Source organism: Gavia stellata, unplaced genomic scaffold (assembly GCF_030936135.1).
Source record: "Gavia stellata isolate bGavSte3 unplaced genomic scaffold, bGavSte3.hap2 HAP2_SCAFFOLD_102, whole genome shotgun sequence".
NCBI lineage: Eukaryota > Metazoa > Chordata > Aves > Gaviiformes > Gaviidae > Gavia > Gavia stellata.
In genome coordinates this window covers 145,604-214,010 of record NW_026776399.1, presented here as the reverse complement: position 1 = coordinate 214,010, position 68,407 = coordinate 145,604, and the positions used below count along the sequence as shown (strand labels likewise).

The 68,407-nt window shown below is 53.5% G+C and overlaps 3 protein-coding genes and 1 long non-coding RNA gene across 4 annotated transcripts in view; 2 read left to right on the top strand and 2 right to left on the bottom strand.

Moving 5' to 3' along the window:
* The window catches only part of LOC132320937 (maestro heat-like repeat-containing protein family member 2B), a 17,981-nt gene extending 12,415 nt beyond the window's left edge, over positions 1-5,566 (bottom strand). Inside the window, exons 1-9 of the mRNA XM_059834580.1 lie at positions 5,379-5,566; positions 4,730-4,869; positions 3,909-4,031; positions 3,215-3,380; positions 2,714-2,812; positions 2,072-2,223; positions 1,539-1,682; positions 677-746; positions 452-565 (exon numbers count right to left, since the gene is read on the bottom strand). Of these exons, the coding sequence (XP_059690563.1) occupies positions 452-565; positions 677-746; positions 1,539-1,682; positions 2,072-2,223; positions 2,714-2,812; positions 3,215-3,380; positions 3,909-4,031; positions 4,730-4,869; positions 5,379-5,394 (1,024 nt within the window). The 5' untranslated portion in view covers positions 5,395-5,566. The remainder of the gene's footprint in view (positions 1-451; positions 566-676; positions 747-1,538; positions 1,683-2,071; positions 2,224-2,713; positions 2,813-3,214; positions 3,381-3,908; positions 4,032-4,729; positions 4,870-5,378) is intronic.
* A 4,127-nt stretch (positions 5,567-9,693) lies between these two features.
* On the bottom strand, positions 9,694-20,503 carry LOC132320941 (uncharacterized). Its single transcript, XR_009484619.1, has 3 exons — positions 20,455-20,503; positions 17,389-17,559; positions 9,694-9,922 (listed from the first exon to the last, which is right to left on the bottom strand). It is a non-coding gene; the product is annotated as an uncharacterized LOC132320941 (long non-coding RNA).
* Positions 20,504-28,341: 7,838 nt separating this feature from the next.
* LOC132320940 (maestro heat-like repeat-containing protein family member 2B) lies at positions 28,342-41,033 on the top strand (the record flags this gene model as incomplete). The annotated part of the gene is made up of 24 exons (XM_059834583.1): positions 28,342-28,433; positions 28,944-29,083; positions 29,782-29,904; positions 30,433-30,598; positions 31,001-31,099; positions 31,590-31,741; positions 32,131-32,274; positions 33,090-33,159; positions 33,271-33,384; positions 33,865-33,938; positions 34,280-34,399; positions 35,425-35,532; positions 35,728-35,887; positions 36,273-36,313; positions 36,580-36,721; positions 37,445-37,497; positions 37,937-38,044; positions 38,251-38,370; positions 38,556-38,678; positions 39,506-39,667; positions 39,894-40,016; positions 40,333-40,400; positions 40,763-40,898; positions 41,004-41,033. Coding segments are annotated over exons 1-24 (2,592 nt in total), but the record flags the coding sequence as incomplete, so codon positions are not given.
* Positions 41,034-41,077: 44 nt separating this feature from the next.
* Positions 41,078-46,591, top strand: LOC132320938 (maestro heat-like repeat-containing protein family member 2B). The gene is made up of 11 exons (XM_059834581.1): positions 41,078-41,099; positions 41,568-41,672; positions 41,898-42,021; positions 42,974-43,074; positions 43,505-43,657; positions 44,213-44,358; positions 44,606-44,768; positions 45,065-45,261; positions 45,877-46,014; positions 46,206-46,317; positions 46,473-46,591. The coding sequence occupies exons 1-11, from the start codon at positions 41,091-41,093 to the stop codon at positions 46,509-46,511; spliced, it is 1,287 nt and encodes a 428-aa protein (XP_059690564.1). The 5' UTR covers positions 41,078-41,090; the 3' UTR covers positions 46,512-46,591.
* Positions 46,592-68,407: the final 21,816 nt, after the last annotated feature.

Here is a 68,407-nt window from a genome sequence, read left to right as displayed (position 1 = left end):
GAGGCAGAGCCCCAATGGCAGAAGCTTCCAAGTTTTTCGCACACCAATGGGACAGAAAAGCGGGGCCTGACTCTGACTTCACAGGAGGCAGCGGCATAGCCAGAGCGACTCCATTTCTAGAGGCACAGCTGTTTTATAGGGACTGAAAGCTATGGTAATATGGTAACACAGAGCACGTGAGAAATGACTCGGGTACAAGCAGCTCCTGTGCACCAGCCCACCCGCCCACCCACCAGCCTGCCCGTGTTACTGAGCTTGGAGCATCATCCCTGGTGTGCACCATTTCTAACTGCTGGAGGAGAGCTCGAGCCCTGTCGCAGGGCGTCAGCTCGGCTGGGGGACCCGCTCTTTGCAGCTCCTTTTGGGTGCAGGTGCACTGCTTTCAGCCCGTTCCTGCTCTCAGCCCAGCAGCCCCAACCCCTGCCTTCTGTCCCTGGCCCATGGCACTGACCGTCAGAGTGGGCCAGCGCTCCCAGCAGGCCCAGGGCTGCCACGCGACCGGCCTTGCTCCCACCGCTCTCCGGGGAGTGCAGAAACATGCCCGTCTCCTCAGGGCATATTCGTGCTGCAGGGAAGAAATCGCATTCTGCACTAGCAGGCAGCTGCCTCTGACTGCCGAGGACAGGGAGAGAGCCGCCACAGCACGACGGGGGATCGCCCAGTCTCCTCTCCTTACCCTGCAGCGCGATGCAGCGGGGAAGTTCTGCCTTAGGGGCCAGGCCAGGCTCTTTGGTCACGTCAGGGAGCTGTGGGAACAAGGTCTGTTTTAAAGAAATCTGCATCAGCATTGAGGGGGACTGAAAAGAAAGGGTGCTCTCTGCCCTCCTCTCCCAGAGTCCTGCTGCGACTTGGCTGAGAGGGAAATCACTGTGGGAACAGGGCTGCCCCTCAGGCCCATTCCGAACAGCCAGGATCAGGCCTCCTGCAGCCTTAAGGAACCTACGTGGCACCTGTCTCACAAATCCTGCCATGTTCCTGGCCTGCAGGAAGGTCTGTGAGACAACGGGGGAGGAAGAGGAGGCTAAAGCTACCTAAAGGCACATCTGGGAGAAGGGGAGTCCCTAACAGCAGCTCCCAGGGAAAACCACAAACCCTCCTGGATGGGGCTTCTTGTTTGCCCTCCCCTCAGAGCAGCATCGGCAGGGTCTCTTTCCTCTGAACAGAGCCCGCTGTTGACAACTCCGTTTCCCGGCACTTCCCACTCATCAGACCTCAGCCCTCACTGGACGGGACTGGACACGGCCCTGGGCATTAGGGCAAAGCTCTTCCCATGCACAGAGCCCTACAGAGATGGCAATGCCTCCCTTCCTGAGAAGACAAGCCCGGGGGACTCTTGCCTCCCTTCTGGCCCCTCCCCGCATTTCTCTTTTCTTGCCCAAAGAGTGAGGGGAAGTCTCAGGCCTCCTCTGCTCTCCCCCTCCCTGTTCCTTCTCTAAGGCCTTCCCAGCTCCTCCTGGCACCCCACAGCTCCCCAGTGCCTCGTGGCACTCGCGCAGACCCACCCCAGCAGCCACGCCGGGCCCTGCGCAACACCTCACCTTGTTGACCCGGGAGGTGTCTCGGACCTCCTGAGATTGGTGCAGCAGCCAGAGGAGCTGCTCCCAGGCATGCTCGCGGTGCTGCTCCTCACGCAGCAGGACCTCCATCATGGCAGCCACCGCCCTGAGCACAGCCTGCTTGTCCTGAAGAGGGAAGGGAGAGGCTCTGCTTGGAGGGCTGAAGGTCTGCCTAGCACTCAGCATCGCCTGCACACCAGTCTGCCCTTCCCACTGGGAGGGGTTTCCCTTTCCCTTCTGCCCTGCAGCAGAAGGGCTCACTCCAGAGGAGAGAGAGCAGTTCCCCACGCTCGCACCCCAGCCCTCCCTGCAGAAAGGCCCCAGGACTCAGCTGCTTCCTGCCAGAGAGCCTCCAGCCCCAGGCACAGTGACAGCAGGCTCCCGGCCTGGGATGCTTTCTCATTCAGACCGCTCCCTCCCCTCACCCCTCTGCTCGCACCCCACCAGCCACAGACAGACCCACCAACGTGGACATCCCTGCTGTGGCCCCAGGCGTGGAAAGCAGCACTTCTTACCTCTTCTTCCTCGCAGCCCAGCCAATTTACCAGCGCGTAACGGAAGACTGGGTAAATGTCTTCACAGAGCTGCGCTTCCACATTGCGAGGGAAGGGGCATTGCTCCTGGCTGCCGAAGTATGTATTGACCCCTTTTGACCATTGCTCCAGAACTGCACCAGGAGAAAGGGAAGGGCAGCACGTGAGAGTCTGCAGCAGGGACAGTACCTTGCACCCTCACCCAAGCCTGCTCTAAGGATGGTCCCAGGCTCGGCAGGGCTCAGCCCAGGACCAGATCTGCATCTGAGGCCAAGCTGTGCCCTTGAGGTGTCTGGTTTCAAACAGCCCACTGTTTCTCTCCTCCTCCCCATCCTTTTCCTCCTCAATGGCCTGTTCCCCTCCAGTATTTCCCAGGGGAAACAGGGGAACAGAAGCCATGGGAAGGGACCCAGGAGTTCCCCTGTGCAGCACCGTCACGTCCTACCCACAGAAACCTCCGGGGCTTCTCCCGCTCCTTCTGCACACTCACAGAGGTTTGGGATCGCCAAGGCCTGACCTCACTGTGGGCTGACACCTGCCATGTTCCCTCTGAGATCACATGGAGGCATCAACGGCCACCCCAGCCCCTGACCCTGGGACCCCAGCTAAGGAGGGGACACTCACCACTGCAGACGGCGCGCAGGATCCGGCCACTCCCCACCCGGCTCAGCATGGCACGCAGGGCAAGCAGCGTCATTCCCACGAAGGGGATGCACCGCAGGGCTGCAGAGAAGGCAGGGACAGAGGGACCGAGAGGGTCAGTGAGAGACACGGGAGACTGGGGTCGATCCCTGGCAAGGCTGGGGCTGCTGGGCCATGTGGGACATGCCAGAGGGTGTGGGGAGGGCTGCCTTCCCCAAGGGGGACACAGGAAAGCCCTTTAGGGAAATGGGGAGGACAGTGCGGGGCAGAGACCCTGCGGGTTTGTCTCCAGTGGGTTCCCACCCTCCAGGAACCAGGACTGGGCTAGTAAGGCAGAGCTGCCGGCCAGCCCTGGCACAGAGCAAGGAGGCATGGCGACTTCATAGCCCCCCAGTTCTACACAGAGCCTTCAGGAAGGGGGAGGGTGCTTTCTCCCCGTTATCACAGACCCCTACCCAAACCAAGAGGCCCAGGGTGCCGTACCGTAGCTGCGGGCCATTTTGCCCAAGGTGAGGAGCACGATCTCATCAGGGACCTTCCCCATGGCCTTCAGGTGGCTCTGGAGCTCAGACATGACAAAGTGGAAGCGGGAGCGGGCCAGAGCCACCAGGACGTCGCTAGCAGCCATCTTCACATCATCTGTCACACCCTGAAAAAGTGCCACAAGTTAAACACTCCCGAGAAAAAGGCTGAGGCACTCGGACAGGCTGAACGCCCCTGCCTCACCTGCAAGACCCCACGGGGCAGTTTGCTCAGGCCGGGCGCCTGCTGCCTCTTGTACCCTGGGGTAGGCGAGCAGCTCCCCGGTGAGACGAGGGAGGCTTTTCCCTAGCACAGCCCTGTGCTGCTGCCTTCTCTCCCTCTCTGCAGAGATGCCAGGAACAAACTGTCACAGACTCAAGGACCCCCTGGGGCCTCTCCACGGGGCTGCTGGGCTCCCAGGGCTGTTCCTCAAGTGAGCTTGAACCCAGCTCTCACTCAGTTAGAAACAGCCCCGCGTCCACCTCTCTGCACTACTCTCTGCATCTCCTCTTCAAATTCCCTATTAGGAGGAGTCCCCTTCGGACCTCCACTGGGTCTGAATAGTTGAGGAACATCTCTGTGCTGCTCTGGATTTCCCCAAAAACCAGGGCCAGAGGCAGGCTGCTTTGGCGGCCTTGAAAGAGAACAAGCTCACCTGGGCTGCTCGCATGTCACTGGACACCTCTGCTATCAGGCGGTTCACGACACCGCTCTGCAAACTGCCATCGTCTCCTTGCAAGAAGCTCTCCAGCTCCCGGTATGTCTCCACTCGGTCACCCTGGGGACAGACCACACATAGGAGTGATGGGACTTGCTTTGCCCTCGTTGCCAGGGACCCACGAGAGAGACCTACTGCCCCCCAAATCATCTCTCTGCCATGGGCACGAGGTACGAGCTGCAGGCATCGGTCAGGACAGCCATGGGGAACGGCAAGATCTTCCACAGCACCTCTGACACTACCAGAGAGCCAGACAGGGAGGTTGATTCCACCAGGGTAAAGGGCCATGCGGGAGCCTAGGAAGTCGTTCCTGAGGATGGGGGATGGTGGAGGTCAGATGGACAGTGCCAGGCGAGGAAGGGGAAGATGTGGGAATGAGACCAGTCCCTGAGGAGGGGGAGCCATGAACTCCCTGCACCTTGGGGCACAGTGTCGCTCCCCTCGCACAGGCAGGAGCCCAGGCGCTGGGACAGTTCTGGAACCAAAGCTAAGGTGGGGCCTTGAACACTTGGGCAAAGGTGCTGGAGAGATGCTGGGATTTATGCCAGAGGCTTTGCCTTGTCCAGGAGAGCACTGCAAGCTCCCAGGGAAAGGAGGGAGGGAGCAGTGGCATTAGTCCAGCTGGAGCGGCAGGATCGGCGCTTGGGGACGAAGCGCCTGCAGGAGGGCAGAGGTGCCATCACGCGAGATCCCCCTCTGCCACGGCACCTGGGGAAGTCAAGGGCTTGGAGGGGAGCCCTCGAGCCCCCTTGTCTCACCTCATGGTCTTGCAGCCGCTTTAGCAGAGAAGCCCCACTAGCCACAAAGGTAGTGACGGCTTCAGGGACAGCCTTCTTTGCCCTGCCTCCATCCTCAGGATGTGCAGGTCTGGACTGAGAACCAAAGCACGGGCAGAGAGCTGGAAGAAAAGAAAGAAATCATTTTGCTGGCTGCAGGGCTTTGCACCAGGGAGGGGGGAGGATCTTCCCAGCCCCTCCCAGCACTAACAGCCCGTGCTGGGCTGTACTGGCAAGAGGGCAGTCACTGGGACAAGGGAAGGGAGTCTTCCCCTCACTGCAGCACTGGGAAGACCGCACTGGGAATACCGCACTGGGGGACTGGATCCATTCTGGGCTCCCAGTGACAGAATGGCAGCAATGTGCTAGAGCGAGTCCAGCACGGGGGCCCCGAGCTGGGCGGGACATGGACATGGGACCCTGCAAGGAGGCGCTGGGAGGGCTGGGGCTGGGCAGCCCCGACAAGAGTTGGCCGGGCCAGGTCGTCTTTGAGCAGTCCCCAGCTGCCCCACGGAGGGCAGGGAGAGGATGGAGCCAGAGCCCTCTCGGAGGTGCCTGGCAGCAGGATGAGAGGTGACGGGGACGCAGCCCCCAGCAGGCAGCAGCCCCCAGCCCCCCACCACCGCCTCACCTCTGAGTGCTCTCATCCTCCTCAGGGCAGCAGGATCCCCCAGATGGACGCACTGCTCTCTCTGGGTCCTCCTCCTGCGAACGCCATGAGAAACTGGGGCAGCACCAGCCCCTTGGGAAGATATAGAGCCTGGCCATTGTGACACCCGTGCGGGGCGCGGCGCCTCACAGAGGGCTGCTGTGACACAGGGACACGTGCTGGGGACACGCTGCGGGGCAGGGACCAGACACGCAGCACCCTGCGGATCCCCACAGGCCCCGAAATGCAGGATTTCCCCATTCTCCATCACTTGAACTCACTCATGGTCCTCGAACAGTTCTAGCAAGGACCTTCTCCCGAGAGCCCTTCCCAGCCCCGTCCCCGATCCACGTCCCCCTCCAGGGACCCGAGGCCACCGGAGCAGTTTGTGCCACCGCTCACAGCCGCACGGCGTTACTCAGCCATCTGGAAAGCCTCGCTGGCACCCAGGGCCTGAGAGCATCAGGCCACAAGCCTCCAGTAAACACGCACGGCAAAGTTTTTCCCCATTTTCCCATTTTCAGCCCAGAACATCAGCACTGATGGGGGGCCCCAGCCCAGCCTGTCTGGGCCCTCGGGGCACAGCTGCTCCTGGCCCATCCCGCCCTGCGGGCCGTGCTGGGCCTTCTCAGGGGAAGGCGCGGGCCCTCGCCCTGAGGCCTCGCAGCACGAACAGGCGGAAGGTGCCCAGCCCAGCCCCGGTCGGGCGCCCTCCTGCTCCCTCCCTCAGTGCCAGTGTCACCGAAATCGGGAATGAAACCCCTTCACACTGGTCTATTAAAGAGCAGGCATTACTTCATTCGGCACCGGGTGCGTGGGGGATCTCTCCAGCCAGCATGCACCCCGGGCTGAAATCATGACAGGGATTTAAAACAGGTGACAAAGTTAGTTACGCCTACTGCTCCTACCCCTTAACTAACTATTGGTTAGTACCTTTCTTACTTCATCTTACAGATACAGTTCCAATTCCCTACGCATGCCCAGAGGGGAGGGGGCTTATTTGGGTTGGGGGCGTTTTCTAGCTAGGAGGTGTGGGTTTCACACGACAATGAGGCAGGTCAGCCTTAAAACAGTTTTCGCACTCCATTCTATTTTCCTAGACTTCGTCCTTGTGGTAATCCTTACTGTTAGTTAGTGGAGACAGTTTTTAACTGTAATTTTATGTCTAAATACCAGGTGCACGCATTACAAAGTATCTTCTTCACATTATTTCCATTCCTTTTACACTACTTTGACCCTGCGTTTCAGGATGTTCTGTAACACCAGCACCAGGCCGAGCCACTGACTGCGGGGGCCTGGGGTTGCGGCCGTCAGCTCCTGCTGAGGCGTAGGAGCCCCCAGGTGCGGGGGGGCCTGGCTCTCAGCCTGCGGAGAAGTGGCCTCACCCTCAGCCTGCGGAGAAGTGGCCTGTGGAGAGGGTCCAGGTCGGGCCGGTGCCCTCCCCTGCCCCAGCCTTACTTTCAGGGGCGCAGCGTGATGCTGTGTGGTTACGCACGGGTGGGCCGGGAGCGGCGAGGGGCTTCTGCAAGTAGGTTCCCAAGAGCTCAGTTACTGTGTTGCTCCTCTTCCATACTGCCCCTTCTGCCTTCCGTGCAGCGGATCAGCCTGGGGCTGAGTCAGGTGGGGCGAGACCTTGGCTGTCCCAAACAGGTATTCCCCCCTCGGGGCAAGGCGTCTTGGTGCCAGGCCTCTGCAAAGGGAGGACAGACTCTGGGTTGGAAAGGGCAGAGCCAGCCATCAGAGGGGTCCCTCTCTCTCCAGCCAGGTCCCCCGCAAGCCCCTCTCCGGCATCAGGGAGCTCCAGTCCAACGCCAGGCTCCAAAACCTGCTTCTGTCTCACGAGGAGTGTCAGAGAAGTCCCCTCTTCCCCGCCCCGGGCTGGCCAGGCAGCCGGGGGAAGCACCTTCCCTGTTTGGAGGTACTTACCAGGGCAGCTGCCGCTGCAGCTCTTGCTGCTGCCTGTTGGTCTCAGTGACGTGCTTGAATATGTCCCAGCCTGCTTGATGCAGCTCCAGCCTTTCCAGGACCCGGACCGCTCCTGGAGAAAGGTGGCTGCAACAGCAGGAAAAAGTCATCCCTCAGCTTCTGCTGGAGACCCCTTCTGCCTCCACGCCCGTCCGGCCTCTGCACCCACCCACTCCTCCGTCCACCCGCACTTTCGCCCCGTGGTGAGTTTTAGGCCTTGGCTGTGGGGGGAACCCTGGTCATGCCCATGTTAGGAGGAATTAGGTACACTTGCTTACTCTTTTATTACAGGAGCAACAAATCACACACACACACAGAATCACAGAATCACCAAGGCTGGAAAAGACCTGTAAGATCATCAAGTCCAACCATCAACAAAAAGAAAAACAAACAAACAAAAAAACCCAACACACATCACACACCGCCATGCCCATTAAGCCATGTCCCGCAATGCCACCTCCACACGTTCCTTGAACACCTCCAGTGAGGGTGACTCCACCACTTCCCCGGGCAGTTTATTCCAGTGTGTCACCATTCTCACAGTAAAGACATTTTTCCTAATGTAGATGAACAGCAGAAAAGCTTTGGAGAAAAGCACTTCTTCAAATCTGTTATAAAGCTGTTATCTTCAAAAGCTACATACTTATTGGGAAGAGTTGAAGAGATGATTTAAAGGGAATATGTGAGGGAGAAAAAATAGTCTGTCAAGACTTATACCTCCTGTGCTTTCTGCTGATTGTTGTATAGTGTGCAGCACTACATCAGTGATGACACCATGACACTGTGGTGCACTGTGCTGCAACTGGGGAAGAGCAGTCCCTGGGCACTGCAGACGGTTTTCCTATGCAGGATTATTACTGTGTTTGGATATGGTGTGGTTATGTGAGTAGGGAAAGAAATACCGGTTCAGTGTGGTACAGCCAGGGATGGAGGGAAAAGGAACGAGGATCAGGGCAGGTCGCTCATGTGGGGATGAGGCAGTGGTTTGTTTGGGGGCTTAAAGATCTCTTCTGAGATGGAGATGGGGCTGTGTGTGCTTGAGACTGAGCTGAGGGATTCCTGTGAGGTGGGGGGGGGGCAACTGATCGCAGTGTGAATCTTGGCTGCATTGGAATTGAGTCTGGTGGTTTCCTGCATCAACAACCTTTTCTGCTGTCTTCTGGAGGTAAGAGCCAATTGAGGTGGAATCTCACTGTGACTGTTGGTGCTGAAGTTCTCATCATAGCCTAGTCGGAGAGCTCTGGAGGAGACAGGAGAGGTGTCTTCTTCCAAAAGTTTGGCAGCTTACTGATTTGCTTCCTCACAGTTTATATGGTACACAGGGCAGGCAGGAGACCATCTGATGCCTCAAGGCTTTTATGCACGACCAGGTGAAAGCCTTGTCCAGTGTCCGGAGACAACTTCACACAGCCACAGCTCCGGCCGCGTGACGTGTGCCCAGATATCTCGGGACAGTTGCTGGAATGGGGAGGGAAAATGGTGGTGGAAGTTTCCTGCTCTCTAGTAAATCCTTGTTATCGTCACATTGCTTGTTTTGCTTTTTCCCCTACTGTACATTTCCTGGTACCACCACCATCATACACTTTTTCTGGGACTTACAAAGTACTTTCCTTCTGTTTGTCCATGCCTGTGAGACTTCAGCTGCTCTGCCCTGTTGCACGGCTTATTTTGCTTCTCTCTGATCGTGCCTCTTAACTTATCTCTGAGGGCTTGATGCGCTTCCGTATTTTTTCCTCTTTGTCTTTCTCTGCATCTGTGGGGTTTTTTTATTTTTATTATTTTACACTCCTGTGCAGTGGACACCTTTCTTCCCTTCCCTCTGAATGAGCTGGGGCACTTCCTTGTCCCTGTCTGTGCCATTCCCCGCTCTCCTTGGGTAAACGGAGTCTCTGTGGCCTCCCAAGTCCTCACGTTCCTTTGGTGGCTCTTGGGGCCTTAAGTTTCACCGAAAGCCTTTCTCTTGCTGGCAGCGTGTGGTTTCAGATGCATCTTTCCCTTTCTTGTCACTCCTCTGCCCCATCAGAAAGAAGGGTCACATAGATGTTTGGACAAGGTTCTGGAGCAAGTGTTTTCTCATGGTTATTCCTCAGAGCGCCCTCAGTCACGAGGCATTCCCATCACCCTCTTCTTCAGAGCTGGCCTGGTCTCAGACATTGATTGCAACTTTCTTTGCTCCTTAGTTTGGTGCAAAACACCGCTGGGTACAAAAGAGAGGATGCTGCTCCTGGCAAGAGCTGTTGGTATCAAAACTCCCTTGCATGATGATAGATGCTGTGAAGGGTCTGTGTACGCCCTGTGTCCTGCCTCAACCCGTGTACATGGTGGTAGAAGTCCTGCCTTTTGCTGCTCTTGAGCTTTTGACTGTTAGTGGCCTCTCAGTGGAGTCTTTCTTCTGAGTCCCACTCTTTGTTTTACAACGGGTCTGCACTTGCACACTCCTGTCCTGGCTTGTGGGGTAGCTGCTGATCCTCTCTCATTGCAGCTGTGAGCAGGTGCTGGAGCCTTTTACTGGAAGAGCAGAAATGGATGGAGTGGAGCGATTCAAGACCGTCTTGGGTGGCCTGGAGAGTGGAAAAAAAATTGATTTGGCAATAAAAACTGGCAATCTAACTTGGTTTTTTAGCTGCATGCAGTTTGACTGTCTGCAGGGGTAAATTCACCCCCACGCACATTTAAGCAGTCATGCTTACAAGAAAAGCCAAGAAAGAAATCACCTTTATCAGGGGGAAGCATTCCTGCCTTTTTGTGAAATTTTATCCTTCAGACAGGTAAAAAAAAGGCCCCTTCCTTATACATTGTAAGGTCTTTATTGCACTTGATTTTAACCACACACATTTATTTCAACTCAGACTAACGTCTTCATTTGCCAAATTATAAAGACTGGGGATTTCGGTGCCACAAAAATCTTACTTAGCATCTGTATGGAAGCTCAGGCTGAACTAGCAAGTTACTCTCAAAACTCAGGGAAGGTTGTTTGCTTTTAGTTTGCATAGTAGATACCTGTATAAAAAGTCTTCTATGGGTAGGTATTTCCCGCAGCAAAAAATAGAAATTAAAAAGGAAAAAGAAAAACAACAACAACAAAAAATCTAAAAAATACCCAGAACATTTGATGAACTTTATTCTTTGACTAATAGCTGTTGCTATAACTAAGATCGGGAGACGTTGTTTCCAAAACTTTCAGACATTTTTCAGTACAGTTAGCTAAGTTTCATTAATCTGAGATTTGTTTATTTGTTTTGCAGCAGGTTTTATACTAATGTGTGTCTTTAAGAAAATTTCCAGGTTTTCTGTTTGGAAGGAATTGGGATTTGTACAGTCGCATAGGAAGGAACTGCAATGAAATTACTTCAGAAAGAATTGGTAAGTGGTTGTCATCCTCAGGCCTGGAGGTACTGAAAAACCAGCACATCCTCTGCAATGTTAATCAGCTATCAATAATAAGCATAAAACTCATTTGTACAGAGGTGATTAAACCTGGCTGCGTACAGAAGCGGGCTGCGTTCCCAACAGCGGCCCCGCCACTGACTTCAGTCCTCCACCAAACTCCTTTTTTCTTCTCCACCGCAATAAAACTAGCCTTTCCTGTACTGCTGTAACCTTAGTTCCCCCTTACGGCACATCCATTTCTCCCACCCAGAGAATAACCCGTTTCCCTCCATACGCCGTGGTCTCCCTACTGCAATAGGTGCTGGGGCCCAGAAGGTACCATAAAGGGGCAGTTCCCAATTCCCCAAACAATAAATGCAAATAACTGCTGGACAGCAATACACGACGGAAGGTGGTATGAAAGTTATTTTACTGCAGCCGCTACAGTACGTCACCGTACGATGCTGAGCTAGAACACTGCAAGGGAATGGGAAATGGCTTGGAGAAAAACTCTTGTGATTGCCCCTAGAGCTTCAGCAAGAAATGCAAAGATGAAAGCTGAGTTTTAAAAAGCACCTGCCATTTTTGACATAATTATCAGTCTGATGCAAAACACAATTTTTCACTGCTAACTGGAAACTCTTCAAGTGATTCTGGATTCCAAGTAAGATGTACCTTCCGTCAAGATATATTGAGGATTTGATGAGTTTACTGTATAGCCACAATTCTTCAGATTATGATGGTTTATATTGCTTTGTGTATGTGAAAGTCAATGAACTTTTTTGTCCCTTGCATGAAGTAGTCAAAACCTTTCTCCTTGTAAAAAAAATAAAATAAAATAAAAAAGGTTGTTGAAGTGATCAGAAAAGACTCTACTCAGTTTTAAATATAGAATATACAATGGCCTAAACTCTGCAATAAAAAAATACTGTAACTCTTGATTTCCGTGACAGTCGAGCCAAACCGTTCACTTCACCTTACCATCAAAAGTCAGCAGTTTCCACAGTTTCAAAACTATGTGTTGCAGGACGCACGCAGTGCTCTTCAGGGAGGACTCGCTCCCTGACTGATCGAGCAAGGCTTTTAACCAGCAGGATTACAATTCCACCTCTTAAAAGTTCAGTTTTCTTCCCCTGAATCCAAACTCATCTAACTAAAGAGGTCCTTCTTGCTAACAACAGCTTGAGGGCTTCTGAGGGTGCTTCCTGCTCCTCAATGTCTTTTTTTACCCCCCTCGACCACACTGTTCTGAGCAGAAGTTTTTTATTTTTCTTTTTCAGCCTTTTGTCTACCCATCTCCTTGAGTCTCTGCTCAACAGGGCAGCTGAGCCCACAGACTTTGTCAGATCCCTGCTGACACAACTCCTAAGGATACTGAGGATAATTAGTACAAAAATAAATGCTTTTCATGTAAAAAGATACTTCAGTGGTGCATTAATAAGCGATGTCTCACAATGCAGCTACGTGTTTAAAGTGTTGAATCTTGAATTGGTACAAAGAAAGCCTCTGAGGTGTCATGGAGTATATTAGTGTTCATGTGGACTGATAATTACCCCATGGAACCTGATAATGAATCTGTTTGTTGCAAAACTAGTCCAGCAACTGATTAAATAAACCTAATCTACATTTTACTGCTAATTGGCTTTTCTTCTTTGCATGATGATGGAAAAAATTCAGTATAGAAATGGACAAAACCTTCACAAAGTGAGCATGCCAGGAACAGACCGAAGGGGAAAGAGGGAGGAGAAATTTTCTTTCCAATGTTATGAGACATTCACGAGGATGTCTTTTTTTAACTCCATTTGATGACTTGCACATCCTGATAATAAATGCTAATTTATTGAAGGCTTCCTGAGACAATGGGGAAAAAAAAAATTACTTACCAGATTTGATCAGACACAGAAACACTAAGGTAAATATAAAACTATGTAACAACAGCAAAAGAAGAACCCAAACAACAAACACCACAGGTTTTCTTGGAAACCGGAATTTATCTAACAACAGTAAATTCATTCCCAGAGAGAAAGTAAGATGGCGACAACTAGGGAACGCACACAGAAGCATACGGAGCAATTAGCAGACACAGGAGTTCATACATGCATCCTTTCATCTAGCAAAGACATGGGACATGGTTTTTCCTGTTGTTATAAGGCAATATATTTGGTTTGTGACACTTGAATTTTTGAAAGGTTTATGCTAGCTCATTGGAAGACAATACTGAAGCTGTGCTTTGCATTCCCCTAACGGAAATGAAGTGAAAGGATTTGCACATGTATTATGAGACAGAACTTTGAACAATGACTTTGAACGCTGTCTTATCGTGGGCTTTGGTGACTTTTTTGCAAGATAATAATTTTTGCAATGATTATTAGAGGACTCAAAACTCAGTAGATTTATTTCTTTTCCCTCCTGGTCTGGGAACTTGTAAAGCAGTTTACTCCATCACTGTCATGGGCACTGAATCGGACTCAACAGGTAGCACTTCACAAGCAAATTTCTGCCCAGGGAAGCAATACCTAATCTAAGGTGCAGATCACAGGCTGTTAACTTAGCTCTGTGTCCGCGCTTCAGCAGCGGTGAGGCAGTTTAGCCCACACTTACCACTCACCTACCGCAGGATTAAGCATTCAGAATAGCTCACGTGCTGCAAAAACATCCAAAGTTTGTTTACTCTGAACTACGAGTTTCTGCCTCCTCTACAAAGCTGCAGAAGCACCTCACAAGCATTTGATACCAGAGGCACTGATGTTTATATGACCTTAGCTGTGATCCTAGACCTAGTAAGGCCATGATAGCAATCAATTACAGTAGCTCATTGGTGGCACTGCAAAAGTGACACTCACAAAACCAGGCAACCACCAATGAAGATCGTCGCACCTTGTGGCAAAGCTCGGTCGGTTACAGGCAGCACCCAGCTGACCGAGAAGGGACTCTCACAACATTTCACCCTATATGCACACCCAGAGAGGACCATGAGATGACCTTTGGCTCTGCTTGGAAGACCTGCAGCTTCGGGGGAATTTACACTGTCTGTGCAAATGGCAGAACTGCAAACCAGGTTTTTACAAGTGTATAAACTGTAATTATACAGCACTGTGCCCAGCCTGGAGCAGATTTAATAATATTATTAATACTGCCATGAGTCAGACCAACTCTCAGAGGGCATAGTGTAAACCTTGATATTGTTCTTCAGGAAAATAAATTGCTTCTCTGGTAACAAAGAGATCCATTAATTTTGCCAGCCTTTTCCATCTCTGCACACCAAAGACCATAAACAAAGCTCACACTGTACGGATTCTTCATTGCCAATCTATCCAACTGCTTTAGAGCGTCGAAGGGAAAGAAGCTTGGAAAGGAAATATGATTCTGACCTCAGTAAATTCATGGATAGATGCCAGCTAAAGGTAAGTAATTGCGCAAGACTGAACAAAAATATTATTCTTACCAGTTACATGAAATGCTTTACTTTAGGGGTCAGCTGAGTAGACGTCTTGCCCTGTAAAGCAGGACTTCTTTTTCAAGCTACTGCTTCTGAATAATTCATACTTCAACTTTGTTCTAGAGTCATTAATATTCCTTCTCATGTTCATTGAAAAATTAAAAAGCAAATTAAAAAAAAAAAAGATGGTATTGGACTAAAAATAGTCCTTTGGCCTATGTAGTGGCTACCATCAAAAAACCCTCAGCAATCAGCATTCTGTTCCTTTTGCTACACACACTGGAGGTTCAACACCTACAGTGCAGTAAATTTTGATCTTTAAAAAAACCAAAACAACTGGTGCGAGTCACTTCAGACAAATCATTCTGAGGAGCGTATTGGCTACTATCAGCTTCTATATAACCTGACATCATAGTTAAAGTCTTACAGCATCACGGACTCAGATGGGTCTCGTCTATGTGGTGCAATGCAGCCGTTTCACATCACGCAGAAGGCTCCAACCTATCTCTGAACGAGGTCCTCTGCCCAGGCTGCTTTGTCAGATCAGAGCATCACAGGAGTCCACTGCCAGCCCCTGGCTAGTCCAGATGCTCAGGCTTCTCTGCACTTTATCACACTGCTTTTTGCAGCACAAATGTACTACATTTATTTACTAGCTGAATCTTTTTAGGTACCATCCATATCTTCTAAAGGAATTATCATTTACAAGTCAGGTAAAGATTTGAGGTACCAAGGTAAAACTTTGAGTTCAAACATCCTTCTTCCACTTCAGTTTATCAAAATTGCTACAGCACTCCAAATAGATAAACAGCAAAGAGCCGGTAGTTTATCAACAGAACCGGTTTCTCATTTCATAGATCAGATTTCTCAAAGTGCAGTTTGACACAAAAAAGCCAAAAAGCAAACACAAAAAGCCGACACCTGAACAGATTGTAGCTTATGAAGTTAAACGAATACATTTGGCAACTCAGCACCTAAATCACTAGTCAGATTTTTCCTAGCCTAGACACGCTCCTTGGCAGACACTGCTTTGTCTCCCAGCACAGCGTATGTGCCTGACGAAGGGCAGGAACGCATACAGAGCTGGATTCCTTTCATCTGTGAGAGCTGTATCAGGAAAATTCTATGATCTGCATTATACCTTAAGATAACCAGACAAAAACCAAGGTAACGACCAAACAGCGGTTATTAATAATTTCTGCCTCACTGCCTCTGTACTGGGCACTCCATCAGATCTGTGCAGATACAATGGGGTCATACTCTTGTCACCCTGCATAGTTTGGGTGCCCTAGTAACCCTGATGAGGCCGCATACTCAGCTGGACAGTAACTTGTGGTTGCCCAGTTTCCTTAAAATGACACTAAGCCCAAGCCAAATTAATGCAAAATTTAAAGAAAAGCATTTATTCACAAAGTCAAAAACAAACAACACAGTTACAAAGGGTTATCAAATGCCAACATGTAGAAGTGCAAAAAAAGAAGTGTAAGTCAATATAACAAGGTTAAATATGGAACATCTCTCCCCTTCCCTTTCACAGCTGATTTGCTGCTGTTACAAGCTGAATATCAAGGCTCCAGTCTTGCTACACCTTACAAATCAGGCTGCAGCTGTTAGGAAGTGATTCTCCAGTAGAGAGAAATCACCTCTGTTGGAGGTGCACGTGCCCTGCAAGACCCAGTCTTCTCCCAGAAGTTTCCCAAAGGGTCCAGACAGACTTATACCACCTCCCCGAAGCTTGTTCCAGCCCTCCCTTATCCAGAAGGCACACTAATCACACACCTTGATTACAATAAGCCCTGTCTTACCTCCTTGAGATTGCACTGGTTATTAAACCAGAGCCTGTACTGTTAACCTGTGCAGAAGCAATTGATCAACTGCTGTATATTAGACACAATTTCGGCTGGTCCTAAAATGAATAAAACAACTGTGGGAGATTCTGAAACTCGCTAAGAGTATCATCTGAATCAACCAAGCACAGTGGCAGCAGTGCTTGGTGACCCTGCTCAAGCATATTTGCAGCGGGACCCTGAGGCCAGACAAAGCAGGAAACCGTAACGTGCAGGTTGGCAAAAGACTACGAGGCACAGGACGGCAAGGATGAGTAAGGCAGAGAGGATGAGTAAGGCAGAGAGGATGAGTAAGGCAGAGGATAGCAAGAACCTCCACACTTAGAGCCTAAACCTCCCCCGTCTCCTGGTCGGAGGAAGCAGAACAGAGAGCGTGTCCTGCAATGAACAAGGGAAGTCATGATCTTAATGTCAATACTCAATGTTCTCTTAATGTCAATGTCAATCCGGAGGGGTAATACCTAGTGATTCAATTGGTTCTCCCTTTTCTTATTCTGAAATACATGAATCAAAGGTCATATATCAATATCAGTCAGGAAATTAATTCTTCTGCTTCACCCACCACAGAGACACACATCTCCATTATACCAAGCAGCAGTTCTCCTGTAAGGAAGGGGAGTTGGCACCATCTTTCATCAAGAAATTATAAAGCTCTCAGCTGCCCCTTTTTGTGATTCACTCTGCATGTTCCAGTGTGAAATGAGCCTCACGCTGACCTTTATCCCTACCCTAACTGACGCATTAACCGATCTACTTAGTGCAAGCATTTACATGAGAAAAAACATTGCTCTTTAGTGCCTCTTGATTGAAACCAGACCGTAGCAACACACAATCTTTTCAGGGACTAGTGACTAATGCTTCCTCTTCCAAAAAATCTTTCTCCTAAGGTCTGTAACAAGCCTGAATGGAATAATGTGTCAAGTCCCTTCTCAAAGGTGCTTCTTCAGGGTATTTCGAGAGCAAAACACGGACACATCAGGAAAAGCAATTCCACAATTTACCAAATTTCAGAGAGACTCAGCCCTTGTAGGAAACAAGCAGTTTGCCACTGTATCAAAGCTAGAACTGCACCATCTAGTCCTACATACCTCTTACCACGGTTTTCTTTTGTTTAGCACATAAAATGTGGCATAAAGCGTACGTGACCTTTCTAGTTACAGTTCTCAACTGTGTCCACAGAAAAAGACGACAGTCGCTTGCAAAATAAACGTATAAAAATAAAATGTATTTTATAACTATATATATGCATTTTACAATATATATAATATAATAATGGATTTTATATACATTTTTATATCTATTAAATATATATATAATAAAAATAACATAAAAAATAAACATATAAAACTCGCAAAAAATCAAGAGGACTTACAGGATCAGTCAGTTCTGGCAAGCTCGCTTGGTAGGTGAGAGGTCTACAGTCACAAGTATTATTCACCAAGACACAGGGAAGAAACATTGGTCCCACATCGTCCCCATCGAGCACATCTACTGTCAGGCTGGTTGTACTTGTCCTTCGCTCATTAAGATTCTGTCCTCAGTCCTGTGGAGCAAACGAGTTACATCTGGTGAGACTTTCTGAACTCAGAATCTACAAAAAAGTTTGAAGTTAAAGCGAAGGGCAAAACATATAAGCACCATAATTATCCAGGTTCTAGGAAATAGCTAATTACAGAAACTTCCGCCTCCGAGCTACAGCCTTTAATTTCATAAAGGCTCAGAAATACAATTAAGAGGTAAAAATTTACCTCTTGAATTAAGAAATGGTGTGAGACATCTATTACTCAGAAATAATACAGTTTTGAGAAATTAATTCTCAGGAAATGTGTGAGATGAAGATACATGTCTTGTTAAATATATATAAAAATGGAGCGTATTTGTAGGAGATAGAGAGTCCCTCGTGCCTTACTTAAAATCTGAAATGTACTCTTATGCTGCCTTGTGTAGCTCTACCGGATCCTATCTGTAAGTAAAAGGACTTTCACTTACAGAAACAGAAAGCATAAGCAGTAACAGCTACTTTTCTAATTGGCAGTGGGAAGGCCATGGACTGTAATGCTCAATCCACCTCTGCATGCCACATTTTAGGAAAGATTTAGCACCTCCTTCCCCGCCTCCCCCCCCCCAAAAAAAATAACCAGCCAGAGGACAGCAATGAGATTGATCTAAGATCTCCAAACTGTACTCCATGTGGAAAGCTGATTTGTCTAGAGAATGAGTTATACTGCTCATGGTTTAAAGGTTGAAGAACACTTCTGTCCACAATAAAGCAGCTACAATGCTGCATCCCAAAAAAGTCTCCATGCTGCATGACAGGTTCTTTTCAATCTATCATGGTTTCACTTTTTTTGTTTGTTTGTTTGTTTTGGGTTTTTTTAACTCTTTGGGTACACAAGACACCATTGACTACTGCAACTTCTTTATTGTCTCTTTTTTCTCTTTCCAGGTGGTACAGAATAAAACTATACTTTCCTGAATTGTGGGAACCACCCGGATTATTTTTATACGCTGAACAATGTACACGCTAGCAACAGTTCACCGTTCCTTTCTTTCTTCTTTTGTTATCACAGCAAAAAACCAGCATGACTCTCCAATACTTTTTTTTTAAATAGTCAAAAATATTTCCATTTTCATGAAGCAACTGTTGTGATAGCTTTTCTTTACAAAAAGAAAATCTTGCGGAGGGAGTATGGGCCATTAGCTAAGTCTTGCCCTCCTATCCGAGGATAACACTGACAGAAAAAAGCAATTTTTTTTAAGTATTTATGCTGTTTAATATCGTCATCTGCGTAAGACGAATAGGTCATTGCTCTGAATCAGACTGGGTACTTACATTTTTTTTCCTATTTTGGAGTCCACTCAGTTCTTGGAACCCCTTTACCTTTACAGTTACTAAATACGTGAATTTCTGAATTCAGTTTTCTTCATGGTCAATGATGAAAAACAGTAACAGCTACAAGGAGCAGCCTTCATCATCAACCAAGCTTTTCTACATTCCCCCAATATGTGCTCTTGAGTAATACTGGGTCAAAGCACAGATACAGAGTTATTGATTTCATAAGAAAACACATGGCCTTGCAAGACATTTCCATCATGCAAGCTGCCCTATGATAAAAAAACACGATACAGAGGCTATCAGCACAGCTCTAGTCCCAAACCCAGTACCACAAAGGTGACAATTTACTGTCTAAGGACATATATTCAAAGGAACGAACAAATTAAGATGAGATTGCTTTGTTGTACTGCCACCATGGATCCCAAGCTGTGCCTTCACCAGTTGCTCTCGCAGCGTGACAGACTTCCCTCCTCACGCGAGGTGTTCGCACTGCTGCACGCCATGCCCTTCTCTTGAAAAACACGACCTGCTCAACTACCCCAGTTACTTTTCTAGGAGTGCTGTGTCTCATGAAACTCACAGCTCTGACATCAAAGGAAAAGAGCAGAATAAATGCAGAATAAATTATTGATAAAACAACAAGGCAAATCAGTTCTGAGCCTTCACGTATTCCTTTTCAAGAGATCAGCAAGTTACGTTACCCGGGTAAAACGACTTGTTCCAACAGCTGTAACTGTGTGGGCCAGGAGCATCTTTAAATATATCTGAGTGCGAGAAGCACTGAGACAGCCCCGGAGCCTGTCTTCTATTGGGGGAATGCTGAACATGCCACAAAATATGTAGGGAAGTGGATTGTAAAATGTATTTACAATTCTGTATCAGAAGGATGACAGTAATATAAATGCGTGAATTCAGGAGCAAGCTATCTAAAGTTGCTTCAGAGCATTCTCATTTTCCCACAAACAAAGTAGTGTCACAACAGAGGTAAACAACAGAGGAGAAGTTTTCGTTTCGGCTATTGTCGGAAGGACAAAAAGGGAAAAAAGCTTTCACAGCCTTCAAGGGCACCAAAAAACTTCCCTGATGACAGATACATAAGATACAGTTTAAACATCACTCTTCTCCGTATGCATTATCCACTGCCAGCCACTCTATCAAAACCTCCACATACGCTTGCAAGACAACTTGAAAGAAAAATCATACCTTCATAGAAAAATGCATTTCAAACCTGAAGGATACAACCAAATTATAGCCATTAAACTCGTTTGAGATCAAATTAGCATCGCTAGATTTGTTAGAAAATGAACACTTAGTGACACCAGAAGGCACTTTTCTGCATGGGCTGTACTATGAATTTGCAACTTGCTCCTTGTGCCAAAAAGGTTGTCTTGTTACACACACTGAGCAAGCTTTTTTAACCAGTAATAATATGTCTAAGCTTTCAGCAACCCAGATAAATCTTAAATAAGATCTTCAGGAGAAGAGTATTATCAGACCTGGTAGTTCAGCGAGACTTTTCCTTTCCTTTGAAAAATCTCAATCTCTAAACTAAACCCCCCCCAAATCAGTGGCACAAATGGTCGTTAAGAGAGCTATACTTACATTTGCTTGAACAATGACAAAATAATGTGTCTTTTCTTCGTAATTTAGTCTTTCCCATAGAATACTGCTCCAGACAAAGTGAGAGGAATATCAAAGGTGCTGCTGGAAGTCTGAAAAAGTTAAAACAGTACGATAAAATTGAACATGCTTCGAAGTTAAAACATGTTTCAGATAGGACACAACGAGATGATCGATTGGATGGCACACCAAAATTGCATATGCTTTCCACATTAGAGATTTTAAAGTCTTCTATGTTTTCTCCCCGCCCAATTTACTCTTTAAGAACCCCACAATAAATAATCTGTACGTAACAGAATTCTGATTCTTTGCATATACATTATTACTTCCAAACACAAACTGAAGTCTAACTATCCTGCTTCTTGCAGATTTGCCATGCTGAATTAGCAGCGGTGTGTTCAGAAAAGCTTTCTCTATTTGTCAGCTGAGAGTTCAGGTCTTCCGTTTCTACGGTTTGGCGTACCTTCATCTATTTTTTCCCACTATTGTAGAAAGTATCAAGTATTAGAGATTAAGAAATCCACGTCACTGTACTTATCTTCTCTTTACTCTGGCTTTCAAGAGGGCAAGGAAGTAGTAAACATGTGGAGAACATTAAAGCTACACGCATAGGTGCCAGTTCACAGTGGCAGTTATGCACTTGTTCATAAGGTAGTAAATTCAGATTTCACAGTGCCCCGCCAGCGAGTAGGCTGGGGGTGCACAAGAAGCTGGGGGGGTACACACGGTTGGGACAGCTGACCCCAACTGACCAAAGGGATTTTCCATACCATAGGATGTCATGCTCAGCAATAAAACTGGGGGGGAGGGTGGCAGGGGGGCCACTGCTCTGGGTCTGGCTGAGCATCGGTCAGTTGGTGGGGAGCAATTCTTTTCATTTGCATCACTTGTTTTTCTTGGGTTTTATTTTCCTCTCTCTGTTGTTTGGGGGTTTTTTTCCTTAGGTTTTTTTTTTTTTAAATTTCTTTTTATTTATTAAACTTTTTATCTCAACTCACAAGTTTCTTTCTCACTTTTACCCTTCTGATTCTCAACCCCATCGCACCAGATTTTGTTATTACCATCCTGCTAATGACACAATAGATCCTGCCAAACCTACAACCTGCAAAATGTGAACACCAACTTAGGCAAGACACGTTCCAGAAATTACAGTCAGCACAGGGAACCAGATGTATCTATCTTGTTCTGTCCTTGCCAGAACTGCTGGGTGACCTGTCATCAGCCCCAGTGACTAACAGCAAGCAACAATCTCTAATCTGCCTTAGCTGAGATGCAGCTCCTAGGAAAACAGCTCTTTCAGAAAGTCACGCCTTGTGATTTTGGGAAAGTGTTTCAAGGAAATGTTTTTAACACTCTAGAATGGTAAGACTAAGCATGGGAATCTCACTCCAAGTTCTAGCTCTGTCACAAATTACCTTTTTCTTTTTTTCTTTTCACCAGAAGCATGGCACTTCTTTCTGAATGCAAGATGAGTTACATGGGCTACACAGACAGCCCAATGAAAACTGAGAAATGAGTCATTCCCATCCCCCTTCCTTGGCACTCCAACACTCCTTTCACACTCCCTTCCCTGCCCGCAGGCAGGCCTTACGCAGTCTGCGCAACACGTACAAGAGGATGACTCCACCAGATATTGCCCAAATCATCTCCTATTTGAGTTTGATCAGCTCAGCTGCTGCCACAGCCTTTTCTGGCCTTACATGCAGTCTTGCCCCATTCTGGCCCTCTCAGAAAGCTCCTACAGGGAGTATCTCACTCGCTGCCTTAATCACAACTGACAGTCTCCTTAAAACCCTCAAGTTGTTTCCGTCACTTCGCACATACAGTTAATACGGCCTCTCCTGGCTCCAGTAAAACCATCCACCCTCTGTACCCCCATTTCCCAAAAGCCGGCAGCACAGCATCGGTGGGGGGAAAGGCACATATCAGAACCTGGGGCTGAGAGAGAGGCACCAACATCTGCCAAAGGGAGCTGCCTCCAACCAGGGCCGCTCCCCACCGAGTTCTCTGACAACAAAGCCCCGGTGCATGGTCTCACCAGGAGCGAGAAACAGCTTCCACGTCTGGAAAGCCCCCTTTATGAAAGGCTGTCAACAGCGATGGGGTTGTCCATGAGCATGAGACCCGCTTCAAGGCCTGGGGACAGCAAAGGCACCCGGTCTGTCCCCACCAGAGCACGCCTGCTCCACAGCTTGGAGCCGCCCCTCGGCGAGGAGGCAACTCTGCCCTCCCCTGGCCTGCCGACAGGCAACACTCACCTCCAGCTGTCCGGGCTCCAGCTGGGGACCCCCGGGGCAGCAGCAGGAACCGCTCTGACCCTGGCTGTGGGGCTGAGCACTCGGGCCCAGGGCTGGCGAGGGCCCCGCCCTCCCCTCCTCCTCCTCAGCCTGCTCAGCCTCTGCCCCCTCCGGCCCCGCCTCAGGCTGCCTGGGGCTGACAGGCTGCCGCCAGCTCCGCTGATTGGCTCAGCCACGGCCAATGGCGTGGCTGTTGTTGGGTGGGCACAGGCAGCCCGGGCTCCTCGCCGAGCTGCCCCGTGCCTGCTGCCCCGCTGTGCTGCAGCGCAGTGCTCAGCCGGCCGGGACGCCGGGCCTGGGGGAGAGGGCCTTCGAGCAGGGCCCTTCGGGCAGGGCCCTTCGAGCAGGGCCCTTGCACCGGGGGCTGTTCGCTCCGCAGCACGAGGCGCGTGCACAGCTCTGCCCTCCCTGTCCCTGAGTGCTCTCAGGGGTCTGGGCCTGCTCGGGGAGGGGAGAGGGAGCGGGGCAGGAGGGGCGCTCCCTTGGATCTGCTCTGGCGTGGTCAGTCTCTCCAGAAAAGCAGGTGTGCCTGTGCTGCCAGCCACAGCCCTGGGCAGGAGGAGCTGCGTGATGGGAGCCTCTCGCATCGGCCAGGCCGGCACCTGGCAGGAGGCAGGGCTCTGCGCTGAGCCCAGGGCCTTCCTCAGGCCTCGCCTTCCTCTGGGCAATGAGGAGGAGAGACACCCCGTCCTGGCGCGGCCCAGGACATCCTCCTGTGGCCAGAGGGAAGGACAGAGCCCCCGTCGCTCTCCCCCGCGGGGACTGGCCGCTGTCCTTCGCTTCTGTTCCCGAAGCTCCCCCGTGCTGGCAGGCCCCACAGAACTTCAGGGCCAAGCAAATGCCGGAGCGCTGGGGGCTCCTGGGGCTCAGGGCAGGTTTGGGCATCTCCGAAGCCAAGGTGCGGCTGCCCCTTTGCTTCTGCAGATGCAGTTACTTGCTGCCCCCTTAGTGGTCAAAACTGCTTCTCTTCATGGCACACGGACTGGACAGAAGCCACTTCCCTGTTAGTCTGAGAGGACTTCAGGGAAACGAGGAAGTCAAAGCATGCACGCATGTATGAGGACAATGAAAAGGAGCTGTGTCAAGGTTTTTCTGCTGTTTCAGATCTGAACTCAGACATTTGTGTGCATCCCAGCACCAAGTCAGGTTTTCTTCCTCCAAGCTGCACAGCTTTTTGCCAGCGAAAGTGAGTTGGGCTGAGATGGTCTTTGGGATAACTCGGCTCCTTTCTTTTTTAATTGGGTGCCTACACTTCCCTTTTTTTCAGCAATTTCTTTCTCTCTCCCCCCCTTCCCCCCCTTCAGTTCCACCCTCTTTCAAAGGTAATTATGATTTGACTTTCTGGACAGATCATCGCATAGGCAGACACAAGATATAAGTATAGGCTGGTCTATACCTTCAGAGCTGTAGGCTGAGCTATTCTACTCTACCTTTGAAGGCTAGATAGGTATGGGCTATGGGTAGAGTTACTCTTTGCCAGTTGTTATTTCTTTTGGGGTCCTGTGACAGTGATGGTAAGGTCATCAGCCTGCAGCTCACTGAAAGAATTTTTATGGCGAATGCTGTTCTGTGTGTTTCATTTTCAATAATCATTGCATTGAGCTAGAATTATTTCTATGCCATTAGGTGATGGGAATCTTCTTGCACTCGTCTTCTGTTTCTGGATCGCGTCCTGACAGCCATTGTCATTCAAAGCTTTCCTGTCTGTTCCTGAGAGGAGTGATGGCCACAACATGGAACAACTCCTGTGAGTAATGGCTTCACCAGTAGGCTTGGATTTAGTGAATCCCCATGGACAAAGGGATGTAGCAGGTGCTCCATCCAAGAATTTTGATGTGCTGACACTCTAGTGTGATTGTGGAGGTGTTTCTTCCTCCTCCTCCTCTTCCTTTTCCTCCTCCTCCGCTGGTTCTTCGTCATCATCATCGTCCTCCTCCTCCCATTCCTCTTACTCCTGTTCTTCCTCCTCCTCCTCCTTCCTCCTCCTCCATCCTTCTCCCTGCTTCTATTACCTTCTGTTTTTCTTCCTCCTCTTCCTGTTATGCAGTTATGCTGTTAACACTCCTCTTCCTTACCCTCATCCTCCTGTTCCTTCTGTTCTTTTTCTTCATTTTCTTCCTCTTATTCCTCCTCCTCTCTTCCTCTTTCTCTTCCCCCTCATCCTCCTATCCCCCCTCCTACTTTTTCTTCCTTCGCCTTCTCCTCCTCTTCTTACTGCTGTTCCTTTTCCTATTTCTTCTCCTCCTGTTCCTCCTCCACCACCTCGTCTTCCTCCGCTTGCTCATTTCTCATTTTTCTCCTCCTCTGCCACGTTCTGTTCCTTTTCATCCTCATCCTATTTTTTCCTCCTCCTTATCCTCATCTTCCTTCTTGTGTTCCTCCTTCTCTTTCTCCTTCAACTTTTCTTGCATTTTCTCCTCATCCATTTCCTTTTGTTTCTCCTCATCCTTTCCTTGCATTTTCTCCTGGCCAATTGTATGAGGTTCCACAAGGCCAAGTGCCGGGTCCTGCACTCAGGTTGTAACAACCCCATGCAACGCTCCAGGCTTGGGGAAGAGTGGCTGGAAAGCTGCCCAGCAGAAAAGGACCTGGGGGTGTTGGTCGACAGCCGGCTGAATATGAGCCAGCAGTGTGCCCAGGTGGCCACGAAGACCAGTGGCATCCTGACCTGTATCAGAAATAGTGTGGCCAGCAGGAGTAGGGAGGGGATCGTGCCCCTGTACACAGCGCTGGTGAGGCCGCCCCTCAAATGCTGTGTTCAGTTTTGGGCCCCTCACTCCAAGAAGGACATTGAGGTGCTGGAGCGTGTCCAGAGAAGGGCGACGAAGCTGGTGAGGGGTCTGGAGCACAAGTCTTGTGAGGAGCGGCTGAGGGAACTGGGGTTGTTTCGCCTGGAGAAGAGGAGGCTGAGGGGAGACCTCATGGCTCTCTACAACTACCTGAAAGGGGGTTATGGTGAGGTGGGTCTTGGTCTCTTCTCCCATGTAACTAGCGATAGAATGAGAGGAAATGGCCTCAAGCTGCGCCAGGGGAGGTTTATAATGGAAAGCACAGGAGGTGTAAGTCTTTACAGACTATTTTTTCTCCTTCACATATTCCCTTTAAATCATCTCTTCAACTCTTCCCAATAAGTATGTAGCTTTCGAAGATAACAGCTTTATAACAGATTTGAAGAAGTGCTTTTCTCCAAAGCTTTTCTGCTGTTCATCTACATTAGGAAAAATGTCTTTACTGAGAGAGTGGTGACACACTGGAATAAACTGCCCAGGGAAGTGGTGGAGTCACCCTCACTGGAGGTGTTCAAGGAACGTGTGGACGTGGCATTGCGGGACATGGCTTAATGGGCATGGCGGTGTGTGGTGTGTGTTGGGTTTTTTTGTTTGGTTCGTTTGGGGTTTTTTTTGTTGATGGTTGGACTTGATGATCTTACAGGTCTTTTCCAGCCTTGGTGATTCTGTGATTCTGTGTCTGTGTGATTCATTGCTCCTGTAATAAAAGAGTAAGCAAGTGTACCTAATTCCTCCTAACATGGGCATGACCAGGGTTCCCCCCACAGCCAAGGCCTAAAACTCACCACGGGGCGAAAGTGCGGGTGGACAGAGGAGTGGGTGGGTGCAGAGGCCGGACGGGCGTGGAGGCAGAAGGGGTCTCCAGCAGAAGCTGAGGGATGACTTTTCCCTGCTGTTGCAGCCACCTTTCTCCAGGAGCGGTCCGGGTCCTGGAAAGGCTGGAGCCGCATCAAGCAGGCTGGGACATATTCAAGCACGTCACTGAGACCAACAAGCAGCAGCAAGAGCTGCAGCGGCAGCTGCCCTGGTAAGTACCTCCCTGACGCCGGAGAGGGGCTTGCTGGGCACCTGAATTGGCTTTTTGTGGGGGACCTGGCTGGAGAGAGAGGGACCCCTCTGATGGCTGGCTCTGCCCTTTCCAACCCAGAGTCTGTCCTCCCTTTGCAGAGGCCTGGCACCAAGACGCCTTGCCCCGAGGGGGGAATACCTGTTTGGGACAGCCAAGGTCTCGCCCCACCTGACTCAGCCCCAGGCTGATCCGCTGCACGGAAGGCAGAAGGGGCAGTATGGAAGAGGAGCAACACAGTAACCGAGCTCTTGGGAACCTACTTGCAGAAGCCCCTCGCCGCTCCCGGCCCACCCGTGCGTAACCACACAGCATCACGCTGCGCCCCTGAAAGTAAGGCTGGGGCAGGGGAGGGCACCGGCCCGACCTGGACCCTCTCCACAGGCCACTTCTCCGCAGGCTGAGGGTGAGGCCACTTCTCCGCAGGCTGAGAGCCAGGCCCCCCCGCACCTGGGGGCTCCTACGCCTCAGCAGGAGCTGACGGCCGCAACCCCAGGCCCCCGCAGTCAGTGGCTCGGCCTGGTGCTGGTGTTACAGAACATCCTGAAACGCAGGGTCAAAGTAGTGTAAAAGGAATGGAAATAATGTGAAGAAGATACTTTGTAATGCGTGCACCTGGTATGTAGACATAAAATTACAGTTAAAAACTGTCTCCACTAACTAACAGTAAGGATTACCACAAGGACGAAGTCTAGGAAAATAGAATGGAGTGCCAAAACTGTTTTAAGGCTGACCTGCCTCATTGTCATGTGAAACCCACACCTCCTAGCTAGAAAACGCCCCCAACCCAAATAAGCCCCCTCCCCTCTGGGCATGCGTAGGGAATTGGAACTGTATCTGTAAGATGAAGTAAGAAAGGTACTAACCAATAGTTAGTTAAGGGGTAGGAGCAGTAGGCGTAACTAACTTTGTCACCTGTTTTAAATCCCTGTCATGATTTCAGCCCGGGGTGCATGCTGGCTGGAGAGATCCCCCACGCACCCGGTGCCGAATGAAGTAATGCCTGCTCTTTAATAGACCAGTGTGAAGGGGTTTCATTCCTGATTTCGGTGACACTGGCACTGAGGGAGGGAGCAGGAGGGCGCCCGACCGGGGCTGGGCTGGGCACCTTCCGCCTGTTCGTGCTGCGAGGCCTCAGGGCGAGGGCCCGCGCCTTCCCCTGAGAAGGCCCAGCACGGCCCGCAGGGCGGGATGGGCCAGGAGCAGCTGTGCCCCGAGGGCCCAGACAGGCTGGGCTGGGGCCCCCCATCAGTGCTGATGTTCTGGGCTGAAAATGGGAAAATGGGGAAAAACTTTGCCGTGCGTGTTTACTGGAGGCTTGTGGCCTGATGCTCTCAGGCCCTGGGTGCCAGCGAGGCTTTCCAGATGGCTGAGTAACGCTGTGCGGCTGTGAGCGGTGGCACAAACTGCTCCGGTGGCCTCGGGTCCCTGGAGGGGGACGTGGATCGGGGACGGGGCTGGGAAGGGCTCTCGGGAGAAGGTCCTTGCTAGAACTGTTCGAGGACCATGAGTGAATTCAAGTGATGGAGAATGGGGAAATCCTGCATTTCGGGGCGTGTGGGGATCCGCAGGGTGCTGCGTGTCTGGTCCCCGCCCCGCGGCGTGTCCCCAGCACGTGTCCCTGTGTCACAGCAGCCCTCTGTGAGGCGCCGCGCCCCGCACGGGTGTCACAGTGGGCAGGCTCTATATCTTCCCAAGGGGCTGGTGCTGCCCCAGTTTCTCATGGCGTTCGCAGGAGGAGGACCCAGAGAGAGCAGTGCGTCCATCTGGGGGATCCTGCTGCCCTGAGGAGGATGAGAGCACTCAGAGGTGAGGCGGTGGTGGGGGGCTGGGGGCTGATGCCTGCTGGGGGCTGCGTCCCCGTCACCTCTCATCCTGCTGCCAGGCACCTCCGAGAGGGCTCTGGCTCCATCCTCTCCCTGCCCTCCGTGGGGCATCTGGGGACTGCTCAAAGACGACCTGGCCCGGCCAACTCTTGGTGGGGCTGCCCAGCCCCAGCCCTCCCAGCACCTCCTTGCAGGGTCCCATGTCCATGTCCCGCCCAGCTCGGGGCCCCCGTGCTGGACTCGCTCTAGCACATTGCTGCCATTCTGTCACTGGGGAGCCCAGAATGGATCCAGTCCCCCAGTGTGGTATTCCCAGTGCGGTCTTCCCAGTGCCGCAGTGAGGGGAAGACTCCCTTCCCTCGTCCCACTGACTGCCCTCTTGCCAGTACAGCCCAGCACGGGCTGTTAGTGCTGGGAGAGGCTGGGAAGATCCTCTCCCCTCCCTGGTGCAAAGCCCTGCAGCCAGCAAAACCATTTCTTTCTTTTCTTCCAGCTCTCTGCCCGTGCTTTGGTTCTCAGTCCAGACCTGCACATCCTGAGGATGGAGGCAGGGCAAAGAAGGCTGTCCCTGAAGCCGTCACTACCTTTGTGGCTAGTGGGGCTTCTCTGCTAAAGCGGCTGCAAGACCATGAGGTGAGACAAGGGGGCTCGAGGGCTCCCCTCCAAGCCCTTGACTTCCCCAGGTGCCGTGGCAGAGGGGGATCTCGCGTGATGGCACCTCTGCCCTCCTGCAGGCGCTTCGTCCCCAAGCGCCGATCCTGCCGCTCCAGCTGGACTAATGCCACTGCTCCCTCCCTCCTTTCCCTGGGAGCTTGCAGTGCTCTCCTGGACAAGGCAAAGCCTCTGGCATAAATCCCAGCATCTCTCCAGCACCTTTGCCCAAGCGCTCAAGGCCCCACTTTAGCTTTGGTTCCAGAACTGTCCCAGCGCCTGGGCTCCTGCCTGTGCGAGGGGAGCGACACTGTGCCCCAAGGTGCAGGGAGTTCATGGCTCCCCCTCCTCAGGGACTGGTCTCATTCCCACATCTTCCTCTTCCTCGCCTGGCACTGTCCGTCTGACCTCCACCATCCCCCATCCTCAGGACCGACTTCCTAGGCTCCCGCATGGCCCTTTACCCTGGTGGAATCAACCTCCCTGTCTGGCTCTCTGGTAGTGTCAGAGGTGCCGTGGAAGATCTTGCCGTTCCCCATGGCTGTCCTGACCGATGCCTGCAGCTCGTACCTCGTGCCCATGGCAGAGAGATGATTTGGGGGGCAGTAGGTCTCTCTCGTGGGTCCCTGGCAACGAGGGCAAAGCAAGTCCCATCACTCCTATGTGTGGTCTGTCCCCAGGGTGACCGAGTGGAGACATACCGGGAGCTGGAGAGCTTCTTGCAAGGAGACGATGGCAGTTTGCAGAGCGGTGTCGTGAACCGCCTGATAGCAGAGGTGTCCAGTGACATGCGAGCAGCCCAGGTGAGCTTGTTCTCTTTCAAGGCCGCCAAAGCAGCCTGCCTCTGGCCCTGGTTTTTGGGGAAATCCAGAGCAGCACAGAGATGTTCCTCAACTATTCAGACCCAGTGGAGGTCCGAAGGGGACTCCTCCTAATAGGGAATTTGAAGAGGAGATGCAGAGAGTAGTGCAGAGAGGTGGACGCGGGGCTGTTTCTAACTGAGTGAGAGCTGGGTTCAAGCTCACTTGAGGAACAGCCCTGGGAACCCAGCAGCCCCGTGGAGAGGCCCCAGGGGGTCCTTGAGTCTGTGACAGTTTGTTCCTGGCATCTCTGCAGAGAGGGAGAGAAGGCAGCAGCACAGGGCTGTGCTAGGGAAAAGCCTCCCGCGTCTCACTGGGGAGCTGCTCGCCTACCCCAGGGTACAAGAGGCAGCAGGCGCCCGGTCTGAGCAAACTGCCCCGAGGGGTCTTGCAGGTGAGGCAGGGGCGTTCAGCCTGTCCGAGTGCCTCAGCCTTTTTCTCGGGAGTGTTTAACTTGTGGCACTTTTTCAGGGTGTGACAGATGATGTGAAGATGGCTGCTAGCGACGTCCTGGTGGCTCTGGCCCGCTCCCGCTTCCACTTTGTCATGTCTGAGCTCCAGAGCCACCTGAAGGCCATGGGGAAGGTCCCTGATGAGATCGTGCTCCTCACCTTGGGCAAAATGGCCCGCAGCTACGGTACGGCACCCTGGGCCTCTTGGTTTGGGTAGGGGTCTGTGATAACGGGGAGAAAGCACCCTCCCCCTTCCTGAAGGCTCTGTGTTGAACTGGGGGGCTATGAAGTCGCCATGCCTCCTTGCTCTGTGCCAGGGCTGGCCGGCAGCTCTGCCTTACTAGCCCAGTCCTGGTTCCTGGAGGGTGGGAACCCACTGGAGACAAACCCGCAGGGTCTCTGCCCCACACTGTCCTCCCCATTTCCCTAAAGGGCTTTCCTGTGTCCCCCTTGGGGAAGGCAGCCCTCCCCACACCCTCTGGCATGTCCCACATGGCCCAGCAGCCCCAGCCTTGCCAGGGATCGACCCCGGTCTCCCGTGTCTCTCACTGACCCTCTCGGTCCCTCTGTCCCTGCCTTCTCTGCAGCCCTGCGGTGCATCCCCTTCGTGGGAATGACGCTGCTTGCCCTGCGTGCCATGCTGAGCCGGGTGGGGAGTGGCCGGATCCTGCGCGCCGTCTGCAGTGGTGAGTGTCCCCTCCTTAGCTGGGGTCCCAGGGTCAGGGGCTGGGGTGGCCGTTGATGCCTCCATGTGATCTCAGAGGGAACATGGCAGGTGTCAGCCCACAGTGAGGTCAGGCCTTGGCGATCCCAAACCGCTGTGAGTGTGCAGAAGGAGCGGGAGAAGCCCCGGAGGTTTCTGTGGGTAGGACGTGACGGTGCTGCACAGGGGAACTCCTGAGTGCCTTCCCATGGCTTCTGTTCCCCTGTTTCCCCTGGGAAATACTGGAGGGGAACAGGCCATTGAGGAGGAAAAGGATGGGGAGGAGGAGAGAAACAGTGGGGTGTTTGAAACCAGACACCTCAAGGGCACAGCTTGGCCTCAGATGCAGATCTGGTCCTGGGCTGAGCCCTGCCGAGCCTGGGACCATCCTTAGAGCAGGCTTGGGTGAGGGTGCAAGGTACCGTCCCTGCTGCAGACTCTCACGTGCTGCCCTTCCCTTTCTCCTGGTGCAGTTCTGGAGCAATGGTCAAAAGGGGTCAATACATACTTCGGCAGCCAGGAGCAATGCCCCTTCCCTCGCAATGTGGAAGCGCAGCTCTGTGAAGACATTTACCCAGTCTTCCGTTACGCGCTGGTAAATTGGCTGGGCTGCGAGGAAGAAGAGGTAAGAAGTGCTGCTTTCCACGCCTGGGGCCACAGCGGGGATGTCCACGTTGGTGGGTCTGTCTGTGGCTGGTGGGGTGTGAGCAGAGGGGTGAGGGGAGGGAGCGGTCTGAATGAGAAAGCATCCCAGGCCGGGAGCCTGCTGTCACTGTGCCTGGGGCTGGAGGCTCTCTGGCAGGAAGCAGCCGAGTCCTGGGGCCTTTCTGCAGGGAGGGCTGGGGTGCGAGCGTGGGGAACTGCTCTCTCTCCTCTGGAGTGAGCCCTTCTGCTGCAGGGCAGAAGGGAAAGGGAAACCCCTCCCAGTGGGAAGGGCAGACTGGTGTGCAGGCGATGCTGAGTGCTAGGCAGACCTTCAGCCCTCCAAGCAGAGCCTCTCCCTTCCCTCTTCAGGACAAGCAGGCTGTGCTCAGGGCGGTGGCTGCCATGATGGAGGTCCTGCTGCGTGAGGAGCAGCACCGCGAGCATGCCTGGGAGCAGCTCCTCTGGCTGCTGCACCAATCTCAGGAGGTCCGAGACACCTCCCGGGTCAACAAGGTGAGGTGTTGCGCAGGGCCCGGCGTGGCTGCTGGGGTGGGTCTGCGCGAGTGCCACGAGGCACTGGGGAGCTGTGGGGTGCCAGGAGGAGCTGGGAAGGCCTTAGAGAAGGAACAGGGAGGGGGAGAGCAGAGGAGGCCTGAGACTTCCCCTCACTCTTTGGGCAAGAAAAGAGAAATGCGGGGAGGGGCCAGAAGGGAGGCAAGAGTCCCCCGGGCTTGTCTTCTCAGGAAGGGAGGCATTGCCATCTCTGTAGCGCTCTGTGTGTGGGAAGAGCTTTGCCCTAATGCCCAGCGCTATGTCCAGTCCTGTCCAGTGAGGGCTGAGGTCTGATGAGTGGGAAGTGCCGGGAAACGGAGTTGTCAACAGCGGGCTCTGTTCAGAGGAAAGAGACCCTGCCGATGCTGCTCTGAGGGGAGGGCAAACAAGAAGCCCCATCCAGGAGGGTTTGTGGTTTTCCCTGGGAGCTGCTGTTAGGGACTCCCCTTCTCCCAGATGTGCTGGATTTCTCCCTTCCCAAGTGCCTTTAAGTAGCTTTAGCCTCCTCTTCCTCCCCCGTTGTCTCACAGACCTTCCTGCAGGCCAGGAACAGGCCAGGATTTGTGAGACAGGTGCCACGTAGGTTCCTTAAGGCTGCAGGAGGCCTGATCCTGGCTGTTCGGAATGGGCCTGAGGGGCAGCCCTGTTCCCACAGTGATTTCCCTCTCAGCCAAGTCGCAGCAGGACTCTGGGAGAGGAGGGCAGAGAGCACCCTTTCTTTTCAGTCCCTCTCAATGCTGATGCAGATTTCTTTAAAACAGACCTTGTTCCCACAGCTCCCTGACGTGACCAAAGAGCCTGGCCTGGCCCCTAAGGCAGAACTTCCCCGCTGCATCGCGCTGCAGGGTAAGGAGAGGAGACTGGGCGATCCCCCGTCGTGCTGTGGCGGCTCTCTCCCTGTCCTTGGCAGTCAGAGGCAGCTGCCTGCTAGTGCAGAATGCGATTTCTTCCCTGCAGCACGAATATGCCCTGAGGAGACGGGCATGTTTCTGCACTCCCCGGAGAGCGGTGGGAGCAAGGCCGGTCGCGTGGCAGCCCTGGGCCTGCTGGGAGCGCTGGCCCACTCTGACGGTCAGTGCCATGGGCCAGGGACAGAAGGCAGGGGTTGGGGCTGCTGGGCTGAGAGCAGGAACGGGCTGAAAGCGGTGCACCTGCACCCAAAAGGAGCTGCAAAGAGCGGGTCCCCCAGCCGAGGTGACGCCCTGCGACAGGGCTCGAGCTCTCCTCTGGCAGTTAGAAATGGTGGCACACCAGGGATGATGCTCCAAGCTCAGTAACACGGGCAGGCTGGTGGGTGGGTGGGTGGGCTGGTGCACAGGAGCTGCTTGTACCCAAGTCATTTCTCACGTGCTCTGTGTTACCATATTACCATAGCTTTCAGTCCCTATAAAACAGCTGTGCCTCTAGAAATGGAGTCGCTCTGGCTATGCCGCTGCCTCCTGTGAAGTCAGAGTCAGGCCCCGCTTTTCTGTCCCGTTGGTGTGCAAAAAACTTGGAAGCTTCTGCCATTGGGGCTCTGCCTCAATGCACACCTCTCCATATCTCTTCCAGCACCTGCAGTGAAAGAGAAGCTGCCCCAGGTGATGGAGGCCATGGGGTCAGTGTGCAATGACCCCAGTGCCCAGGTGAGCTGGTTTGGGAAGGGACAGTGCCACCAGGGGAGGCAGAGGAAGCCTTTCCCTCAGGGCAGAGCTGGGGTGCCTGGGGAAGTGCCGGCGCATTGCCCAGGCAGTGGGTGATGGCTCGTCCCCGGGGAGAGCTGGCAGAGTGGAGCGGGGAGGTCGCTGTGCTCTGTGGGGCAAATGCCCGTCCAGCCTGGTGCTAAAGCCCAGCCCTGATGGCCGGAGCGAAAGCTTCTGCCATGCGCTTGTCATCTCTCCGCAAGCCACAAAGGCTGCCCCCAAGCAAAGGCGGCTTCCCTTTGGATTTTGAACAGGAGGACCGTAACCACGCTCTCCCCTGGCAGGTGCGGAGGGCAGTTCTGGAGTTCATCCGGGAGCTGCTCAGCTCCGGCTCCCAGAGCTGCTGGGCATGGGATGTGGTGGGGCACATCTTCAGCGAGTTCAGCCGGACCTCAGGCAGACTGGTAAGGGCAGAGCAGGACACCTGGGGCTTCCAGCAGTGCCTGGCTTGCACTGAGAGCTTCTGCAGGCATCCTTGAGCATGGAGAGCTCCACGCTGCAGGGCCATCAGCGCCGGCGCTGCCATTGGAATGACCTGCAAATGGCTGTTCCTCGTGTGTGTGTGTGCTGATGTTGGTGGAGACGTCAGTGAATGATGAGGGTTTGCACCCAGGCGTGCCACCTGGGACTGTGGGGCTGCCTGCGCACCCCACAGGCTGAGCTGTGCCCACAGACACCTTCAGCAAAGCTGCCTTGCAAAGGGAGGGGTCTTCTAGGGACAGGACATCCTCCATCCTTAAGTGCTCACAGACAATCAGCAAAACACAGCCACTGCAGCCAGATGGGCCTGGCTAGAGGATCTTTCTGTGGTGTTCTCATACTCTGGCCCACCAAAGCATGCCCTGCCCATCCAATAGCAGTCTGGGGACCCGCATCCCTTCTGGCAAGGGGACAGGCCGTCTGGCAGTCCCTTTGGTGAGTGTTTCCAGCTGGGTGCCCAGGAGATGAAGGATGGGCATGGCTGAGCCTTTTGCTGACTTGCTGAGGATCTTCCCTCTGGCTAGAGCCTCCCTCCAACCAGGGGATCTGTGGGTGTTGCTTTGCTCCAGGGCTCGGGGAGGCTCTGCTTTGGGAGCAGGGCAAAGGAAAGAGCCAGGTTCTCCTCCACATCTGTCGGGCTGGGCGTGATGCTGCCAGGGCTGGCATCGAGCACAGCCCTGCTGAAGGGCACGTTCCTCACCATGGCACGACAGCAGCATTTGGGCCCTGGGGGACCGTGCAGACAAGCAGTGTCTCTTTCTGCTCCCAGGCTTCCTAGTCCTTCCCAGGGTCTGGGAAGTGGTTCCCGAGCTGGGTCTGGCCATTTTTGTCCTCCTTCAGGAGGTCAGTGCTCCTGGGAGGTTGGCGCAGGAGCACTGGTGAGGCCATGCCTGAGCCTTGTCGGTCGGGAGCTGAGAGTAACAGGGGTTTTGCCAACTCTGTCTTACAGGTGGCAGGAGGCCTTTTTGCCTGGGTAACACCGGAGGAAGGAGCTCTTCGAGCCCTGTGTGTGGATATCCTGGGCTCGCTGGACGTCTCTCTGAGAGGGATGACCAAAGTAAGTCACCCTGTGCCCTGCTGCTGTGGCCACTTCTTGCCTTCAGGACATTTTTCTTCATGCTTCCCCATGCTGTGAACCTCTCCCCTCACATGTGCTGAAGCACACAAGGCTCAGGGAACCGCAGACTGTCACTTTTGTCTTTGAGCTGAATAGAAATGCTGATGTGGTGAATTGCCTGGTTCTTCTCTGCAGCTCCTGTGGCCGAGGTTGCTGCAGTACGTAGTGCCAGCCCAGTACAGCGGCATGCTGATCCCACTCTCCCGCTGTCTCCGAGCCCTAGTTGAGAGACGGGAGAGCGCAGGGTGTGAAGAAGACGAGGAGGAGCCTGACGCCGTGGACTCCCAGGAGCGAGGTAGAAGCTAATGGGTTCAGCCAGGGGCTTGGCCAGTCTGTGTCTACATGCACCCTGCCAGCCCTCAGCAGAAGCCTGGGAGAACCAAAGGGCGGAGCCAGGCTCTGCTGCTGGGCATGAGGGGCTCTGCCCTGCATTGCCCCTTGCCCAGCGCAGAGGCCTGCCTCTCCTGCTCGCAGCACTCTCCTGGCGAGCCGGGGCTTGTTCCTGGCCATGCTGGAGCTGCCTTCGTCCCGTGCTGGGCAGCCCTGGGGATTTCTCCCGGGTCAGCGCTGTGGCAGCACAGCTGCTCTCAGCCCTCAGCCCTGTGTGGGGCATCGGAGGCGCGATGGGCAGGGCACAGAGGGGGCTTGTTGGCTCACCCAGCCTTTCTTCCTCCCCACAGCCCGGCTGCCGGCTCCCCAGGCCCTGCTGGCTCGACTGCTGGTGAGTAGTGGGGCCCGGGGGAAAGAGCTTTTCTGGCCAGGGGTGGTGGGGGAGCCCAGGGCAGAGATGCTGTTGAGGCCCGTGCCGGGATCCCCCAAGGAGGAGGCAGTGTGCCTGAGACTGCCTGGGCCTGTCCGGTATCCCACTCCTTTCTTGGGGCTAGCAGCACCCCGGGTGCAGGAGCGGCATCGAGCTCCCTCCCTCCCTCCCGGGAAAAACTGCAGCTCTGGTGGCAGGAGTGACCCTTCTCTCCTGCCCTCGCCTAGGTGGTGGCAGCAGCTCCTCACAAGAGCGGCGAACGTGCAGTCGCTGCCTTGCAGCTGCTGCAGGCCCTGCATGGCAGGATACACCGAGCCTTGGGGGTGGTGTTGACTACCAAGATCCCCCTCCTGCTGCAGTACTTGGAAGGTAAAGTGCGGGTGGGGAGGGAGAGGCTGGGGGGAGGGAAGGGGGTCAGGAAAATGCAGCTTCCCAGCGTGACGGAGGAGAATTGTCCCCAGTTCCCCAGCACTTGCTCTGCAGCCTTTCCCCTTCCAGGGAGCCAAAGCTGAGGCTGGGGGCAGCCGTCCCCCAGTGTCGATTTGGCCCAGGGGATGGATGGGGCTGTTGATGTCCTTTTGGAGGGCAGGTCTTGGCGGCACCCCCATGTCCTGGCCGGGGTGGTGTTTGGGGGAGGGACAGGACTGGTGCTCCTGGAGGGGGTGCAGCCCCTGGCTTTGGAGAACCAAGTTGCCAGGCCAGGCCAGGTTTGCAGCAGCTGTCCTTGGCAATAGCCTGGGAGAAGAGCTGCAAATGGGCAGAAAGTGGTGGGTCATTAAGGAGAAAATGTGTGTTGCCAATGCACGCTGGCACGCAGTGGTTGGAGTTGTTCTGGGAGCTGCAGTCAAGCAGTGGGGATCTGTTGTGGACAGCACGTCCTTGCCCAGCTTGAATCAGTGGCCCTGACAAATGTTCCTGGGATCCCTCCTGTGTCTTTGGCCTCACAAGGGCTTTGGTGTAGGTGCTTGTAGGCCCTTTCTAGCCTGATGGCCTGGGAATGTTGGGAGGTCTGACCGCAGAGGAGACCACAGGGCTCGTCTTTGGTGTGAGCTTAAATAGCAGCGACGGCTTTTGCTTCCTCTTGCTTTCTAGAGAAAACCAAGAGGTCCCTGGACTCTACAGAGTGGGAGCATCGTGTGCTCAAGGTACAGCATCCTTGGGGGGTGTCACAAATAGAGGGGGAGAAGAGGGAACAGACAAAGTTGTGGGAGGAAGCTCGGGGCTGCCTGTGTAGGCAGCAGGAGGTGGGGGCACCTCCTGAGTGCCCTGTGCCTCCCCCCGCAGTAGGTGCCTGCCCGCTCAGAGGAGCTGCTGTCTGCGCACGTGCCATGGCTGATGGCTAATACCCTCTATCGCTGTGGCACACGCCTTAGCACTGCCTCCTCCTCTATGTCTGGCATGCCGGGGGGCTCTCGCCTGAGGTGTTAGGAGAAGAGGGAGGCTGGTGAAAAGAGGGCTGGGTGGGGCAGGGGAAGAGTCTGCCGTTCCCAGTAGCTCCCCTCAGCAGTGTCCCGGGACATGCGAGCGTAGAAAGCATCCTGGCCAAGGGCAGGGGAACACTCGCTTCCTCTCTGTTCCCCACAGTTCCTGCGAGCGTCACTGGAGCCCATCGAGGACAGGGCCTGGACCATGGGCCTGAGCCAGGAGCTGAGCCAGCAGCTGGGCAGCTCTGCCCCCGGCTCCTGGGAGAAGGTGTGTCTCCTGCCCCGCGCCAGGGCTTGGGCTCTGCCCACACAGGCGGTTTTCATTGCTTCCCCTTCTCTTGCCCCCAAAATGCGCCTCCCTGGGCTACTCCAGTGGCTGGCTACCACCAGGGGTGGTCGGGTCTGTCTGGGGCCAGACCTTTCCTGACAGGTCGGTCCATGACCACATCTCGGACGTGGCCTCCTCTCTTGCAGCTTTTCCTGTACAAGGCCCTTGGGACAGTGCTGGCAGCTTGTCAGGATCTCAGACACGTCCAAGGGCAGGTGCTGAGGTTCCTGCAGGAGACAAACCCTGTGCAGCTGTCTGAAGCCCAGGTGAGGTGATGTTCCTGTCCTGCGCATCCCCTGCCTGTTCCTGGGGGAGAGGCAGGGCTGCTCCAGACCTCGATTTCCCCCTTGCTGCCATTTCCCCCTTGCCGCAATGTCCTGCCTGGCCGTTGTTGCTGGCCATGGCCGAGTGCCTGGGCTGGAGCCAACTCCCTGTTTCTCTGTGGTTGCAGGGAATGATTTCTGTTGTGTCCCACACGGCTGAGAGCCACTTCCATCTGGTCTTGGACACAGTGAACATGTTCTCCACTGCTTTCACCAGAGGCTGGTTTTATCAGACTTCCATGGGCTGGAAGGTAAAGGATCCAGGGTTTCCCTGTTTGGCTTTCCTTTTTTGGCCTTCTTTCACTTCTACACCTGCAGCAGCCAAGTTGTGGCAGCTGCCTTGAGATAAGCATTCGTGTAAGAGCTAGCCGAGACCTCTGTTTCAGAGGGGACGTCCTGACATTGGGGCCCCTGAGGTGTCTTTGGAGAGGAGGGGGTTTGACACCGGGTGGATCAGAGCCACCCAGCTGGGGCAGCTGCAGCGGTTGCTTGCTTGCAGCCACCTTGCCCCTGACTTAACTTCAGCAGGAGCTGGCGACAAGGGGGTGGGCACGGTGTGACACTCTGACCCTTCCCCAAAGCTGAGAGCCAAGAGCAGGAGCCTGGTGAAGTCTCGCTGGCTCTGCTCCCCACCTGGGGGCTGTGGGGAAGCCTTTCAGGGCAGGGCAGGGCCCTACAGAGAGAGCGGTGCAGCCTGGCCTGGGGAGGTGAGCAGAGTGGGCTCATCTGCACCCCTGACGAGCACGGGCTGCGTGTCTGAGCAGGACCGTGACAGGCTATGTCAGATACCTTTCCACAGAAAGGTTCCAGGCAGCTCCCCGACCTCTCAAATCAGTGGTAAAAGAGCCAGCAGTGTGTGCGATGCTGGCTGCACCTCATCCCCATCCCCATGCGAGATCCCAAGCTGTGGGATGGGAACAACTTCTGGCCTTGGAACTCGCAGCTCGAGGAGTGGCCTGGGGAGCTGCTGGGAGGTGCCCAGGGAAACAAGGAGCTGGTGAGGGTGCAGGGCAGGGCCTGCCGCAGGAGCCTGCCAAAGTCCCGGGGCTGACCTCTCAGGGCATCTCTGTTGACACAGGTCCAGCAGCAGCAGAAGATGGAGAGCGCCCAGGCCATTCGTGCTGCTCTGATGCGCACCTACAGCGGCATTGCACTGCGTGCCCCCAAGGAGCAGCTGCTCACCCGCGTGGATAAAGAAATCGTGGGCAACATCCTGCGGCTCTCCAGAGCTAAACAGAGGGTAGGAGCATGGGGCACACAGGGCAGGAATGCCTGGGTGTCCCAGCTTCAGCCCCTTGGGGCTGGGGTGCACCGAGGTGGACGGTCCCTTTCTAAAGATCTCCCAAGGAAGGGTTTGTCCTCAACATCCAGATCCAGCCCCCCATGGGTTTCCCCTGCCCATGCTCTTCTTCCACCTCTCAGCCCTTCAAAGAGTTGAAGGGGTGCTTTGCTCTCTTTGGCCTCAGGACTTGCAGCTCAAGCTCGCCCTGGTGCAGAGCATCACCGAGGTCAGCTGTGCCATCCAGGCTGTGGGCGACTGCGGCAGCTTTGAGCTGTCCTTAAAGCAGGAGGCAACGTGGACCTTGCTGGTGAGTGCCTGTAGCCGGGGCGGTCGCACGGGGGAGTTTTGGGCTGTGCCATCGGACTCGTTACCCCAGAGGCACGATGGTCTCTGGGCTTCACGTGAGCTCCTGGAGCTGTGTCCGGAGCTGGTGGGGCTCTTGAGTGCTGGTGCTGGGTGGCTGTGGCTGGGGAGCAGGGTCCCTCCTGCAGTGCCTTTGGGGATGCGTGGGGGTGCCGGGGCAGTGTCTGCCCAGGCCTGGCAGCAGAGCCTGTCCCCAGGGGAGGCGGGAGGGCTGTCTCGTGCCCCTGCCAACTCTGTGCTTCTCTCTCTGGGACTTGCAGGACTGGATCAAGGGGGAGCCCTGGGACTCCCTGGTGTATGGAGTGTTCCAGGCCCTGGAGGAGTTGAGGTGAGGTCTGTTCCCCGGGCTGTGGGGACTCCCAGTGTGCCCCATCCCAGCTGGCTGGGGCAGCCCCAGTGGCCTTGAGCATGGGGCCGGGAGCTGCTGGGGCTGTGGAGTGGGAGGGTGTTCCCCATGTCGGGTGTCTCCCACAGGAAGGGAGCCCCCGAGGTTCCTTAACCTGGGGGCAGGGGTTTGCCTGCTGCCTGGGAGGAGGCAGGAATTGCTGGCGCTGAAGGCAGTGCTCGCTGGCATGGGCGGGGGTGTGTTGGATTTGGGGCCCTCGATTAGGAGGAACCCAGGTGTGGTTTGAGCCACTCTGGAGACAGTAAATCTCCTTTGTGTTTTCTCTTCCTTTTTCCTCTGGCCAGCAAGCTGAGGCCACCTCTGAGGCGGGAGGAAAATCACAAGCTGCTGGCAGTGTGCTGCCAGACTGTCTTGTCCTGTCCTTCCAAGGAGCGGATGAAAAAGGGCAGGAAGACAGTGAGGGCAGCTGTGAACATGCAGGTACCCGCCGGCCAGTGCCTGCCCACCCCTGGGTCAGGATCCCCCCTCAGTGCGCCCCGGCAGCCCCCATGATGCAGAACCTCAGCTCTGCTTTCCTGCTTTCAGCTTCTGCACAGGAGATGCGTGGAAGATCTGGGCCATCTCCTAGAGACCTTTCTGGAGGCAGAGGTGACCTCTGCCTGCTTTGATGACATGGTCCATGTGAGTAGCCGTGGGGCAAGAGGGAAAGTGTTTCAGGGGCAGAGAGTGGAGGCCTTAGAGGGTGTTAGGAGGTGGATACCTTTCCTGCAGGAATGTGGGGCTTTGGCTCCTTGCTCTGAGGCTGTGCGTCTGGCCGGGGCCAGGGGCTGAGCTGGGGGACGGGAGCGCCCGGCCACTGCAGCCTCTGGCCAGGCAGAGCAGTGGGCCCTGTTGGAGGGAAAGCCCAGAGCCAGCCCTGAGCTGGCTGAGAGCAGCCTGGAGGAAGGCTGGAGTCGGGAGACGCTGGCAGTGTAGCAACAGCAGCCTCAGGGCAGAGGCAGCTGGAGGGAGCGAGGCAGTGGAGGCAGCAGTGCCAGTGCTCGGTGGGGCTGGGGTTGGCACTGGGAAGGAGCCAGAGAAGGAGGGAGTTGGAGAGGGATCTCAGGGAGAGAAAGATGCCTGTTGTGAGAGAGATGCACCCTGCCTCAGGTCCTGAAGGGCTGGCTCACCTCAGCCAACGAATGGGAGCGGGAGAGAGCCCTGCAGGTTTGTGCCCATGTGCTGGGAGCTTGCAAGGAGCGATTCGAGCTCATGGTGAGTAGAGCCCCCTCGCGTGCCCTGGCGCCCTTTTCCCACCATTCATGGCCCCAGAAGGGAACCCTGCCCAACTGGGTGCTGGGTTTTGGGGCTCCAGGGATTACGGGGCAGCCCTTCTGCCTGCCCCTCTGCCCGGTCGCTGCTCAGGGAGCAGGATGGGCGATAGAAGCGAGCGGGTGCTGGGGCTGCCTGCGACCCTTTTCCTGCTGCTCTCCCCTGCAGAGAGGACGTCCTTGCAAGCGGTTCGGCTCCCTGGTGGGATTGCTGGCAACTCTGACCAGCGACTGCCTGGCCACGTCCCGCCAGAGGGCATGGGTCTGCCTTGGCTACCTTCTCCAAATGCAAGGTAAGGAGAGTGGGCGCTTCCCAGCCTTGCTCAGCCTGATCCTCCCTCCCTTCCCGGCCTGGCACCACTGGGATCCTGCAGGGCCAGGCCCTGTCCCCAGGAGGGAAGCGGGAGGCAACGTGCTTGGCTGGTTTTGTGCCCCCACCCTGTTAGCCCTCTGCCTCCCTGGACATGTCAGGAAGGATCCCTGGGAGAGGGTCGCTGAGTCCCACCTCCGCAGCGCATGTGTGCGGTTGGTCAGGGCCATCCCCCACTGCTGTCTGAGAGCAGGACATTGCCACCAATGCTGGGGACTGTCCCCCTCCATGTCTGCCCCCCTCCATGTTCCAGGAGAGACAGAGGGTGGTCAGACAACTCGCTCGGATGAGGCCCCTGACATTCCAGAGGGTGCCTTCCCCCTTGCTCCCTGCCTTGAGCCTGGAGAGACAGGCAGCTCCCCAGGCAAACTATCCAAACTCATCGCCGCCAGGGAAGAACTCTCCTGCTGAGCACAAGAGAGGAAACCAATTTGCTGCCCAGAGCAAACTGGGCAGGGAAGAGGGATCTGAACTGCAGGCCCGGGGCGTGCCGCAAAGGGTTGTGTTTGAACCGTTTCCTCTTCAGGCAGCAGGGTCTGCCTGTGCTGAGGCAGTCACGGGGAGGTTTCCTGCCTCCCAGAGACAATGGTGGCCTGTGTGGGAACAGGGGACACAGCTGCTGGGATCAGAGGCCAGTAGCTGCTGAAACCCTGAAGCCCCAACAAATGGTTCGAGGAGGAAGAGGGCTCTTTCCAGCCCGGGATTTGTCAGCCATTTATCGGGCTCAGGAAATCCTGCTGCACCGAGTTCAGGAGGGCCCTGGGTTTCCCTGTGGCTTTCACTGCCACCCCCTGGGTTCTCCTTTAGCAGTATCTAGGGCCAGAGGTTGCCTTTCTGTGGGCGTGACTCCCCTTTTCTTCTGGTGTTTGTTCCAGCCAGGACCATGGAGGTGGTGCCTCAGGCAGATGAGATCAGGTGCCTTGGTGAGGAGCTGAACAGCCCAGACACCGTGCAGACCTGCGCCAAAATAGCAAAGGTAACTGGCCCCAAAAGAGCGGGGTGGGGGCCCAGCTCCTGGGCTCCTGCACATCTCCCTGCTCCCCTCCAGCGTCCCTCGCTGTCTCCAGAGCAAGCTCTCCAGGATGGCTGTTGTTAGCAAGTAGCAGGAGGCTTTGAGACAAGACTGTCCTTCAGGCATGCTGGAGCAGATACCGTATATGTGTGCGTGTGTGATTGCTCTTGTCAGAATACAAATTTGGTACATAATAAGCAAACAACATGGGGGGCGACACTTCCCAATCGGGTAGCTGCATCAGATGTAAACAGCACTGTATGCATAGCAGGAGGAAAAAGTGATTGCCCCCTGCACGACTGCCGAACTAACAGTTCTGTCAAGTTTCCTTTCCATTCTGAATTGCTGGAGCAGAGCTGTGACGTGGTCTCTCTTGTTCCTGACTTCTCTCCAGGCTGTTTGCAAGTGCATCCCTCCAGCGCAGGCTACAGACTTTCTGACTGCGGTCCTGCCCAGCTTGCTGCACGTCACACCCACGTGTGTGAAGCCACTATGGAAGTGGGTGTTCATCTTCCTGGTGGAATGCAGGAAGGAAATAGTCCAGGAGGTAAAGGCGACCTTTTTCCCATTTGACTTTGTCTTTGCTCCTGTTGGCTGTTTAACGACACCCTGTGCAGTTGGCACAGGCTCAAGAAATGCCACCTGTGTGTCGAGCCAAGGGGCTGCTGAAGGAGTCAGGTGCCCTTGCAGAGGCCCTGCAAGGCGACTTCAGGGTCTCAAAGAGCGTGTTTGGTTTTGCTCTTGCATCGCTACACACATGTGGGGAGAGTTCTTCAAGCGTTGGGTGTGAAACGTGCCCGTGTCCTCTGTGTGCACAAGGGCACGCAGCTGCTCGTACGGTTGGGCCCAGGCACATGCAGTGACTGAGTCTGTGCGTGTGAGCGCGTGCATGTGTGCGTACGTGTGCGCAGTTGCCAAGAGCACACCCAGCTCCAGACGTGAGCCAGGGCCAGGCAGGGTGGAAGGGGTGAGGTTTCAAGCTAGGTCTGGACCCTGTGTCACGGGAGCAGGCACTGGTCCTGTGCTGAATGACTGTGTCTGGGCCCCGCAGGAGGGGGTAAAGGATGCACCGAGCCCTTCTTTCTCCTCCATTTCCATTCAGGTGCCAAAAATCCTGAAGACCCTTTGCACCTACATGCGGCAGAGCACCCACAGGCCCTTCCTGCTCTGGGCCGTGTTTCTCCTCGCCCACTTTCACCAGGAGCCCGTCATCAGCAGTCTCCTCCGGAAAGGTCTGCCCATGGACAGGTACGTGCACCAGCCACTTCCCCACTGTAGTCAAACAGAGACCCCACAGCTTGCGTGCACTGGGGTGGCCCAGTTAAGAAGCAGGTCTTTTTTCTGCCTGAGCTGTCTTGAGTGTTGCAAGACTGCGTGCTTGTGTCTCTGCCGTGACTGGGGCGTTGTAAGCCCCATTGCAGAGGAGGAGAAGGTTTGAGGGCACTGCAGGACTGCGAAGATACGGGCTCAGGGGTGAACATCTGTTCCCTTGCAGTGACACGGTGGAGCTGTGGAGGAGCCTGGGGAGAAGCACCATTGGGATTCAGGTCCTGAGGTGCTTAGTGGAGAAACTAAACAGAGCACGAAACAACTGCCTGGGGACCAACTCCTCCGCTTGTGAGTGGCACAACCATGAGACTGCTCTGGAGACTTTGATGGTACGTTCAATGGCAGACACGTTTCTGTAGCTTTGCATCTGCTTTGTAACTCCTGCTTCGGAAAAGGGGGAGTCAGGTGCCCTTTGCAGATGCCCCTGGAGACTCCCAGGGCGCTGTGCTGGGCCGGCCTCAAGCAGTGTGGGGAGCTGGGACAGTGTTGTGCTCCTGAGTCACAAGGCTGTCGCAGAAGTGACAATTGCGGACAGTAACCCCCCTGCCCCAGGCAGGCAGGGGAACCAGGCTGGTGGGAAAAGGCCTTGCCTGAAGAGGGGCTTCTTGGTCACGTTTCTCTGCAGATCACCCGTGCCATCTCCGAAGTGGTGCTTGCCCTGAGGAGCACAGAGGAGCTCAGGCAGCTGCTTCCCCACCTCCTTCCCAGCCTCCTGAGGTGGGCCAGCGAAACCCTGGGCGAGGAGCGGCTGCTTTCCCCCCTGGGAGAAGGCGGAAGACAACTGTTCCTCAAGGGCCAGGTGCTTGAGGAGAAGCCGTGCAGGTAAGGAGCCGAAGGGGCAGATGGAGGGGCTGGCTTCGGTTCCCCTCGCCAAGGCACGTGCCTTTGTGGGGTTGAGGGAGGGCTTTGCCTGCCCCGCTTCCTAGATGAGCAAACTGCTCGTCGTGGTTGGGTTTACTTCTGCTCCTTCATGGGGAAACTCCAGCTCCCAGGCAGGAAGGTCTGAGGCAGCTCGTGCTGTGGACGGCTGTCATCTTGCCTTCTGCATACCCTTGCATGCACGATAGCTTTGCACTCCCTCAGCGGACCCCCACCGGGGGGGAGCGTGACTCTTGCGGGCAATGGCATCATTCTTCACAAAATGCTGGTGGGAAGAGGTATTAGGTGTTGCCTTGGTTCTCTAGCATGGAGTCAGTCCAGGGGCGTGGAGTTTCTTCTGCTTCAGTGGGTTTGGGGCATGATGAAAATGCCAGTGTCGTTAGCTGCAGTCTACGAAGCATCATTCCCGGGGTATTTAGCTCTGCTACAGAGAAATCTTCCCCTAAACTGCAGTGATTTGATCTTTCTTTGGTTTTGTGGTGCTGCTGCTGTTTTGATTTTTTTCTTGTTTTGTTTGACTGTGTTTTGACTGGGTTTGTGTTTTGTTTCTTTTGCCAGGGTTTTCCTTATGGCTTTAGAGTTGGTGCTAGGCAAATGCATGGCAGAGAAGTGGATGCGGCTGCTCATGAATCGGGCAGCGTGGGCTCTCCTTGAAGACCCCCTGACCCATTCTGATGGGGTGCGTCTCCTGACCAGGTAAGAGCCCCAGGGATGCACGTGGCTGCCTCCTGCGGGGCTGTGCCCAGGGAAATGCCTGCAGGACCCTTCCAGCATGCCTGGGAAGCCGTCCTGAGCTGAAGAATAGTATCTGCATTGGTGTACATGAATTTTGGCAACCTGGCCTTCCTGGGTAACTGTGTGTCCCTCGCTTGTGCTCCCTTGCGCAGCGTCCTGGTCCATGCTGGGCTTCTATCACCCTGTCTGAAGCAGACCCTCTTCCCATGGCTGGATTCCTGCTCAGTTAAGCTGCGGGTGACAGCTACAGCCTTCTTTGCTGAGGTAAGGCAGGGGGTGGGGAAGGAAGGGTTCAGAGGGTTTTAGTGAGATCCGGCTCCTTGGGACGTCTGTTTTTGTGGGAAGATCCCTGGAGCGGAGCAGACAGGGGAGCGCCTGGCCAGGACCAGGTCCCCACAGCACTGCCTGTGTCCTTCCAGCTCTCTTGGGACTGCAGCACAACAAGGACCCGCGAGTGAAGCAGGCACTAGAGGAGTCTCTGCACGATACCTGTCCCCAGCCAGCACCAAGGAGTTAATTAAATAAAGCTCAGCACAAGATGCCTAAAGGGCAGTGTATCTTTTTTCCCCCGATGGCACCCTTGTGCTTGGCGGGACCACATGTGGGTGACACCGAGGCTGGGGGCTGCCAGCTGCATGGCCCCTCCCGGATCTTCGTGGGCTGGGCACAACGCAGTCATGCCGGGACAGACCCCAGAGCAGGGGTCTCCCCATGGGGTCCTGGGGCCTTGCCGTGCCCTCCCACTGCCCATGGGGATCCCCTTGCCACCCCTCCCACCACGGCACGACCACCTCTGGCACCAGCAAGGGCTGGCGCAGGGAACAGCCCGGGAGAGCCCTGACCATACCACCACAGCAGGCTTTGCCCTCCCCGGTGTCCTGCCATGCTGGGCCCCCCCACAGCACTTGCCCAGGGACACAGTGGGGGGGTATCAGGGGAAAAGGGGGGCACTGGGGGGAGTAGGGGGCACTGGAGGATGGGTGGGGAGAACCAAGGGAGGCACAGCAGTTTAGAGGGGTGTGGTCAGGGGGCAGAAGGGTGGCACTGGGGGACAAGTAGGGAATGTCGGGGGATCTTAAAGGGTCAGCTATGGCTCAGGGGCTGAGCAGAGGGACAGAGTGTAGCAGAGGGCTCTGGCTGGCCCATCGGACCCCTGCCCACCAACACAGGCCCCACTGGTGCTGGTCCCCAGCCCCGGCGGGCCTGGGCACATCTGTGTGGGGCAGGGGCAGCTCCACACAGGGAGCCCACCAGCAGAGATGCAGTTTCATCCCTCAGGCTGCTGGGCACCCTGGCCCCGCTGTGAGCCCATGTAAGCCTCTGGTCCCCTGTCCCGGGGGTCCCACCATCCCTGTGTTCCTAACTGAAGACCCTGCAAAGATTGCTCAAACACGTGCTCCTGCCTTGCACAGTCACGTTCCTTGACAGAGGTGGGGCTGGAGCTGGAAGAGGGAGTCAAGCCCCTGACTGGGTGGAACACCAGGCCTGGGGAGGGTCCTGCTGTGGAGGGGGCACCAGCAAGGGCCGAGGTGCTGGGGGTTTCCCTGGGCACCAGCTGTGCTGAGGGCTCTGGTAGTCCTGGGAGGTGAGTGTGCCAGGCACGGGGCAAGCGACTGAGCTGGACCTTCTCCAGCAGCAGGCATTTGTATGAGGGGGGCTCAGAGGGACCCATGTCCTGCCCCACTGCTGCAGGTCAGTCTGAGGCACGTGTGAGCCCTGGCTCCCTGCACATCGGGCTTTGCGCTGCCCTCAAACGGTCTGAGCCTCCTCCCAACCCCACAGAGCTTCTCAGCCCTGCCGGTAACTCCTATTTCCCCCTGACTTGCCGCTCGCACGGACCAGACGCCTTGGTTCAGCTGCATCTCCTGAAAGAAAGCAAAGGACCAAGAAGCCAGAGACATGGGGAGAGAGGTCCCTGCAGAGTGGAGTCCCTGGAGATCATCCCTGGGCGTAACCAGAGAGGAGCAGACTAAGCCATGGAAGAGGCTTCTCACTTTATTAAAGTAACCTTCCTCCACACTGCAAGAGGACAGGCGAGGAGAGCAGAGTCCAGATGCACGGACCTGCACACGTTTGCTCTTGAACGGGGCTGGCTCGTGGGGGTGCAGCCTCCAAGACACTAAAACAGAGTGGCTGAAACCGACGGCACAGCACGTCTCACCCAAAGCCAGGACAGAAAGCCTGCACCCAGCTGCCCAAACCCCCCAGATGTGAACTGAGGCTCCTGCCCCAGACCAGAACATGGCCAGACAGACCGGGCAGGAGGTAGAGCTGCATTTACAGCACGGCCGCTCGGCTGCAAAGACCCGCTCCACCTGGGATCGTAACAGAGGCAGGCTGGCTGCTGCTCACACTTTGAGCAGGGGAGGTATTGATTGCCAACGACAACAACTCCACATCTGTCAAAGGCCACGACCCTGCCGTCAGCTGGGGAAAGATGGCCCAGACGGCCGGACAGGCTCCTCGGCTGGGTCCCTTACTGACCTCGCTGCACCTCCAGAACAAGAACCTTGTGCCGCATTGTTGCTGCGACCGGAATTGCCATCTCTAAGGTAGGAACTCAGCTGCAGGGCTTAGAAATGAAGAAGTAAACAAAGCTTGCCACCATTTCCACCATGCACCATGCACCACTCCTGTTCTGAAGCAGGGTGTCTGCCATCTCAAATTACATCTCCCTGCAAACAGGCCCATCTCCCAGCAATAGGGCCAAGACAGGGTTATTTGCTGTCACAAATGTGATACTGTCACTTACGCTTATCTTGCAAATGCACGCTCAATTACTCTTGGACAGAGATTGTAACGCTCAACGAGCAGCTGCAGAATGATAGAATAAACCGATCTGTGCTATGAGGGTGTATATGCACAGCGCGGGAGCAGATTACCAACCGGTAAGATCTTCCTGACAGAGATTTTATATTCTGCAAAGCTTAAGCTTTTTGTGGGAAAGTTTTGTATTTGCGAGAAAATCATTAGACTTTCACCAATCAGAAATACTTGACACAGTAGCTCCAACTCAAATTACTTCCTTTCCTGAAACACCTTGAAAAATTTCATATCAAGTCTCATGAAAAAGTGGAGTTTTTTTCCCAAATCACCTCCATCGCCTTATGAAAAATAGACTTTTGGCTCAGACCCACCGCTGTGGGCCAGGCCAGCTGCAGGGCTTGCAACACACAAACCCGCACAGCCTTTCCCTCGGACACTGCCGCAGGGACCCTCACGCAGGTGGTAACAGGGAGGAAAGTACAGCCTGGGGTCAGGAGGGGAAAGCCTGAGAGGGAAGCAAGTGTGCCACAAACCAAAATATGTCTTTAACGTTATAGTGACTCACCAACGTTGAAAAACATCAAAACTGAGGCATAACACAGAGCGCTCTGATTTCAGGAGAACCAGATTATTTGTAAATTAATTTCCACCGTGAAAATTTTCAACCTTAACATGTGGGGTTTGGGAAACCTTCCCCAGGAAAACTCCAGGACAGGAATCATAATTTTCCACCCCTTCTACTCCATCCAGAACAGCCCTGAATGAGGAAGCTGGACATCACTTCAGCAATTTCTGCAACCACTTGCAAGAACACTGGGTATTCTTCAAACCACAGTTACGGCAACACGGTCTTCGGGATGGGTCTTAAACTTCAGGAAACAAGGTGGGAAGTCTGAACCAAAAAGGTAAATAAGGAAAAGCCTTGGGGATGAAGTCACTAGGCTGCCTCAGCATTGCCTGGAGCAGCTCCACACGGGGACCAGCCCCACATTGGTTTTACATGGGCAGGATAGGACAAATTCATTTTAATACATACTAACTAATTAGTATGAAAGCAGATTCTCCCACACGCTGGGAGCCCAACTGTGCCTCCCCAATGCCGCACCTTAGGAAGACGGACGAGCACTTCCCTGTTTCTCATCCTCTCAAGAACAACCTTCTGCAAGATGCTAAAGCCCACGACATCCCGTCACCAGAAGACAGGAATAACAAGTTCCCTGTCCATGGACTGAGACGTTGCCTGTTCGCACTGCCCGCCGTTCACGTTGCTGCCCCTGTGCACTCGCACCTCTAACACACGTTCTTAAGAGAGAGGCTGTAGCCCTGGCTTCCAAGGGAATTACGAAGTCAGGGGCGAGGAGTGACAGCTCCAGTGTCACTGGCAAGTCACCCCTTCTGACACTAGAGGAGCGGCACATTACAGCTCCGGGAGCAGTGGGGAGGATCTCCTGCTGAATGGATTAATGCAGCACGAGGTGTTGCAAATCCCCTGAGCCCTTCCTCGCTCCCTCCACTCCTTTGTCTCTCCCCTCCTCTCTTCATTCACAATCACCTCCACATTAGTAACAAGCGAGTTGGAAGGCCAGTACGAAAATTTCGGAGCAGACCAAAATCCAAATGCGCTTTTGCCCATGATATTCTACCACTCCTCCGACTTACCTAGTCCTGTCCCAGCTTCTGCTCTTTTACTTGCTTTTCTCCAAAACAGAGGCATGTCACATCCTGGAGAGGGGGGAAACACCCCAAACAACAACAACAAAAAAGGTTTATTAAAGAAAGATCAAAAATTAGGTGGGAGGTACAGTGCATAACAGACCTTTCAGGAGGAGGACTTCCAGGGAGAGTTTTCTGCCCACAAAGCACCAGCGCCCCTGGGAAGAAAACTGATCAAAACTGCAGCCACTGAAGACCCTCTATCCCCTCCTCTGTTCTTACTCTATTTGATAATCGGTTGATTACTGGTCGGATTCCTTCCCTACTTTCAGTTCTGAGGGGATATTGCTTAATTCTTACAGGCCGCGCCCCTGATTTGAGCCTGACCATTACTGGGGAGGCATTTTTTGCTTTTCCTGGTATTTCTGAGGCCCATACCCCTGGATATACTTGGTTCTGGATTTCCTCAGGTACTTCTGAGCTAACAGGAGTATCTCTGAGGGCCAGACTCAGAAGTTCAATTAGCTGGTCATCCCCACTCGAAGTTCTACTTTTCCTTTCTCAAATTTTATCTCCACTTTTAGTTGTTCCAATAAGTCTCGCCCCAACAGAGGTTTTGGTGAGTTAGGCACAGATAAGAATTTGTGTATTCCCAATTGTTTTCTCAATCTAAATTAAGGAGGTTTTTAAAAAATACCCCTTTTCACTTTGGCCAGTAGCTCCCTTTGCCGTTACAAAATCACCTTCCGTAGGTGTTAAAGCTTGGTTGATAGGTTTCATCTTGAGAAAATAAAATCAAGGACAGGGTCTGCCCTTTCTCTGTGACTCTGAGCAGCGGGGCTGCTGCCTCCGAGAAGCACCGCTGAGGCGGGAGGGGCCCCCTTGGGCGCTGGTTGGGGCACACACCACGCAGCACCGCGCTCGGGCCTCGTCACAGCGGTTTTTTTGGGCTCCAGCTCCATCCCCAGCCGGGGGAGGCCGCGGGGACGTTTCCCTGCTTCCCCCCATCCGGGAAACGCGGGTACCGGCTCCCCCTCAAAACCAACATCAATTGCAACAAGGTATAATTCAAGGTTGCATTAAAGGGCCATTTCTCCTCATCATCCAATTTATACAAAGGCCACCACTGATGACCCAATAATGACCAAAAATGGCTCTTCACATCAGTTTTCTGTATGTTCAGGTTAGTTCTTTCAGTCAGACACAGAAATCAGAAGTGATTTCTTCTTCTTTTGCAGAAGTAATCAGTCTTTTAAGTAGTTATTGCTAAACAGTGCAGAAGCTACCAAAAGAAGTTGAAGCAGGTACTTTCCTCCTCACAAGCAGCATATCACTGAAGTGCTTCCCCTATTAAATTCTCTTCTCTACTCTAAAGGGTCCCTATTTTCCCTGCCCCCAAGGTAAACTCCAGAGCTATTCATGGGGTTTCAAAGAAAGGCACATGTAGTTTACCTGCCTTTAAAAAAAAAAAAAAAAAAAAGGGACTCAGAGCTCTGAATGGAGAATGTTTACTAAACACTGTACAGACAAATTAACCAAAGAGCAAACATTAATGGGAAAAGCTGGGAGCAGAATGAGAAGCACCACACAACTAAAGCTATCCCAAGCACTTAGGCCTCCATCAAGGACCACAAGCCCTGAGGCTGATGATGGCTGTTGGATGAGTTTCCCTCCCCCAGGTGGAAACACCTCTCAGAAACACTGTGCTCAGACCAAGGAAGGAAAAAGCAATACACACCCCACCCCCACATCTAAAGGCATGCCACTCCATTCAAAGGTAAATTTTGATTTATTTAGATAAACTGCCTGGCCAGTTTTAGCACCTGCCTCTAGAGTATACCGACTTCATCCACCCCTACCCACAAAAACTTTTGACTGAGTGCTGAGTAATGTGGAGAGTGAGGTGGACTTAGACGTGCTGCTACCAGGGGACTGGATTTTTAACCTATTTACAAGTATTCGTTGCTTTGAAGCTGCCCGAGGGTCAGCACGCCCTCGCTACTGGAGGTTCTTGCTCTGCGCAGGCACTAAGGAAGACATTTCTGGCGACAGGTTATTTTAAAGCACAGCAGAACATACCGTTTATGACCTCCTGAGAATTATCTCCCAGACAGATCAGCAACAAGGGCAAAACTTGTATATTTAACATGCATTTGGGTTACGTCACTGTTAAACATGTTACAAATCTGTAATAGAAAAACTCACCTACACACTGTACGTAGGTTAGCAGGCACTTCTTTATTGCAGCGCTGGACGCACAGGGGATCGCTCCACCTCGTGTGCGTGCTTAGTTTCTCTGCTACAAAAGTTATAGACAATCAAAGTATACATATTCATCACATTTCCAAGCAACAATTAACATACTCATACAATTTCCGAGAACTCATTAATATATGTAAATGCTCGTGACGCATGCTCCTCCAGGGACACAGGTGGTTGTCTAAGGTCCTCTGGTGGTCGGCCATAGTCTTCCTCATCCTGTCCTTTAGTCGAACCCCATCTTTGCGCAGGCTCAGGTTGGTTGCAAAATTCCATTCTTGGAATCTTCCTAAGTTTTCCTCGGTTTACCAACAAGGCCTACAATTTGTCATTCTCTTGACAAGCAAATCCTACCTATTCACAATGCTACATTGTTCAGCAGTTAGTTTATGATTAAATCACAGATAAATCATATCTAGTTACCTTCATACAGAATATATGTAATTTAATTTTTATTAATCGCTCTCTGGATTATACCATTCTACCAATATCCATCCTTAAAACAATCAATGGTTGTTTCTATTAATATTTATTGATTGGCATTCTTGATATTCGAATCAAGGTGGGAAAGGTAAGGAACTTTCCAAGCAGCATCACTGGCCAGGTCACATTGTTACGGGACCCAGACAAAACTGCTCTATTCGATTCTTCATCGTTCAATCTCACTACAAGTAGGTCCTTAATACGGAACAGCGACTCCCTGGTGAGGTTCCTATGGTTATTGTTTCAAACTTAACAATCCTAACTTATACCTGTGTATTTTATTCTTTTATTTATTAATCAAACTTAACCTTTCTATATGATCAAATCTTGATTATTTAAAAATCAGAGTATTTGCAACAAACATACACCACGACCAGCCATTTCACTAGACTGAAGGCTGGCAGCAGCGTACCAGGACAGTCCTTTCTGGTCACTTCACTCCTGGGTAGAAATCCTACAGACTTCCTTTAGTTCAGCCCATAAAACACTACCTAATTTAATGCCAGAAATCCAAAGAGCTACAGTAAGGGTTTGGGTTTGGGGTTTTGGTTTTAACAGAGCATGGCAGATAAAAAGCAAGCAAACAAACAAAAACCCCCGGTAAACCCCTGACGCACTAATGAGGAACAAAAGGTTGAGCCCAAGCTCAGTCCCAGGGCAAGCAGGCTGGCAGAGGGGAGAGGACGCTGCTGGGGGACCGGGCTGCGGGGCAGGAGGCAGCCAGGGACCAGAGCTCTGCCGGCACTGCGGTGCTGCTCCAGCCCGGCACGGCGGCTCACCCAGCGGGACCCGGCAGCTCTTCCCTCCGCAGACCCGGTTCTGCTCTGAACCCGAGCTGCAGCTGCGTGTCCGCAGCACCCTGCCTTCAGCAGCACCAGAGGGGAGGAAACACCGACCCGGAGCAGACACCAGGCCTGTCCCACCTGCTTCACACGGCATCCCTGCAGATACAGGCACCTCCTGGAAGGCCGGAGCATGCAACCACAGTTTTTAAACGTCTTTCCACAAAGACCAGGCGATGACAGAACAGATTCAGAGGGCGAAAAGAGGGGAAAAGGAGGAGGAAATCGGTCTGCCTGGCTACATGAGATCGGTACGAGAAACAGAGATGCAGGACAAAGCAGAACTGAGCAGGACCTTGAAGGCGAGGTGAAGAAAAAATAAGCAAGTTGAACTACAGAAGTGTTCGGAAGAAGAACTATTTTGTTTAAATCTCAATTAATTCTTGGTTAGTAATTCCTTATCAATTACTCTGATTATTAATTTTATTTTCACACAGGCATTTTTTCAACATTTAAGAAGATGCAGCTGTGAGAAGTGCACAGCACAGAGCAGCCTGTGACAGTCCCCGTTGTCTCCTTAGGACGAGGAACAGCCCCAGGAGCTGCCCTTGGGCAGAAGGACGGCCCAGGACAAGCGCGGAGGAGCCGCTGCAAGGAAGGAACCGGGGACTCGCCGAGGCTGCCCAGGGATGTGTGTCACTGGGGCAGGAGGGCTGGGTCAGGGGTTGGGTACCGGGAAGGGGCAGCAGCAAGGCTGCCTTAAAAGCCTGGGTGCACAGGGGACCCCAGAGAAGCACCCAGGAGCGGTCACCCAGCAGTGAGGTGACAACCGGCAGGCTGGCAGCACATCAGGCGGTACAAGCTTGCAGAGAAAAATGATGGCAATTAGTGACATCGCATTTATAGCCATCAACAGCCACAACATTACTGCAGTTATTTCCAGTCTCAGAGCAAGTTCTGCTGCCATATTTCCCAATCAGAAGCACTCCCAGCTTCCCAGCACATAGAAACTTTCAGCACGTTCCAATTACTTCTTGTACCTTAATGACTTCAGGTTTCTGCTCCGTCCGCAGGTGTAAGGAGATTATTTTCTGAATGTTCGAACTCGAAAAACCAGACTTTGTCTTTTGAAAAACGTGCAACTGAAAAGCTCACCGCAGAAACGGAACTCTCTCCATCCTGGAAGCCAGAGGAGCAGCAAGGCTCTGCAAAGGCGCTGGGCCCCAGGACACCCCCGTGCCCACCCCCAGCCTCTTCCAGCACCCGCGAGCTGTGGAAACCCGTCCCGCAGGCAGAAGGCAAGAACCCGCCCGGGGCCAGCTCTCGCCTCCCGGCTTCGTGCCGGCTTCTGATGGATGCACCTTGGCTCCGGGAGCTCCCACCCTCTGCAACACCACTCTGAGGCTGCTTCATCACCCTAAAACCACCCAATTCACGTCACCACAAAGAGCAGCAAGCATTGAGCGTGTCCTTTTTTCCACACTTGAACTAAAGGGCGGAAATTAACTTTCCCTCCGTTCATCCGACCGACAAACCCTATGGACACAACGTACCCTCACGGACACCAAAAACCTGCCCCGCCGCGGCCCCGCCCGCCCTCATGAATATTCATGAGCCGCCGCTCAGGCCGGCTCCGCCCCCGCCGCGGGGAGCCCCGGCAGCGCGGCCCGGTGGGGAGCGGGGCCGGGGGAGAACGGGGCGGCGGGGGGACGGGGACGGGGACAGGGACGGGGACGGGCCGGGCCGCGGGGCGGAGGGGCGGGGAGCTGCGGGGCGGGGGCTCCCGCAGGGACACGCTGCAGCGGGGCTGCTGCCCGCCGCCACGGAGCGAAGTGCGCCGGGAGGAGGGGCCGTGTGCGGCAGCGGGACCGGCACCGAGACACGGCCTCTGCCGCGGCTCTGCCGCTGCCACCCGTCACTGGAGGAGCGCTGGGTAACGACTGCATCATCGACGGCGTGACTATCCAGAGTCCTCCCCCTCCGCAGGATGCCTCCTGCCCCCTCTCCTCCTCCTCTTCCACTTCTCCTCCTCCTCAGCAGTCCTTGACCTCCTCCTCCTCCTCCTCACAAGCCCTTGTGCTCAGGAGTCCTCCTCTTCCTCCTCCTCCTCTTCAGGAGTCCTCCTCCTCCTCCTCCTCCTCAGGAGTCCTGCTCCTCCTCCTTTATAGCAGTCCTCCCCCTCAGGAGTCCTCCTATGCTTCCTCCTCAGGAGTCCTCCTCTTCCTCCTCCTCCCCCTTCTCAGGAGTCCTCCTCTTCAGGACTTCTCCTCCTACACAGGATGCCTCCTTCCTCAGAGTTCTCCAGGAGTACTCCTCCTCAGAACTCCTCCTTACCTTCCGCCCCCTCAGGAGTCCTCTTCCTCCTCCACCTCCTCCTCCTCAGAAGTCCTCCTTCACCTCCTCCTCTGGACTTTACCTCTTCCCCCTAAGGAATTCTCCCCGCCCTCCTCAGGTGTCCACTCCCTCTTTCTCCTCAAAAGTTCTCCTCCTCCTCCTCCTCCTCAGAAGACCTTATCCTCCTCAGGAGTCCTCCCGCTTGTCCTCATGAGTGCTCCTTCTGCTCTATACAAGTCGTCCTCCTCAGGACCCTTTTCTCCTCCTCCTACTCAGGACTTCTCTTTCTCTAGGTTCTCCACCTCAGGGGTCCTCCTCTTCCTCCTCCTCCTCCTCAATGGTCCTCCTCCTCTTCCTCCTTCTTCTCCTAAGTAGTCTTCTTATTCCTCCTCCTCCTCTTCCTCAGGAATCCTCATCCTTCTCCTACTCAGGTCTCCTTCTTGTACAGAATTCTCCTCAGGAGTCCTCGTCCTCCTCAGGAGTCCTCGTCCTCTTCCTCCTTCTCCTAAGGAGTCGTCTTCTTCCTCATCATCATCAGGAATCCCCCTTCTCCTACTCAGGACTCCTTCTTGTACAGAATTCTCCTCAGGAGTCTTTGTCCTCCTCAGGAGTACTCCTCTTGAGGAGTCCTCCTTCTATTCCTCCTCCTCAGGAGTCCTCCTTCACCTACTCAGAAGTCCTCCTCTTCAGGAGTCCTCCTCCTTCTCTTCCTCCTCTTCAGGAGTCCTCCTATGTCCTCCTCAGAAGTTCTCTTCCTATTCAGGAATTTTCCACTTCTTCATCAGGACTTCCCCTCTTTCTCCTCCTCAGGACTCCTCCTTCAAAAGAGTTCTTCTCCTCAGGACTCCTCCTCCTCCTTCTCAGGAGACCATCTCTTTCCGCTCCTCAGGATTCATCCTTCAACTCCTAGGAGTCCTTCTCCTCCTCTTCCTCCTCAGGAGTCCTTCTCCTTCTTTCTCCTCAAGAGTTCTCCTCATCCTCCTCAGGAGTGCTCCCGCTCATCCTCATGTGTGCTCCTTCTACTCCGTACGAGTCATCCTCCTCAGGACCCTTCCTCCTCCTCAGCACTTCTTGTCTAGATTCTCCTCCTCAGGAGTCCTCCTCCTCCTCAGGAGTCCTCCTCCTCTTCCTCCTTCTTCTCCTAAGGCATCGTCTTCCTCCTCCTCCTCCTCAGGAATCCTCCTCCTTCTCCTACTCAGGATTCCTTCTTCTACAGAATTCTCCTCCTCAGGAGTCCTCGTCCTCCTCAGGAGTACTCCTCTTCAGGAGTCCTCCTTCACCTACTCAGAAGTCCTGCTCTTCAGGAGTCCTCCTCCTTCTCTTCCTCCTCCTCCTCAGGAGTCCTCAGAAGTTCTCTTCCTGTCCAGGAGTTTTCCACCTCTTCATCAGGAGTTCCCCTCCTTCTCCTCCTCAGGACTCCTCCTCCTTCAGAGTTCTCCTCTTCTCAAGTCCTCCTCTTCCTCCTAGAGGAGTCCTTCTATTCAGGAGTCCTCCTCCTCTACCTCTTCCTCCTCAGGAGTCCATCTCTTCCTCCTCCTCAGGATTCCTCCTTCACTTCCTCAGGAGTCCTTCTCCTTCTCTTCCTCCTCAGGAGTCCTCCTCTTTCTTCTCCTCCTCCTCAGGCCTCCTCCTCCTACACAGGATGCCTCCTTCTTCAGAGTTCTCCTCCTCAGGAGTCCTGCTCTTCCTCAGGAGTACTCCTCCTCAGAACTCCTTATCTTCCTCCTCCTCAGGAGTCCTCTTCCTCTTCCTCCTCCTCCGCCGCCTCCTCCTCTGAAGTCCTCCTTCACCCCCTCCTCAGGTGTTTACCTCTTCCCCCTAAGGAATCCTCCTCCTCGTCCTCCTCAGGAGTCCACTCCTTCTTTCTCCTCAAGAGTTCTCCTCCTCCTCAGGAGGCCTTATCATCCTCAGGAGTCCTCCCGCTTGTCCTCATGAGTGCTTCTTCTACTCGATAGAAGTCGTCCTCCTCAGGAGCCTTCCTCCTGCTCCTACTCAGGACTCCTCCTTTTCTAGATTGTCCTTCTTGGGAGTCGTCCTCATCCTCAGGAGTTATCCTCTTCTTCGTCATTCTCTCCTCCTTCTCCGGAATCCCCCTCCTTCTCCTACTCAGGACTCCTTGTACAGAATTCTCCTCTTCAGGAGTCCTCATCCTCCTCAGGAGTACTCCTCTTTCTCTTCCTCAGGAGTCCTCCTCCTTTTTTCCTACTCAGAGTCCTCCTCTTCCTGCTAAGGAAACCTCCTCCTCAAGAGGAGGACTCCTTCTCTTCTTCCTCAGGAGTCCACCTCCTCTTCCTCCTCAGCTGGCCTTATGCTCCCCAGGAGTCCTCATCCTCATGAGTGCTCCTTCTACTCTAGAGGTGTCGTCCTCCTCCTCCTCCTACTCCTCAGGACTCAATTCTTTGTCTCGATTCTCCTCCTCAGGAGTCCTCCTCCTCTTCCTCCTCCATCTCCTCAGGAGTTTTCCTCCTCCTCCTCCTCTAGACTCCTTTTCCCCTTCCTCATGAGTCCTCCTCTTCCTATGGTGTCCTCCTCCATCTCATCTATAGGAGGTCTTCTCCTCAGGTGTCCTCCTCTTCCTCCTCCTCCTCCTCTAGAGTCCTCTTCCTCATGAGTCCTTCCTCTTCCTGTGGTGTCCTCCTCCATCTCATCTATAGGAGGTCTTCTCCTCAGGTGTCCTCCTCTTCCTCCTCCTCCTCCTCTAGAGTCCTCTTCCTCATGAGTCCTTCTCCTCCTATGGAGTTGCCGTCATTGTCATCCTCCTCCTCCTCCACAGTCCTTTTCCTCTTGAGTCCTCCTCCTCGTCTTAAGGAGTCTTCCCCATCCTCCTCTTCCTCTGTTGGAGTCCTTGTCTTCAGGTTCCCCTTTCATACTCCTCCTCAGAAATCCTACTCCTCATCCTCAGGAGTTATCCTCTTCCTCATCGTTCTCTTCCTCCTCCTCTGCTTCCGCCTCAGGAGTCCTTCTCTTCCTTTTTCCTGGAGCCCTCCATGCCCTCAGGTGTCCTTGTCCTCCTCCTCCTCTTCTTCTTCCTCCTCAGGAGTTTTTCTCCTCTTCCTCCCCCTTCTCCTTCTCCTCAGAACTCATCGTAATCCTCATCCTCCTCAGGAGTTCTCCAGGCATCTCCCGGAGTCTTTTAACCTCTGCTTCAGAGACATGAGATCCCAGGTAGCAGCCCCAGACTCCTCCAAGGAAGCTACCCGAGATGTCTTTTCTCTCCTTTAAAGGAAACTCTCTCCTCTGGGATGCACCCGAGACTCCTCCCAAATATCTCCCAGAGAGTTCTGACTTCTGATTTAGGGACGTGGAATCCCAGGTAGCAGCCCCAGACTCCTCCAAGGAAGCTACCTCAGATGTTTTTCCTCCTTTAGAGGAAGATCTCTCCTCCGGGATATGCCTGAGACTCCTCCCAGGCATGTCCCAGAGTCTTCTGACCTCTTCTTTACGGTCCTGAGATACCAGGTAGCAGTCCCAGACTCCTCCAAGGAGGCTACCTGAGATGTTTTTTCTCCTTTAGAGGAACACGTCTCCTCTGGGATCCACTCAAGACTACTCCAAGGCATGTCCCAGAGTCTTTTGACCACTTTTTATGGACCTGAGACTCCACATAGTAGCCCCAGACTCCTCCAAGGAAAATTCACAAAATATTTTTTCTCTTTTAAAGGAAGTTCTCTCCTCAGGGATCTGCCCGAGACTCCTCCCAGGCATCTCCCAGAGCCTTTTGACCTCTGCTTCAGGGACATGAGATCCCGGGTAGCTGTCCCAGACTCCTCCAAGGAAGCTACCCGAAAAGGTTTTCCTTTTTTGGAGGAAGCACTCTCCACCAGGATGAACCCGAGACTCCTCCCAGGCATCTCCCAGAGTGTTTGGACCTCTGCTTCAGGGACCTGTGATTCCAGGTTGCATCCCCAGACTCCTCCAAGGAAGCTTCCTGAGATGATTTTTCTCTTTTAAAGGAAGATCTCTCCTCTGGGATCCACCCAAGACTCCTCTCAGGAAGATCCCAGAGTGTTTGGAGATACGCTTTAGGGACATTAGTTCCCGGGTAGCAGTCCCAGACTCCTCCAAGGCAGCTTCCCAAGTATATTTTTCTCCTTTGGAGGAAACTCTTTCCTCTGGGATCCACCCGAGACTCCTTCCAGGCATCTCCTGGAGTGTTTTGACGTCTGATTTAGTGATGTGAAATCCCACATAGCAGTCCCAGACTCCTCCAAGGAAGATACCCAAGAAGTTTTTCCCTCTTTTGGAGGAAACTCTCTCCTCTGCGATCCACCCGAGACTGCTACCAGGCATATCCTGGAGTCTTTTGACCTCTGATGTAGTGACGTGAGATCCCAGGTAGCAGCCCCAGACTCCTCCAACAAAGCTTCACGAGATGTTTTTTCTTCTTTAGAGGAAGTTCTCTCCTCCGGGTCCACCCCAGACTCCTCCGAAGCAATTTCCGGAGTCTTCTGACCACTGCTTCAAGGACCTGAGATCCTGGGTAGCAGCTCCAGACTCCTCGAAGGAAGCACCCAGAGTATATTTTTGTCCTTTGGGTGAAACTCTCTCCTCCAGGATCTGCCCAAGACTCCTCCCAGGCATCTCCAGGAGTTTTTTCACGTGTGCTTTAGGGATCTGAGACCCAGGGTAGCAGCCCCATACTCCTCCAAGGAATCTACCCAAGATGGTTTTTTCCTCTTTTGGAGAGCAGAGTGGATGGGCAGAATCACCTCCCTTGACCTGCTGGCTACGCTGCTTTTGATCTAGCCCAGGATACAGCTGGCTTTTGGGCTGTGAGCGCACATTGCCAGCTCATGTCGAGCTTTCCGTCCACCGGTACCCCCAAGTCCTCCCCTGCAGGGCTGCTCTCAATCCATTCATCCCCCAGCCTGTATTGATACCGGGCATTGCCCCGACACAGGTGCAGGACCTTGCACTTGGCCTTGTTGAACCTCATGAAATTCGCATGGACCCACTTCTCAAGCTTGTCCAGGTCCCTCTGTATGGCATCCCATCCCTTTGGCGTGTCATCTGCACCACTCAGCTTGGTGTCATCTGTAAACTTGCTGAGGGTGCACTTGATCCCACTGTCTGTGTCATTGATGAAGATATTAAACAGTACTGGTCCCAGTATGGACCCCTGAGGGACACCGCTTGTCACTGATCTCCATCCGGACATTGAGCTGTTGACCACTGCCCTCTGGATGCGACCATCCAACCAATTCCTCATCCACTGGACAGTCCTTCCATCAAATCCATCTCCAATTCAGAGAGAAGGATGTTGTGGGGGACTGTGTCAAAGGCCTTACAGAAGTCCAGGTAGATGACATCCGGAGCTCTTCCCTTGTCCGCTGCTGTCGTCACTCCATCATAGAAGGCCACTAAGTTGGTCAGGCAAGACTTGCCCTTGGTGAAGCCATGCTGGCTGTCTCGAATCACCTCCCTGCCCTCCATGTGCCTTAGCATAGCTTCTAGGAGGATCTATTCCATGATCTTCCCAGGCACACAGGTGAGGCTGACAGGTCAGTCATTCCCAGCATCCTCATTCCTGTCCATTTTAAAAATGGGTGCAATGTTTCCCTTTTCCCAGTCACCAGGGACTTCACCTGGCTGCCATGACTTTTCAAACAGCATGGAGAGTGGCTTGGCAACTACATCAGCCCATTCCCTCAGGACTCCGGGATGCATCTCGTCAGATCCCATAGACTTATGTACGTCCAGGTTCCTCATGGGGTCACGAACCTGATCTTCTCTTACAGTGGGAGCGACATTGCTCCTTCAGTCCCTGACTTGCGGTCCATCGATAACCACCAGTGGCAGTCGTGATGGCTGCGTCTGGTGGTGATGGCTGCGTCCGGCTCAAAGCGGGTTCAGGAGACAGATAACAACACAATAGCCAAGGGCTGATGTGGGCAATGCGCCCACCTAACCACAGTGCTGGTCAAAGTCCCACTCAAGCCAAATCTGGAAGAAAGAAACTAAGATCTCTGTGGTCGGTATGCAAATATGACTAGGAGTCAGTCATCTTACCCCCATAAATAGTAAGCAGCCCAAGAGACCTTTGAGCTCTCCTGCACGGCAGCGGGCTGCACGACGGGATCTCCCCTTGAGCAGGGACGCCTCCCAAGGTTACGCCTGCCGCAGAGTTCCCTTATGCCTCGGTGTTGAGAGAGTCCTTGCCGCAGCAGATCCTCGGTAAGTGACTAATAGCTTGCTAAACTTTGTAAGCTTCACTAAGATTATATCTTTGATTGCTTGTGCACGTATAATCCTTTAGACATAAACCATTGACCAAGTCCAAGACTAAGTTTGGAACCAGCCGCACCTAGACTCCTCCGAGGGAAGGAGTTTAGAATGCAAAGGGGGTCCTCTCTGAACCTCGTGAGTCAGCGGGAGGGTCTCCCTAACAGTTCTGTCTGACCCTGTCATCTATGCAGTAAATAATCAAGTGTCCCTTGCCATCGAATCTTGTTAAACCACTGTCACATTTACTGTGAAACAGAGATTTAACAAGGTTTGATATCAATAAACATATTGCTGCTTCTCTCTTAGGAGCGAAGTGCATCTATCATGCCATCCACGACACGCTGTCCATTACCTGGCTTAAGAAATTATCCTCAGTGCTCTCCGGGAGTCTCCTGCATCGCCTACAGCTCGCTGTGCTACTTTTCCAGCAGATGTTGGGGTGGTGGAAGTCCCCCAGCGGGACGAGAGCCTGCGAGTGCGATGCCTCCTGTAGCTGCAGCAAGAAGGCTTCTTCAGTAGGCTCCCCTTGATCCGGCGGCCTGTAGTAGACACCAACCATAAGGTCACCTTTGTTTCCTCGGTCTCTAGTTTCACCCACAAGCTTTCAACTTGCTCGTGGCTATTCTCCAGAGACAACTCTTCACAATCTATCCATTTCTTGACATAGAGGGCAAGCCCTCACCCCCTCCTTCCTTGCCTGTCCCTTCTGAACAGCCTGCAGCCATCTATAGCCCCACTCCAGTCATGGGGTTCCTCCCACCAGGTTTAAGTAATGGCAAATAGGTCGTAGCTTTCTAGCAGCACGGTGGCCTCCAACTCCTCCTGTTTGCTGCCCATGCTCCATGCATTGGTGCAGAGGCACTTCAGCATGTCACCTCCTCAGAGGAACACACATTAATTCCTTTGAGGTATTAAAAGAAGCGTGAGCAGCAGGTCAAGGGAGGTGATTCTGGCCCTCTACTCCGCTCTGGAGAGACCCCAACTGGAATACTGCGTCCAGCTCTGGAGTCCTCAGCACAGGAAAGACATGGACCTGTTGGAGCAGGTCCAGAGGAGGGCCACAAAAATCATCAGAGAGAGGAACAAATCTCCTATGAGGAAAGACCGAGAGAGGTGGGGTTGTTCAGCCTGGAGAAGAGAAGGCTCCAGGGAGACCTTCTTGCGGCCTTTCAATACTTAAAGGGGGCTTATAAGAAAGATGGGGAGAGACTTTTTAGCAAGGCTGTAGCGATAGGACAAGGGGTAATGTCTTCAAACTAAAAGAGGGTAGATTTAGACTTGATATAAGAAGGAATGTTTTACAATGAGGGTGGTGAGGGATTGGCAGAGGCTGTCCAGAGAGGTGGTAGATGCCCCATGCCTGGAAACAGTCAGCTTGGACGGGGTTCTGAGCAACCTGACCTAGTTGAAGATGTCCCTGCTCATGGCAGGGGCGGGGTTGGACTAGATGACCGCTAAAGGTCCCTTCCAACCCACAACATTCTATGACTCTGTGATTTCACTGTTGTTTCCCTCTTGGCTCCTATTACCTCAGGAGCCCCCAGCTCATCTCCGTAAGACTTCACCTGTGCTGCCCTGTACCCAGCACATCTCAGAGCAACGGGCTGAGGGCCCTCGCTAGCACCCTGTCCCGCTAACCTTGGCGTGTCATCCCACAGCTTGTCAGGGCAAGCCTGATATCATCTCCCTCCCCTTCCAAGTCTAGTTTAACGCTCTGTCAATGAGACCCGCTAGCTCGGCAGCAAAGACCCTCTTCCCCCTTTGAGAAATCCCATCCGACACCAGCTGGCCTGGTGCCGTGTCGGCCTTCCCATTATCAAGAAACCCCAAACTGTGATGGTGACAGGAGTCACAGAGACCTGTATTAACAGACCGGCTCCGTCTGTTTCCTTCCAGCGCGCGGCTCCCCCAGCCCAGCTCCGTCTCAGCCCCCCGACGCCCCCCCACCTTCCTACCTCCCCCCGCAGCTCTCCCACCGGGCCGAGCAGGCGCTCCGCTGGGTCACCCCTCCGCAGCTCTTCTCGCTCCCGCCCGCCGGCACCAGCCCCAGGCTCCGGCACGCCCGGCAGCCCGAGGCCCGGGCGGCTGCCCCTTCTCGGGGGGGCTCTCTCCGGCTGCCGCCGCCGGCCTGGCGAGCGCAGAGGACGCGGCTTTCTGCCGGCGGGGCACCGCAGCCGAGCTCCTCCCGGCTGCCACGCCGGCCTCGCCCGCTCCGGGCGCCAGCGCTGCCCCGGCCGCTGTCGAGAGCCGCGGGGGCGGCCGCGGCCCGGCGCGCCCAGACCTGCCGCTCCGCTCCGCTCCGCTCCGCTGCGGGCCGGGCCGGCTCCGGAGCGGCTCCCCTCGGCCACCGGCCGCTCCTGTCCGTTACAGCGCGGGGCGACCGCCCGCCGCCGCCCCGGCCCCGCCCCGGCCCCGCCCCGGCCCCGCCCCGGCCCCGCCCCGGCCTCGCGGCGGCTCTGGCGGCAGCTGCCGGCGGCTCTCTCCGCGGCCCGGGCGCTTCCCGCCCCGGGAGCCCCCCGCTGCGCCCAGACCTGCCGCTCCGCTCCGCTCCGCTGCGGGCCGGGCCGGCTGCGGGGCAGCTCGCCCCGGCCACGGCCCGCGCCTCTCCGCCACAGCCGGGCAGCGGCCCCAGGCCCCTCCGGGGGAGCTTCCCGCGGTGCTGGAAGCAGCTCTCTCCTGCGGGACCCGCCCGCCACTCTGCCGGGCGGAGGCACCGCACCCCCTCGGCCGCCCCTCCTGCCGTGTCTGGGACCGCGCCATAGCGAGGGGGTTCGGGTGTCCCCGGGGACGGGGACGGGGACTCACCCCGGTCGCTGGGACACGCGTCCTGGCGAAGAGGACGGTGCTGTGCGAGGGCCTTCGAGGGGGCGGTGACACGCGGAAACAAACTTCACAGCTCACACAGAGCTATAAAGCCGACATTGGTCTATTGCGGTCCCGGGTGCAAGGGGATTTCTCCTCCTGACATGCACAGCGGGTTAAAATCACGACAGGCATTTAAAACAGTTAACAACGTTAGTTACGCCTCCTGGTGCTACCCCTTAATTAACTCTTGGTTAATACTGTTCTTACCTCATCTTAAAGTTACAGTTCTCTTTTAATTCACCACGCATGCTCAGAGAGTAGGGGGCTTAATTGGGTTGGGGCTTTTCTAGCTAGGAGGTGTGTTCCTTAGCATTCTAATGACATTATAATGAGACGAGTTAACTCTAGGGCACTGTTTTGGCAGTCCATTCTATTCGTCCTTGTGCTAATCGTTATTGCTAGTTAGCAGAGAGTTAGTGAAGACAGTCTTTATCTCTAATATGTCTAAGTGCCAGGTGGAGTTGTTATGAAGCATCTTCTTTACATTCTTCTCACTTACTTTTAACCCTTGTTTTTCAAGACGTCCTGTATCAATTTCCCCCTTTTCTTTCCCCTAACCAAATTCTTTGGCTTTTAAAAGTGGTTCGTTATGTTTCATTATTATTTTTAGTGTCCATACTTGCCCAATAAGTTCCTTGAGTTTACACCAAAGGATAAGATTTATTATTGTTAATGTTGTCGTAGCTATTAGTAAGACCAATATCAGGTGGGTCATTATGTTCAAGATTTTGGTAGCTGGCAGGGAATAACCCCTAAACACATCCCACCAATGGTGCTCTCCCTCTGACCTCACCCATTCCACTGCTTGGTGTATTTCCTCAGCATCATGATGGACAGTAATTAAAGTCTTTCTTCCACTTTCTTCAACTTGTTTTAAAAACCTTTTTAAATTTTTGTGATGCAATAGTTTTCTTATTAGAGGGAGATTCATTCCAATAGGGGTGGGCTGTATATCCTGAATCAATGTATAATTGATAAGTAGTAATTGTAGTAACTGTAGCAATTGATAAGTAGTAACAGGAGCCGTGTAGTTAAAATCACATCCTATAAGACTAACAAAGTTGCAAATGAAAATACTTGAATGGTTGCTCATGTCCACCATTTGATCATCTACTTGTACAAAATCACACTGACTTCTCAGACAAACACATCCCATACCCCTGTAAATTATGATGGTTCTTAGGGTCTCGTTGGGATGCACCTCAAAGTGACAAACATTTTGGTCAGTGTCAAGACAAATATCTTGCCCTTTGATGGTGTTTCCTTCACAAATAAATCCTTGCTGCTCTCGTACGACACAGGCCTCGACATCAATAGTTTGCCACTTATTCCTGTTTTTCATAGCCTATACCCTATGTTCTGGGGGATAAAGTACAGTCCCATGGTAATTTAATCCTAGTGCAACAATCGGGTATATGTTATACACTAAAGCTTTACATATTGTCAGTACAAAAGCTGGAGCTGTGTTGTTAGTAGGGTCAAATGTAAAATTAACGAAATGCCACCACGATTGGAATATCCTTTCAAATTTTGTTGCGTTATTCCAAATCACCTTTCGGATTTCTTTTGGTAGGATTCCGTCTTCACCTTCCCTAATGATTGCAGCTACTATTGTCTGTATCCATAATTGAGCTTGGATACAACTGAGTGCTGTAGAAACATTAGTCTGAGCCACGTCTCATGCATTTATAATTAGTTCACTGTCCTTTTCATTAAGCTTATCCCACTGTGGTAACACATTTGCTGTAAGCCATTGGCCGGTTCCTAAAGTGAGGAGGGAAGATCTTAAAGGGTTCTGTATTTTGTTCAGATCACTGGTCACCGTGGCGAGTTTGTTCCTTATTATCTCAGTATCTATGCTATTTAAAACTCCCAGTCCTGTTCCTACTGCACCAATCACATGTCTCCTTTTTCTCATTCGGGAAGGAAGGGTCCTCTTATGTGACCATGATGTCCACCCCATATGTAAGGGTCTTACAAATGACGAACAAGCTGGTTGAACGGTGGAAATATCGTTCCGTTTTAATAATTCCACTCGCTTAAGAGACCATATTCAATTAGACGTTACCTGTTGCTGACCGACATAATTTCATTACGTATGGTCCTGTCGGATACACATATGGTCCTATGTGCTCAGGCTCGGTGGGACTTGATTTAGTAGCCTGAGTCGGGGTGGTGTAGGCAGGGGGAGTGGTGGTTTCCTCTGGTGTCTGCAACCAAAATCTAAAAGTTAGAGCTTGGGCCCCCTCTTGAGTTGCCCCCAGACATACTATGGTCACCGTTTGAGTTATATTGAAGGGATACCAACAAACCTCCTTGCTTTCACATATTGTGCTGCCTGTCCTATTGGCAGAGTCCCAGACAGCACCGCTCTTGGCAGTAATTTGGGTCTGGAGAGGAGGCGGGTTACTTACATTAAGGAGTCTACAACCTATCTGGACCTCCTTTCCTTTCTCAAACGTCCAGGTATAGACCGAATCTATTCTTTCCCATTCAGTTGGTCGCAGTGTCATGTTATTATTATATATTACCACAGTTGCCAAATTCAACCCATTTAAATCCTTTCCCCAGCTTCCCGTATACCCAAAATAAGAGTCTGTCCAAGGCCACTCCCAACAGTGGTTACAGTTCAGCAGAGTCATAAGAATCCATATCATCGCTTTCGAATGCGAAGCTTCAGTGGTCCCATAGGTGTCGATTCCCATTGTGGCTTAGAGGCTTTCTTCACTCTGGTGTGATGCACCCACGAGGTCTGCTCTTTAATCTGGATCGCTGTATGGGATGTCAGCAGCACCTGGAAGGGGCCTTCCCATTTCGGTTTCAGAGGTGAATCTGTAAAGGACTTTACATACACATAATCACCAGGCTTAATATTATGCACTGGCCCATCAAGACCTCGGGCTCTGGTTCCTAAGACAAGTTTCTCTATCTGTTAGAACCAGCAGATATCAAAACCCTCCTTTTCTTGGAAGTTCTGAGAAATCAAT

Excerpts from the sequence above, each read along its gene's own strand:
- LOC132320938 (XM_059834581.1), top strand. Across the intron at positions 41,673-41,897 it reads AGGAGCGATTCGAGCTCATG|AGAGGACGTCCTTGCAAGCG; the intron begins GTGAGTAGAGCC and ends TCTCCCCTGCAG. Across the intron at positions 46,318-46,472 it reads CTACAGCCTTCTTTGCTGAG|CTCTCTTGGGACTGCAGCAC; the intron begins GTAAGGCAGGGG and ends GTGTCCTTCCAG.